The sequence below is a fragment of the Neovison vison genome, chromosome 12 (assembly GCF_020171115.1).
Source record: "Neovison vison isolate M4711 chromosome 12, ASM_NN_V1, whole genome shotgun sequence".
NCBI lineage: Eukaryota > Metazoa > Chordata > Mammalia > Carnivora > Mustelidae > Neogale > Neogale vison.
In genome coordinates, this window is record NC_058102.1 from 53,633,629 (window position 1) to 53,705,717 (window position 72,089).

At 36.4% G+C, this 72,089-nt stretch overlaps 2 protein-coding genes across 2 annotated transcripts; both read right to left on the reverse strand.

Annotated features, from left to right (window-relative positions):
- Positions 1–7,871: 7,871 nt before the first annotated feature.
- On the reverse strand, positions 7,872–28,497 carry LOC122891365 (killer cell lectin-like receptor subfamily B member 1B allele B). Its single transcript, XM_044226969.1, has 6 exons — positions 28,365–28,497; positions 24,298–24,384; positions 22,810–22,908; positions 17,649–17,818; positions 9,893–10,005; positions 7,872–9,310 (listed from the first exon to the last, which is right to left on the reverse strand). Exons 1-6 carry the CDS (start codon positions 28,444–28,446, stop codon positions 9,196–9,198), a joined length of 666 nt encoding a protein of 221 aa, XP_044082904.1. The 5' UTR covers positions 28,447–28,497; the 3' UTR covers positions 7,872–9,195.
- A 28,292-nt stretch (positions 28,498–56,789) lies between these two features.
- CD69 (CD69 molecule) lies at positions 56,790–66,276 on the reverse strand. Its single transcript, XM_044226878.1, has 5 exons — positions 66,035–66,276; positions 61,415–61,537; positions 60,175–60,374; positions 59,722–59,825; positions 56,790–57,900 (listed from the first exon to the last, which is right to left on the reverse strand). Exons 1-5 carry the CDS (start codon positions 66,096–66,098, stop codon positions 57,792–57,794), a joined length of 600 nt encoding a protein of 199 aa, XP_044082813.1. The 5' UTR covers positions 66,099–66,276; the 3' UTR covers positions 56,790–57,791.
- Between the last annotated feature and the right edge of the window lie 5,813 nt (positions 66,277–72,089).

Genomic DNA, 72,089 nt, shown 5'->3' on the forward strand with positions numbered 1-72,089 from the left:
GTCATGAGCTGTTACACAAAAAATAAGGTTTCCCAAAATACAGGAATATATCATCATTGGGTCTATAATCATTTTTAGCAACAACTTCTGTGGGAGCTGAGAGCAAGAATGGAAGATGATAGGGTTCTCAAACCTGAATATATTAGAAACACTTCGAATTTAAAGCACAAAAGCCTGGGTCCCACTTGTGACCCACTCCACTATAATCTTTGAATGGAGGCTCAACCATAGTAAATTCTATGTGCAGGCACTGACATGGGGTATGTGGTGGGGTACATGCTCTTTGGTTTACCACTAAACCAGTCCTCACTTACCCTTCCATACTCACATGACCTCTTGACCTTTGTAGAAGTCTGAGTTGTTAATTCTGTATTATCACATTCTCAACTCATGACTCATCCAGCAATTTGAACTTCTGTGTTCAATAATCAAAACTTACTTCTTTTAGTTTTACTTGTTCTCAGAAAATTGTGCCATTCTCTTTCAAATGAGGGTTATCAAATTAGAAATAATTGATGCATAGTCTAAGAGTGTAAGAGTGACAATACATGAACCTTTTTACTATAATTCTCTTTATAATACAAGCTGCAGAGAAGTATTTTATGTTTGTTTTTTGTTTTTGTGGATGATTGCTAACATGAAACCTGGTTGTATCTTGTTTCCAGAATGTACCTATTACACTGAAATCTCAGGAGAATGCTATCGTATTTTTATGATATTTTTTATTTTATACTTTCCTCCTTCCACGAAATTCTTCCAGAACACCCAAATCTGTACTGTATGATCACTACATCCCACTCCTTTCCATATTATTTTGGAAAACCAGGTTCATTTTATGTTGATGTCAGGAAAGCAAGTCATTGTAAAGATAAATAGTTTTATTCCACTTTACTTTGGAATATTAATGGGCTTTGTGATATGCAGTTCTCGGATGCTAATGCTATAGGATGAGACCTCTGTGGTGTAGCTCATATTCAATCATTCTCTGAATTAGAGGGTGGGTAATATAAAGCTAACGTGCAGATTTGAAAGGAGGGCTTTTCAGACTGAGGACTCTGGTGAGAAGGTAAGTCTACTCTTGACCGAATGGTCCTTTATGAAAGGAGAAGCTATCTCTCTCAGCATTTCCCCCGTGAGAACAGGGACTTTCCAGAGAAACTGGCAGTTTCTGTCTTCCATGCAAGAAGTGAATTAGAAGTTTATGTTCTTTAATGTTTATGTAATTTTTAATACTCAGCTACAGAAATTAGAAATCCATCCTTTAAAAAATCTCATTTTATTTTTTCAGTTTAATATTCAGCTACGGAAATTAGAAATCCATCCTTTAAATAATCCTATTTTTCAGTGTTCCAAGATTCATTGTTTATGCACCACACTCAGTGCTCCATGCAATACGTGCCCTCCATAATACCCACCACCAGGCCCTCCCAGCCTCTCACCCCCTTACTCTCCAAAACCCTCCGTTTGAGAAATTCATCCTTTTAAACATCCCATCCCTTCCTATCATTTCCTCTCGTTTTGAGTCCACTTTCTGGTTTAATAGAAATAAGGACATTTGGTTCAGGGATCCTTAAGTTCTTGCTACTTTACCTTATAGCTTCATGATTAGGTAATTGGATCAGTCTAAAGGCATTATTTTATTTCTTGAATAAAAAGGAACCAGTTATAACCAATATGCCAATATAATTTGTAAATTTGGAGGAAGGTTCTTTATTTTATTAGACATAAGATGGACACAGAGTTGTTTCTCAAGTGTGTGCTATGATCTGAATGTTTGTAGTCCTCAAAATTTGTATGTTGAAATCTTAACACCAAGTGTAATGGTATCAGCCAGTGGGGGCTTTGGGAGTTGATTAGTTCTTGAGGGTAAGGCCCTCATGAATAGAATTAGTGCCTTATAAAAGAGACCCCATACAGCTCCTGGCCCTTTCTACCATGGGAGGCTACAACTGGAGGTCCACAGCCTGGAAAAGGCTCCTCACTCACCAATGCTGGCATCCTGACCCGGACTTCTTCCATCCTCCAGAACTATGAGAAATAAATTTCATTCAGACTGTGATATTTTGTTAACAGCAGTCCTAACTAACTAAGACACTGTGTCCTGAGAATCTTCTGTGTTCCAGAGAGATGTTTCAAGACAACCATGGGCAAAGAATGAGAAGGAGGAGAAGCCACACCTAAGACATCTTGCAATCCATACCCACTTAAATCAAAGCACTTTTGTTTTTTATGTGTTATACCTATTTGTATTCCACGTGGGTTTTTGTCTCTAAACAGGATTTTGTTACTTATAATGTTCGACTATCACTGAATCAGAGGGAAATTCTAGAGGCACTAGAGGTGAAAAAAATGGATCAAGTAAAATTTCAATCGAATTTACTACATTCTTATATCAGGCAGGGTCTAAGCAAGGGATTGGAATCCACAATAAGTTGAACTGGGAAAATTTAATAAAAACATTAATAAAGGATTAAAGTTATAGGTTGTTGGTTAAAAGGAGGTAAAGAAAACTCTAAAGAATACAATATCAGACACAGGAAGCAGTCATCCACTAGTGCTTGGGCTGGGAGAGGAGACAGAAAGAAGAGCCTCTGTCCAATGCCACACTGTGGATTGAAATCCTGACCTCAGCAGAGGGATGCCAGCATGGCTCACCAGATGACTGGAACACTTGGAAAGGTGCCAAGTCATCAGGAATCTGCAAATCTTCTGGGTAAAGTGTCCACAGGAAGGTGCTACCATCAGGAGTTCACTCCAGAGCCACCAGAGCACATGGCGGGGTGCGGGGGTAGTCCACTATCAGGGTTGCCCTGCTGGCACCACTCAATTTTGAAGGCACCTGAAATAGTGTCATCAAAAGTTTCCTAGGGGCAGGTGCTCGTGCAGCTGGCCTTTGGGTACTGAAAAAAACCCAACTGTGTAACAGTCTGGTGAACCAAGTACACTGGAACCAGGAAGAGAAACTCCTTTGTCTTACAGAGTTCTTCCGGTGCCCTCAACTGACAAAACTTAACTCTGTGCCATCTGGCATGGCAGAAAAATTTACAGTCCATCTCCATGACAACAGAGCAGATAGTGAATGATGGGTCTGGGGTGAAGTGGCAATCGATTGCTAGACCAATTATTCATGTGAACTCTTGTGAACTAGGACTCTTCTGATAGAAACTTGAGATAAAACTGAATCCTTTGAGTTCATAAGTTGCCACCTAGATCCCAAAGAAAGGAGAGTTAGAGACTTGACTGGTGTTTCCAAGCCGCTTGAGAATGAAAATTTTTACTTCATTCACTCATTTATTAATTAATTCATTCAAATGACTACTCTGTTCATAGAATTGGGGTTGGTGGTACGGGAGAGGCAGAATATGTAGTTCCTTGAGGGACAGGAAGTGATACAGGTAAAATAAGACTCTTGGTCTTCAGTAGCCTAGTCTCAAATTATTCTGGAAGGTATTTTGGTGTGAATGCAAATCCAGACATCTACTAAGAGAAGAAATATCCTGGAGTTGGCTTGAACACAATAAATAAAACAAAAATAAATTTATTTCTACTAAAATTTATTTTAAAAGCTTTTGAGTTGATTTGTAAAAATACATACACTTAAAGAAATATTCACTCATTATCAGGAATGAAAGAAAGGGGACGAGACTTAATATACTGCCCTAAAACTGGGCAAAATCTATGGTTTTTCAATACTCAATTTAACTCTGAGCTTTCTGATAGCCAGAACTAACTTTGAGATTTCAGGTAGCTAAAAGTGAGAGTGAAGCATGATTATTTATACAGTTCTCACTATTAAAATTATGGAGCATATCAATTCTTTAGGGGTTGTAAAATTAATTTTGTAGTACCTCAAAAGTGTATCTCTTACATGATCTTTTCTGTATTGAGGTATATTAGATCACAGGCAAACTTTTATTTTGTTGACACACTGTTGCCAAAACACAGGTGGTTCCTTTAGGATTAAGAGAATTAATGACTGATGTTAATATTTCTGGGCTAAGACATATGTGTGATGTTCATGATCAAGTTTATATAATGCTGGTCCAAAGGAGACTTCATATCATGGACAACCATGGTATTTGGTTTACGATTATAGGATTTTTGTCACGCAAGAGGTTTAAATAGAAAATACCAATACCAATTTTGAAGGGCCACCCAAGTTCGCCACAGGCCCCACAGCTCTCATCTTCACTCAGCTAACTTTCCCATCTGGCTGATAGATGCAATATAACTGAATGGTTACACATGGACTCTGAGATCAGATTACATGAGATTAAATTTCCACTCTATCACTTACTAGATGTGAGATTTTGTAAAATTTACTCAGATTCTCCAGAAGGATAAATTTTTCCATCTCTAAAATGAGAATCATAACCATGCCTACCTAGCGGTTAAAAAAAAAAAAAAAGATTTGTTTATTTGTTTGAGAGAGAAAGAGTGGGGAGTGGGTAGGGGCAGAGGGAGAGAGAGAGGGAATCTCAAGCAGACTCCGTGCTGAGTATTGAACCCAGTGCGGGGCTCAGTCTCATGACCCTGAGATTATGACCTGAGCTGAAATCGAGAGTTGGATACTTAACTGACTGAGCCACTCATGTGCCTCTACCTAGCATAGCAGCTTTTTGATGAGGTTCAAATATATTTAAAATTCTTAAGTACCTTAGAACTATGTTAAACAAGTAATAGCTACTATTTAAGTGGTGACTTTTTAGTATTCAAGTTGGGGACCCAAGAAAATGAGGTGTTTAAAGCCAACTTGGAAAAAATAAATAAATAAAGCCAACTTGGGATGATTTTGTATGATTACCTTCTATTTGTTCAATTTACATCAGAGATCCTATTCAACTGTTCTAAGCATTCTGATGAAAATTTCTAAATCATACCTCTGTAGTCATTTTTTTTTCATAGAACATCTGATTTTTAGTATTCATATTGATCTTGTAGTGCCCTGAGTTTTGTTTTCTTTTCCCCCCAACTGGTATATTTCAGAGTTACTCTTCAGGTTCTGTTGCCACCATTCTTATCAAACAGTCTGTGTTAGTTTTATGGTTCACTTCTATATTTAGAGTGGGGTGGTATGGTTCTCTGGTTAACGGAAGCAAAAATGAGATGTATTGATACTGATTTATTTACATGTTTCCATGCTTTCTCCCCCTCCCCCGAAATTTAAGGCTAATTTAACTATTTGATTGGATGTACAAGGAATCAGATGCATTGTGGAGATGAACAAAAAGTGATCTAATGATTCCTTATGAATCATAGTTCAGCTTTCAGTTTCTGGGTACAGGTTTTGTTCCCAAGACATGGGTAGACAGCTGCCAGGCTGCAGGAAACTTGAAACTTTCTTTCAGTCTCCTCACACCCTCATTCCCTAGGTACTTCCCCCCGCACGTCCCTCCTCCCTCCTGTTATTCTTGAGAATCACTGGAGACCACAAGGTGTCACTAAGCTCTGCAGACGAGTCCGCTCCTATTTGGATATTCTTGTCTCCCTATCAATTTGTTCCTGCTGTGGTCAGGATTTTCTCTCATTCCCTAAGTTTGTTGTATGGTGTCTACTAATTGCATTTCTTTTCTTTTTTCCTTTCTTATTGGTAAGCTGCAGTAAGTCAGTCAGTTACTGATGTGAACAGTTGCTGTCAGTATCTCAGAAGACCATAGAGAAAAAGGGCAACGTTTTCTGGCTCCATCTGCTGGAGAGAGTCTGTACTGCTTGTTTTTGTTACTAGATAAACTTGTCTGAGATAAGCTAGAAAAGTTCCTAGATACAGCTGGGCATTTTTCAGGAATTTGGCCTAAAGATAAAACTACTGTTAGCAGCATTGTGAGGGACTGAGTAGAGGAAAGTTCTGGATTTTCAGCATTGCAAAATGTCTTTTGTTAAAGTGAGGGCATCAATTGGGAAGGACTGAGATCTTGAAAACAGGAATGGGGACATATGAAAAGATTCTAATCAAGCAAGCTAGGGACATGGAACCCTAAATTCTATTGAGTTTTTTTCTTTTCTTTTCTTTCTTTCTTTCTTTCTTTCTTTCTTTCTTTCTTTCTTTCTTTTTTTTTTCTAATTAATGTAGTCATTCCACCCATCCGAAGAGGTTAACCATGCTTTGCTTGAAGCACCTGTAATGCCCTCCCTTAAATAGATGGATTCTAGGTCAAGTGAACAGAAGTTTAAACTGAATTCTATAAATAAGAGATCATGTCCCTTCAGCCAATTTCCTGACTTCAACCATTGTACAGGCCCAGAATCTCTTTAATTAAAACTGGGAGGCAAGCTTTTGAGAAAGAACTCTATGAAACAAGAAAACAAATTATATAGTTCATTTTCCCCCAAAAGGATCTATGACCATTAACCTGAATGACTATGCATTAAGGAAAGGGAAATAATTAGACTTTTGAGGAGCTGTTGAGCAGTGGCTCTGAATGGACACTAATTTCAGGAGACCCAAACCGTCATTGTATTATACTGATCAGAGTAGGGGCATAAGGAGGTCAAATGATGAATGAAGTTGTGGCTTAGGTCTGCTCATAGGTCGGCCTATTTTCTTCGTCCATCAGAGACTTCTCCCTGGGAAGACGCTTCAGCTAAGCCCATGGATGTTGGTAGCTTCTATCTCCTGAAGACTATAATCCAAGAACTCCTGGATCTCTGTGTGTGTGTGTGTGTGTGTGTGTGTGTGTGTGTGTATACACACATATATATGTGTGTGTGTGTATATATAAATACATATATATGTATGTATGTATATATATATATATATATATACATATATATATATATATACATATATATATGGATTTCCAAACTTGAGCAAAGAAAGAAAATAAGGGATCATTCCCAAAATATCTGAGGCAAGATTAGCAAACGAATTATTCTGGAACGACCAAAGAATCACTTGCTAGACTCCACCCTAGAATCTTGAAAGCGGGAAACACCCCACTCCATGCCCTTTAGTGAAAGAATGTGTACTAGAGTATCTGCAGTGTCAGCAGTAGTATCTGAATTCCAAGACCTTTGTAGACCACTTGCAGCATAAAGTGTTAGGTATTGTTTTTAAAGATTTTATTTGTTTATTTGGAGAGGGCAGGTGCAGAGGGAGAAGCATACTCCTGCTGAAACTGCTCAGTTTCAGCAGGAGTATGCTTCTCCCTCTGCACCTGGAGCCTGATGTGGGGCTCGATCCCAGGACCCCAGGGTCATGAACCGAGCAGAAGCCAGCTTCTTAACAGACTGGGCCACCTAGGCGTCCCAAATGTTAGGTATTTTTGTGTCTATCCCTTGTACAAAGCAAGGTCTTGGTGATTATTGTTCCTTGAAATATTTTGTGTTTTCAAGTAGTTTAGTCTGAAAATCAGGCAAATAAATATTCTTATAGCTTTACAAACACTATTGTGCTCATATAATAAAAACTTTTTTTTTTTTGCTGGAATGTAGTGCCAACATACCATAATACAAAAGTTTTACCCATCATTTTATATAGCTGTCCAACTCAACATACATGAGTTGGTTTGTTGTTGTTATGATATGATGTGCAAGAAAACGTGTAAGTTTGTGATCACCATAAAGAGGGGAACATAAACATCACAAATAAAGTTTGTCTCTGAAGCATTTAACCCTTCACATAAACTTCCTTGGCATTTGTATGATTCTCTTTCAATATCAGTCTCCCATGCAGAATAATTCTTCAGTTTTCCCCTGGCACAGAATGACTTACCAATTGATTCTCCATTGTTGGAGTTTCTGTTTCTTTTCCAGCCTGTGTCCCCAGCCACACATCTGTATTTTACTTCTGCTATCGCTTAGAGAAAACGTAATATACTAATATACTTAATATACTAAATCGTCTTTTGAGGATTTATTTATGTGCTAGACAATTTAAAAGACACTAGAAATACAAAAACAGATACGGAAGCCTTATGTAATTTATAGTCAGGTGAGGGTAGAGGTGGAGAACATTAATCAAATATTCACTCAAAGATTGATATATGTAAGAACAAAAATGTGATAAATATTGGGGAAAGGACTATAATGTTGGGATATTCGACCTTGTTATGGAACTCAAGAAAGGGTTCTTAAAAATTCAGCTTCTACACAAAGGATGTTTGAGAGTTCACCCAATGGAGAAGAGAAAAACGAGAATTCAAGATATAGGGAAAATGTCTGTAATGCAGTTTGGTGAAATTCTGTATGAGTTCTTGAAATTTTGTCTAATGTGACTGTGGTGTTGGGAGTTTGGGTAAGTTTTGTGTAGACAGACACTGACTCAGTAAGCAAGGATGAGACCTACGCGGGATTTATAAGCTGTGTTACAGAGTTTGGTGTTATTTTAAGAAAGATGTTGAAGTGTTTTTCAAAAGAAAGTGTGAATTGTCAGTATATGTATTTTTAAGTATCACCTAGGTTGAATGGCAGAGAGTAACTGAAATGGGTTAGGAGTAGAACAGGAACACCCTGTTATGGCAGTTATTTGATATTTTAATTCTTTGTTATTAAGATTGTGAAAACGGTGAAGAGAAGAGGTCAGATTTGAGAGATATAAGTAAAAAAACAGGTGATAAGACTTGGTTTTGTGAGAAGTGGAGTGGAGAGCAGCCCGGAAGTGTGGGCCAGAGAGAGTGGTAAGGGGACAGCCAGTTTATAGGTTGTGTAATTTCTTATAGGCTGTGCCATTGACTGAGAGGCTAAGGACTGGAGGGTCTTTCCTTTTGTGAGGAAAGTTAATGAATTATTTTTATACATTGGGTTTGAAATGCCTTTGAGATTTTGGATTTGATAGGTTAAATAAGCACTAGGGTCTGGTGATCAGGGAAGGACTGGGCCAGAGATGGAAATTTGAGAGGAATTGCTTTGTACATTTTGGTCACTGAAGTTGGAAGAATGTAAGGATATTGTAGAGGCAAGATGTAGAGAAGACTGAAGTTCCAAAAATACAGGCAAAGAGAGTCATTGGTCATTGATTATGCAGATGAAAAATATATTCATTCTATCTACTCAGTTTCTATGACATTTCATTTCCTCTATTAGCCTTCCTCCATCTCTGAGAAGTAGTACTATACCCACACGAATGAACAAATGTGTGTGTGTGCATGTGCACACAGATAGAGCCCTCTGGACTCTGATATGGCCTGACATCAAACTTCATGTAGTGTCATGTGTCTTTTAGTCAGAGAAACGGAGACTGATTTTCTGCAGTGCAGATTAGAGTTGACAGATCCACTGGTCATTTTGCTCACAGTTTTGGTTGGCAACCCTCCTACGAGACACCTGGGCACATTTCGTGCTCCGGGTTATCCGTTTTTCTTCTACTGAAAACCTATAAAAAAAGAAAATGCTTATCTTTACACCATTATATGTCCAGAGACTCAAGAAGGCTTCAGAAAATGCTTTCTAATTTTTAACATCAAAATATGATCATGAAAACAACGTAAACAATACATAGTATGATGGATAAAGTAATTCTTCCCACCCTCAGTTTTATTTCTCAAGAGAAGTTAATAGCTAACGATGGTTAGTCAGAGATGTGTATGGATGTTGCCAAAAAGGCACCTCTGGTTTACTTATTTGGAAATTATTGAAATGAGCGTAAATTTATATTTTGTAAGCTAAACTTGTGCTCTTATAAGAGATTTTACACTTTTCCATTTACCTCTTGAATAAGGTGATAAAATAAAAAAGCACTATTGGCAAGCCCTATTTCACACCTAAATCTTCTGAGTGGGTCGAGAGAGATTTCTTTTGTTTCTCAACTTTCCAACTAGACCATTTTATACATGTACTTATCAGGTCATGAGTCAGTCAGGAAATTTATACTTGTTTCTAACAACATCAGAGGACTCTTTCTTGTCACACAATATGGGATTCAGACTGCAAGAAAGCTAAAAAACAATAAACTCACAAATGGGTGTCAAAAGGTTTGTTGTCTACCCAGGTCCATGACTGCCTTCCGGGTGGAATAGATAGGCCAATCCAGTAAAACACTGAGGTATTGAGGTACTGCCACAGGAAACTCTAAAGAGAATTGGAAATGTTACATGAAACAACTGACTGATCCTTATAGATACAAAAAACTATATATCTTTAGAGAAGCTCCTATGTGTTTGGCCCTGTGTTAGAAGCAGGAAAGGGACAGGTAAGACATATTTCACATTTTTCTTTCTTTCTTTTTTTTTTTTCAAAAAAGATTTTATTTATTTGAGAGAGAAAATGAGTTGAGGGGAGAGGCAGAAGGAGAGGGAGAAATGAGGCTGGATCTCAGGACCCTGGGATCATGACCTAGCTGAAGTCAGACACTTAACCAACTGAGCCACCCAGGTGCGCCTACTTCACATTTTTCTAACAGATCAGAGCAGAGGGACAAACTACTGCCATGCAATGTGGCAACAATAAGGTGGAATTATGTATGGTTGCAGGAGATACTAAGGCTGTGAAGTCAAACTTCCAAATTCGTGTCCTGCCTCTACTGTTTACTACCATGCGTCTCTACAGTTACTAGGTTTCTTACTTGTTTTCCCCAATCTCTGCAACTCAGATTATTATAGTACCTATCCCAAAGAGTTACCATTGTTTTGCTATTAAATAATATTATGATATACTGCCTAGCACATAATAAATTCTCATTACATAAATGTTAGTGGTTATTGTTAAATACGAGTATGAAATAATATATAGAAGGAGGGGAATATACAGGGAAAATTAAAGAAAGCAAGCAATGTTTGAGCTGGTGTGAGACATACTGTTCATAGTTTCTGAATATCTCTTATTCTTTTTTTTTAAACATTCTTTTTTTTTTTAAGATTTTATTTATTTATTTGACAGAGATCACAAGTAGGCAGAGAGGCAGGCAGAGAGAGAGGAGGAAGCAGGCTCCTCGCTGAGCAGAGAGCCCAATGTGGGGCTCGATCCCAGGACTTTGGGATCGTGACCTGAGCTGAAGGCAGAGGCTTTAATCCACTGAGCCACCCAGGTGCCCCATGAATATCTCTTATTCTATAGGACTATAACCCCTGAACCATATATATGGTCAGATGTAATGAAAGCTATGTTTCTAAGGCTCCCTTTTGGCTAAGTGTGACAATGTGACTGACCTAATTTCTGGCTAGTGAATTAGCCAGATACGGAAATTCTAATCGCACATTTAAAAGCTAGGGCTCTATCCTTCCATTCGTCATTTTCCTCTTTTCTGATGGCTAGCACGTGGATATGGTGTAAATCAACCGGAAATAGGTAGACACAGAGAGCACCCTACTGTTGAGCCCAGAAATCCATAGCTGTACAGACTACAGTGTGGTTGACATGACCTATTGTATATACGAATAGACAGATTTCCCTCCTATTTTAACACTTTGAAATTGAAAACATCAGTCTATAGCTTGTAGTGGTTTAATTGGGAGCTTTGTTTTTGCTTTTTAATTATGCTAATGCTTTTAAGTGTACTAATGTTACCTCTTATAATTAAAAGTGTTTTAGATTCAATAAACAAAGTACACAACTACCTTGTTTAAGCTCCAGTGATTTTGGTTCTCCCCCACCTGCAGCCAAACTCGTATGCCAAATGTCATAGCTGTTTGTAGGAACATCAATAGTCATTGGCATACGAGAGAGAGAATAGTGTTATTCCATTGAATTATCTTTGCACTATGGCCAAAAAATCAGTTGACTAAATTTTGGTAGGCCTGTTTCTAGTGTCTTTATTCAGTTTCCCTGATCTGCATATCTCTCTTCTGCCAATTTTATACTATATTAATTAATTTTGCTTTATAGTAAGACTTGCATTTAGTAATGTACATTTTCCATTCTTCTGCTTGCTTTGGGTCTAGTTTTCTCTTTTTCTAGACTTTTTTTTTTTTAAAGAGAAGTTTAGATGATTAATTCTACATTATCTTCTTCTCAAATGTAAGCACTCAATGCTATACATTTCCTTCTAAGCTCTGCTTAAGCTGAAACCTGTGACTTTTGATGTTAAAATGTTGTTTTCACTCAATTCATCATATAATTCAAAAATTTTCCTCTGATCACTACTTCTTTGACCCATACATTATTTAGAAGTGTGTTGTTTTATTTTCAAATATTTGGGAATTTTCCAAATACTACCCCATTTCTAATTTCCAGTTTAATTTTGTTATGGTTTGACACATGTTTTGTATAATATCTGTATTTGTAATTTTTTAAAGTTTACTGGGTCTCCAAATATGGTCTGTCTTCATGAAAGTTCTAGGTGTATTGAAAAAAAAGTGCAATCTGCTTTTATTAAATATAGTTTTCTATAAGATTAATTAGGTCAAGGATGTTGGCAGGGATGCTGAGAAAGGGAACCCTCCTACGCTGCTGGTGGGAATGCAAGCTGGTGCAGCCACTCTGGAAAACAGCATGGATGTTCCTCAAAAAGTTGAAAATAGAGCTATCTTACAACCCAGCAATTGCACTACTGGGTGTTTACCCTAAAGATACAAACGTAGTTATCCAAAGGGGCACGTGCACCCGAATTATAGGAACAATGTCTACAATAGCCAAACTATGGAAAGAACCTAGAAGTCCATCAACAGATGAATGGACAAAGAAGATGTGGTATATATATATATACAATAGAATACTATGGAGCCTTCAAAAGAAATGAAATCTTGCCATTTGCAACAACATGGATGGAACTAGAGGGTATTATGCTAAGTGAAATAAGTCAATCAGAGAAAGACAATTATCATATGATCTCTCTGACATGAGGAATTTGAGAAGCAGGGCAGGGGGTCATGGAGGGAAGGGAGGGAAAAAATGAAACAAGATGGGACTGGGGAGGGAGATAAACCATAAGAGACTCTTAATCTCAGGAAACAAACAGCATTGCCAGGGGGAGGGGAGTAGGAAGAGGGTGGTTGGGTTATGGACATTGGAGAGGGTAAGTGCTATGGTGAGTGCCATGAAATGTGTAAACCCAGTAATTCACAGACCTGTACTCCTGGGGCAAATAATACATTATATGTTAATAAAAATAATTTTTAAAAAGATTAATTAGGTCGAATTGGTTGAAAGCATTGTTCAGGTTATTTATTTATTTATTTATTTATGAGACTTGTTTTTTCAGTTACTCAAAAAGGAGTGTTGACAACTCCAACTGTAATTGTGAATTTCTCCATTTCCTTTTTTAGTTCTATTGGTGTTAACCTTGCTGCATATATGTATATAATTGACCCCTGCTATGAGATTCAGGGGACAGAGCGGGTTAATATTATGGACTGAATTGTGTCTCTCTAAAATTCCTATGTTGCAGTCTTAACCCCAGTACCTCAAAATATTTATTTATTTATGAGACTTGTTTTTTCAGTTACTCAAAAAGGAGTGTTGACAACTCCAACTGTAATTGTGAATTTCTCCATTTCCTTTTTTAGTTCTATTGGTGTTAACCTTCTGCATATACATATATAATTGACCCCTGCATTATGAATATGACTGCATTTGCAGTCACAGCCTTTAAAGAGGTCATGAAGCTAAAGTAGGGCTATTAGAGGGGTCTTAATTAAGTCTGATTGGTGGCCTTATAAGAAAAATTTGGACACACAGAGAGACACAGATGCACATACACAGAGGAAAGACCATGTGAGGACACAGTAGAAAGGTGGCCAGCTGAAAGCCAAGGAGAGAGTCATCATGAGAAATGAAACCTGCCAATATCTTGATCTTGGACTTGCAACCTTCAGAACCTGGAGAAATTAATCTTTATTGCCTAAGTCATTAAATTTGTGGTATTCTGTTATGGCAGCCCTAGCAAACTCATACAACCCCTTTATCATTGTGCAATAGTTCTCCTTGTTCTTGGGAAGGTCTTGTTTCTTCTTCTTCCTCCTCATCCTCCTCTTCTTCTTCTCCTTCTCCTTCTCCTGCTTCTCCTCCCCCACCTCCTTCCCCCTCCCCCTCCTCCTTCTTCTTTTTATACCTCGTACTTGATTGTTGAAAGCTGTCTAGCATGTGGCGACTGGGTTAAATAGCTTTGTGGATAGAAATGAACACAAAGTTCCTTCTCCTGTGTCTTCAATGTGGGCTTTAAGTTTATCATTACGGGGGTGAGTGTGCGAATTATTGCTATCCTCAATGCGCCACAGGTTTCCAATTCCTGTAATGTCTCGTGTTTCCTGGTTTTTGTTTGTTTGTTTGCCAGAGAAATGTCTGCTTGACCGGAGCATTTCAGTTTCCCTTTGCACCATGCCTCAGAGAAGATCTCTCTGCATGTTCTTCCTCCTCCCCTGCCCCTCTCCCAGTAGTGTTCTTCTTGACTTCCTGTTTGAAATCTGTTAGCATGACAGAGGCAGTGGATGCAGTGGTCTTGCTTGTTCTGATTATGCCTCAGTCTTAGGCAGTCACTCATCCCTGTGTCTTCTCTGTGTGGCTTTCTCTCTTCTGCCACCCCTACCCCCGCCTGTAACTGTGATCCCATCCAGTATTCTCACCCCTCCCCATCCTATTTTGCCTGTGCAGCGGTGTTTCACACCAGTTCCCCAAGGGCACTTGTCCTTCTCACCAACACATACATGCATGAAAGCTGTTGTTCCATAGCGTACATGGCAGACTGGGGACAAGGATCTTGGCGGAATTCCTTGCTACTTCAACATTGCTGTTTTCTTCTCCTCCGGGGCTGGACCGCGAAGGACACATTCTTATGGTTCTTTCTAATCTTGAGAACCAGTGGCATTTACAGAAAAAAATAGCCTTCAAGGGGTTGTAGAATCCCCCAGTTTCTGCCAAGCCCAGGAGCTTCTTTCACATTGTTTTTGCCCAGTTGCACTCAGACTTAACCCATTTTTCAATTACTCTGACAGAACTCCCCTTTCTGATGTCTGCTGTCTGATTTGTGTGTTCCAAGTAAGTGAGCACATGTCTTCTCTCCCACAGACACCTGATTCAGCAGAGGTTTTGGCTCTGCAAACTTAACTTCCCAATGAATTTGAAACAAGCTGGCAATTTAAAGTTAATTGACTTTTCTCATTTAAAAATTGTAGTAGCATTTCAAGATCTTTGCATCCTTCGTGAAAGCTATAAACCTCTTTTCTTTTCCTGTTTTTTTGTTTAACTATCTCTTTTTCTCACTCTCTTCTTCCTCCCGTTTCCCTCCTCTTTCTACTTTTCTTTCTTTTTTCTTTTTTTTTTTTTTTTGCCATATGATGGCACAAGGGAATTCTAGAGGGACTAATAATTCTGTTTCATTTTATTCTTCACTTATTTGAGAGCTGGAAAAGTATTTGCTAGAAAATTATTTTCTGGTTTTTGGAGGAATTATTTTTTTCTTATATATATTTTTTATTTATTTATTTATTCTATTTATTTTTATTTCTTTTCAGTGTAACAGAATTCATTGTTTTTGCACCACACCCAGTGCTCCATGCAATATGTGCTTTATTTAATACCGACCACCTGACTCCCCCAACCTCCCACCCCCTGCCCCTTCAAAACCCTCAGGTTGTTTTTCAGAGTCCATAGTCTCTCATGGTTCACCTCCTCTTCTAGTTTCCCTCAACTCCCTTCTCCTCTCCATCTCCCTATGTCCTCCATGTTATTTGTTATGCTCCACAAATAAGTGAAACCATATGATAATTGACTCTCTCTGCTTGACTTATTTCACTCAGCATAATCTCTTCTAGTCCCGTCCATGTTGCTACAAAAGTTGGGTATTCCTCCTTTCTGATGGAGGCATAATACTCCATAGTGTATATGGACCACATCTTCCTTATCCATTCGTTCGTTGAAGGGCATCTTGATTCTTTCACAGTTTGGCGACCGTGGCCAATGCTGCTATAAACATTGAGGTATAGATGGCCCTTCTTTTCACTACATCTGTATCTTTGGGGTAAATACCCAGGAGTGCAGTTGCAGGGTCATAGGAAAGCTCTATTTTTAATTTCATGAGGAATCTCCACACTGTTATCCAAAGTGGCTGCACCAACTCGCATTCCTACCAACTCTAATATATACTTTAATCTGACTTTCACATGTCTTTTTTGGAAAAGAAATATGTATGCATAAATCCTATGCTGATTCTATTCAGATTCTTTATTTATCCATGAAAGAGAGCAATTATATCTGGCCCATTCATTTGCTTAGGAATAACGTGAGAGAGGTAATCTGAACAGGAAGAATAAAGTTTCTAAACAAACTGAGGGTTGCTGGAGGGGAGCTGGGTGGGAAGATGGGGTAACTGGATGATGGACATTAAGGAGGTCACATGATGTAATGAGCACTGGGTGTTATACACAGCTGGTGAATCACTAAATTCTATCCCTGAAACTAATAATGTACTGTATGTTAACTAAATTGAATTTAAATGAAAAATTTTTTAAAAAGTTGCCTCAGTTTACTGGTCTCCCTAGTCTGGTTAATCAATTGCTAGAAGACATGTCTTTTCTGCATTTCAGCATTCTTCCCTTTGATGGTGAGCAGGAAATAGATGGGTTTCTGAGTGAAATCTTTTGTTGCATAATTTCTCCAGGAAATGATTTATTATTTATCCCTTTCAGAGCATTCTCATGAAATGCTTTCCAATTGATATCTGCTTCCCCTTTTTTGTCTTAAAACTACCTCTTGGAGAAGAAAATGGATCTCTTTTCAGCTCTTAATCTATCCTGAATTTGGCTTATATTTGAATCAATTTGAACTGCATCTTATAGACAGTCTGACAGTTTGAGATTTGGGGTTACTCTAGGTTATAGCGAGACGATAGTTTACTTCTGCTCTTGTTTTTCTTGTGGTGGTGGATTCCTCTCAAACTCAGGAGACTTTTTTTTTCTCTTCAGAAGTTTCAACAGCTGTGCTGTCCACCCCAGATGGCTATGACTCAACCAGGGTAGTACAGCACTGCTGGTCACTGGGTTTTCAGAACCAGAACCTTTGACATAACTTGTTATGCAAATATACTAATCCTCATGCTGATTATCCTTATTTGATGTTTGCTAATTAACATCTACATTGGCCTTATTAATTAAAGGTCCAACATTCATGCAATAAAACTCCCATTTAAATTAAACCAGAGTTAACAAAGTATTCTGCTCAAGGGAGAATGAAATGTTAGTGAGGACTATTCTGTATTTCCTTTCTCTCAGTTATCATCTTAATTTTAGCTGCTATGAAATCTGGCTGCAGCCTTTGGGAACATTGCAATAAACACGAGAGATGAGGTAAGATACTTACTGTCTTATATTTTAAAATGGAATCTAGTTAGCAGTGGGGATCTCTTGTGAAGGAGAACTTAGGTGTACAGTACCAAATGAATTCCTTCAATCCATAGCCCCCCCCCAAAAAAAAGCCTAAAATAATCCTGTAGTTCAATGATTCATTCAAACAGTATTTGCGTAGTTAATAGCAATGAAGTTTAGAATTTAATTCATAGAAATTTTCAAATATGTGGGACGCCTGGGTGACTTAGTAGATTAAGCGTCTGCCTTTGGCTCAGGTCATGATCCCAGGGTCCTGGGATCGAATGCTGCCTCGGGTTCCCTGGTCAGGAGGGAGCCTGCTTCTCCCTCTGTGTGCTCTGCCTGCCACTTCCCCTGCTTGGGCTCTCTCTGACACATAAATAAATAAATAATCTTCAAAAAAATAAATTTGCAAATATGTAGCCCAATGACTGCCTTGAAAATGTGAAAGATGCTATAATCTCTAGTTTGATATCTCACCATATCAATGAAGTCTCGAATCATCAGGAGATGTGAATTTTTCATGGCACAGTCATTTTTGCTTTCATCCCAAGATTTCTTATCTTCAGCAATCCAGTAACATTTCCCTCCATGTAGCTTCCAGGCTTTAGAGGGGCATGATTTGTGAGCAGTGGAGAAATTGAAAGAAACTAGAAGGAACAAAGATAAGTAATTAAAAGAAACTCAGAACCGTATCCCTAATATCATATACTGATGAAGTTAAGTGTCTGCCCTGGGTCAGGTCATGATCCCAGGTCCTGGAGTTTAATCCTGCATCGGGCTCCTTGCTCCTTGCTCAGTGGGAGCCTGAGTGCTTCTCCCTCTGCCCGCTGCTCCCCCTGCTTTTGCTCTCTCTCTCTCTCTGACAAATAAAGAAATAAGATCTTTTAAAAAAAAGTAAGAAAAAAAAAAAAGAAATTGAAGTCTTAGAACCAGAGGAAAGAGAAAATAAAAGGAAAAAAAAGGATAACAGCTAAAATCTCTCCAATGTATTTAAATTTATAAATTTATACTTTCAAGAAACTCTTCAATCCCTAAGCAGGATAAATATGAGAAAAATCATAATGTAAAAATAAAACAAACTGCGTAAAACCAAAGATAGAGGAAAATCTTGAAAGCAGAGAAAAACTGCATGCCATTTACAAAGATACGACTGTTTAAAGGAAAAAAACCCTCATTCTCATCATGTACTGAGGGGGACAGAACATAGTGAAAAAATGTCTTCAAGGTTTTGAAGGGAACTAAGAAACAGACTCTTAACTAGAGAGAGCAAACTGAGGGGAGGTGGATGGGGAATGAGTGACGTAGGAAATGGGGATTAAGGAGGGGCTTGTGCTGTATGGGACTATTGAATCACTATATTGTATACCCAAAACTAATATTACACTGTACATCGACAAGCTGGAATTTAAATAAAAACCTTAAAAAATTGTTTAAGGAAAAAAAAATCAACAAAATATTTCACAGTCAATGAAAATATCTTTCTAAAAACATGGCAAATTTAAGACACTTTCAGATAAAAGAAAACTAAAAGGATCCATTATCAAATAGTCACTACAGTGAATATCAGAGGAAATTCTTCAGACCGATGGGAAATGTTTCTAAGTGGAAACTTTCATATCGGAGCGAGAACAACATCAGAAATGGCAAGCATATAGGTAAAAATAAAAGCGGAAGGTGAGCAATGTATATTCAAAGGATCCTTGCTCTTGCTTTTAATATTAAGTCCACACACTTATCTCAGTTGTACAGTTTTTCTTTAGATTCATATAATACACCAAATCCAAACCTTTCCAGGTAATAATGCCAAATATATGCTGTGATTATAGTTAAAGACAGCAACTATGCAACTGGGACTTTTAAGAACATATTTAATAAGAAACTACTATATTTTCACTTCTATATTTCTGATAGTAGATAATTTGACTAGATAGTATGAAGCAGGGCTTCCCAACCATTTTTTAAAAAAGATTTTATTTATTTGACAGACAGAGATCACAAGTAGGCAGAGAGGCAGGCAGAGAGAGAGGAGGAAGCAGGCTCCCTACTGAGCAGAAAGCCCGATGCAATGTTGGGCAATCTCAGGACCCTGGGATCATGACCTGAGCCCAAAGGCAGAGGCTCTAACCCACTGAGCCACCAAGGTGCCCTCCCAACCATTTTTTGTATCACAGAATATTAAAAACATTTTTTCTAAAGTGCAGCAACCACCTGGATCTTTTTATTTATTTTTTGTTATTTTTTAAGATTTTATTTATTTTAGGCAGAGAGGCAGGCAGAGAGAGAGGGAGGAAGAAGCAGGCTCCCTGCTGAGCAGAGAGCCCAAGCGGGGCTTGATCCTAGCACCCTGGGATCATGACCTAAGCCAAAGGCAGAGGCTTTAACCCACTGAGCCACCCAGGCGCCCCCACCTGGATCTTTTTAGTTCAAGAACCTTAATACATACAAATGTTAGGGCACACCATTGAAAAAATGCTCTTTTGAAGATAACTTTTGCTAGAGATAATTAGATCCTAAAAGAATTAGATTAAAGTGTTGCTTAGCATGTAAAAAGTAAGGGAAATAGCTAAAGGGAGACACTTAGCTAGAGGTGGAATGGGGAAATGTTTGCATAAATGAGTTCATAAGGCAAGGTTCCCCTCGAGGTTGATGACTTTTATATCAGTGCAAGGGTCATATGACCAAATGTTGGGTTCACCAAAAGGTGAGGGAGTGAGTCAGTGTGACTGATTAGTCCAGGGTCTTCAAAAGTGCCTGAAGTCATCCAATCATTATTAGCTCCTTTGTGTCTCCCTGCACATGAAAATGTAAACTTTGCAAGAAAATATCTTTGATTATTTTTTTTAGCAATTCCATCAACTGAAATAAAATTAAGATAAAAATATCCCAAATACTTGAAAAAACACACAACACAGCAGGAAGTACAAATAGCAGATTTTGTCACCAAAGACTTTAGGTGTTTACAAAATCAAATGTATCACAAATAATAATGTTTTAAATTATTTTAAGAAATAAAAGAGTAAGTAAAAAAAAAAAAATGAAAAGATCAGATAACAGGAGACTATCAAAAGCTAACAAGTTTGTTTGAGAAGAAGTCCTTAAGATTGAGAACTGATCATTGGGGGAGATTAGGTGGCTCAGTTGGTTAAGCCTCCAACTCCTGGTTTCAGTTCAGATAGTGATCTCAAGTTCGTGAGATCAGGCCTTGGGTCTGGCCATGGGTCCAGCTTTGGGTGATTCCACTTGATTCTCTCCCTCTGATCCTCTCCCTGCTCACTCTCTCTAAAATAAATAAATAAATAAATAAATACCTTTTTAGTTTTAATTTTTTTTTAAAGATTTTATTTATTTATTTGACACAGAGAGAGAGAGATCACAAGTAGGCAGAGAGGCAGGCAGAGAGAGAGAGGGAAGCAGGCTCTATGCTGAGCAGAGAGCCCAATGCGGGACTTGATCCCAGGACCCTGAGATCATGACCTGAGCCGACGGCAGAGGCTTAACCCACTGAGCCACCCAAGTGCCCCAATATATACCTTTTTTAAAGGTATATTTTTTTTTAAAAAAAAGAGAAAACTCTGATCATTGAAATTAGACTCCATGAATGAGTCTGTTGCTTAGACACAGGAAGAGAGGGCATTCGCAAGCTGCAGGATACACCTGGAAACATTGCCTTCAGCACAAGTCGACAACAATGAAGACAAAAATGGGATGGTAAGTGAAATGGAGGAGCATAATCCTATTGTACTTCTAAATTCTAGATTTAGATTCTAGAAAGAAAATAGAGAGAAGGTTAACAAAGCATTAGGAATGATGGCTGAATACATCAATTGGGTTTTACTTCACATACTTTAAAGTTTTATTGTTTTTCTTTCCAGATGAATTGATCTAAAACTCTAGGAGCGGTGGCTTACACATTAATAATAATAGGATGAGGATTAGAAAACAGGTTTGGGGCGCCTGGGTGACTCAATTGGTTAAGTGTGCATTTGGCTCAGGTCAGGATCCCAGGGTTCTGGGAAGAGTCCTGCATCAAGTTCCTTGCTCAGTGGGGAGCCTGCTTTTCTCTCTACCTGCCGCTCCCCATGCTTGTGCTCTCTCCCTCTGTGACTTAAAATAAAGAATAAAATCTTAAAAAACAAAAGAGAGAAAAGAAAACAGGTTTGACAGAATTTAAAGCTAGAGCTTTATTTAATACACTACTACTGTTTCTGTAGTAGGTAATAGTATATTGCAGTGCTTTTTCTCTGGAGATAGTGTCTCATAAAATTTGCCCTCAGAATCACACAAGTTTAAAAAAGAAATAGAACATACGGTGTATCAGATAGTTTTCAGAATGTGGTCAAGGGGACTTGGAAATATCAAAGTCCAATTTAAAGTTTTAATACATTCCTAGAATTTGTATGTACACTACATTATGGACCGGTAGGTCTTTCTAATAGAATTGTATCTGGATGTTCAAAAGAAGAATGATATATAGTTTTTCAATATGGAGTTAAGAATTAAATTAACAAATGTTTTTAATACCCTCCCCAATGTCCATCGCCCAGCCACCCTATCCCTACACTCCCAACCCCAGCAACTCTCAGTTTGTTTCCTGAGATTCAGAGTGTCTTATGGTTTGTGTCCCTCCCCAGTCCCGTCTTGTTTCACTTTTTCACTCCCTTCTCCCTGCAACCCCCCTGCCCTGCCTCTCAAATTCCTCATATCAGAGAGATCATATGACTGTTGTCTTTCTCTGACTTTAACAAATTTAAAGATGTAATAAAACCACAGGCAAAAAATGCAGAAAGGCTGAATAATTGTTTTCTTGACTTTTAAAAGTGTGTGTATATGTAAGAGCAAAAGAAAGATTAACATAACATTACCATTTACAATAAGTTTGCATGTAATAACATTACCTACTTAAAAAAAAAACTGAATATGTCATAAACTTTAAGAATGAAAATAGGGGTGCCTAGGTGTCTCAGTCGTTAAGTGTCTGCCTTTGGCTCAGGTCATGATCCCAGGGTCCTGGAATGGAGCCCCTCATTGGGCTCCCTGCTCAGCAGGAGCCAGCTTCTCCCTCTCCCACTCCCCCTGCTTGTGTTCCCTCTCTTGCTGTTTCTCTTTCTGTCAAATAAACAAATAAAATCTTTAAAAAAATAAGAATGGGGGCACCTGGGTGGCTCAGTGGGTTAAAGCCTCTGCCTTCGGCTCAGGTCATGGTCCCAGGGTCCTGGGATCGAGTCCCGTGTCAGGCTCTCTGTTCCTCAGAGAGCCTGATTTCTCCTCTCTCTCTGCCTGCCTCTGCCTACTTGTGATCTCTGTCTGTCGAATAAATAAATAAAACCTTTAAAAAAAATAAGAATGAAAATATTTTGACTACATTCTGCACTTGTGTATGTCCCAATTGAAATAAAAATGATAAATGCAATCATTTCCATGAAATACCTTTTCATTAATCTAGAACTCTTTATAAGCTCATTTTTCTCATTTGCCTTGGATCCTTGAACATTTTTGTCATAGACTATAATGGATCCATAAAAAACAATGACCTTAACCATCCCTCTATAGGGTAGAGGAATCTCTCTTCAAATATATTCTGGTAAAACCGATGTTACTGTCCATGTCTCTGGAATTAGACAACATAAAATAATGTTACCTGTTGAGGTGATTGTTTCAGATTTATTTTTACCAGTACAGAATTTCTCTTCTGATTCATTTTCCACTGCATTATGTCTTGCATATTTCAACTGGATAACTGATGAAAGAAGAAACATATTTTCCTAATTAAATACAAAGAATAAAACTATTGGGTTCTAGTGACTCTCTAAAGTTCAATAATGTAGAAATTCTATTGTAAGTTAAATAATTAAAAACTTAAGGAGACAAACAACACTATTTTTTTAAGGCTTGATCTTTTCTTTGCATTCTTATTACTTTTATTAACATATTAATAAAATATGATCTGGGAGAGGAGGGCTAGTCACCTAATTTTTTTCTTGGAGTTTTCATATTTATTTTAATGAACACAAAATCACCAGCTGTGGCCATAAGCCTCATTTGTATAGTTTGGGTTTAGTGAGATATTGTTAAATTATGTCCAGTCTCACCTGATTCAGAGGGAAGATTTTATATGTTTTGGTTTGGTTCATAATTCTGGTTCTTTCAGGATTTTGCATGTAAATGCTGCATAGAGAAGGGTAGGGTGAGCCTAGAGTAGTTTTTCTCCAATGAGGAAGGTATCTTTTTTTTGAGGGCCATTTAACCGAGCTTACTTTTGGTAATTTCTAATTTCATAATATTGTGTATTATGCAATTAAATCTTTAAAATCTATTTTAGTAATGAATCTATTAGTAACAAAAATATTTTATTAAAAAACTGCTATGCTAGTAACAAACAAATCTATTAACATAACAAAAAATATATAGAAGAGATTTTATTTTTTCTTCCCTCTGCACTAATTTTACAGCTGCAATTAGACAATAGTTTATCTTAAACTGGTTAAATAGATTTCTGGGGCTTAAAGTTTGTATGCATTGACCTGTTCTAGGATTTCATCTGAAAGCCTGAATTCTTTGGAATATATATAGTCTGTATATTACCTTTGTTCTATAGATATATGTGAAGAACTTTTCTCCAGACATTTATTCAATAATTAAGATATTTGCTATCTGAATATTGAATTATGCTCTTATGTCCAAAGTACATGAGTACAATTTTTAAATACTCAAGTTAGTTGATTAATTATAGGCAGATTTCTCACTTATTGATACAAGATTGATAGTGGAGTAGCTAATATGAATAAACTTATATAGAAATATACAACATAATTTAATTTCCTTTAATCTGAATGTAGTTTTAGAGAAGCTTGTGTATAACTTACTATCAACCTGCATTGTGCGATTTGATCACAAAATATTAAAATATTCTTGACTTCTCTTTCCTTTATCAGTGAAATGAATCCATAATGACATTGCGTGCGGAAGGTCTATGAAAAAATCTCTAATCTTAATTTTTTCAAGTTTCATATGTTCTGTAAAGCTGTCCTGTATTGTTCAGGAAACACTTGAAAGGCAAACACAATTACAACAGGTCATTAAAGAAAAATGCTTTAGGATAAATGAATAATCTTGATTAATTACTTACTCAAAATGCTCAGCACAATTACTGCTACAAATAGGGTGAGGATCATTGCACATCCAACTTTCAGGAAAATTCCATGATGGTGAGAATCTACAATATTGGATAGATTGGACAGATAGAATTTGATCGTAAGACCAGCCGTTAAATCCTTATATAGTTAGAGGTAAGAGGGACCTGAATAAACTTTCTTGGTTATCAAGCTTCTAAGTTAATTTCCTTTGAAATACATAGACCCAGCTTCTTTTTGCTCATGTGCATACACACAGAGAACATATTTGCCTTTCTGGTTTGTGAAGAGGAGACTTATAAAACTGTGAATGGATATGAGTTTTTCTTTGTGGGTTCATCATACGTGTTTCACAGCATTAATCTTACAGTGATCTGCTCTCTGCAGTCCTATGTTTTTTTTTTTATAGTAAGAAGGTAAGAAGGTCTTTTTAAAAATTTTTTAATTTATTTTTAGCATAACAGTATTCATTATTTTTTTTTACCACACCCAGTGCTCCATGCAATCTGTGCCCTCTATAATACCCACCACCTGGTACCCCAACCTCCCACCCACCCCCCCGCCACTTCAAACCCCTCAGATTGTTTTTCAGAGTCCATAGTCTCTCATGATTCACCTCCCCTGCCAATTTCCCCCAACTCCCTTCTCCTCCCTAACTCCCCATGTTGTCTATACTATTTGTTACTCTCCACAAATAAGTGAAACCATATGATAACTGACTCTCTCCTCTTGACTTATTTCACTCAGCATAATCTCTTCCAGTCCCGTCTATGTTGCTACAAAAGTCCTATGTTTTTATATAAGACTGAGACCCTCCAGATTCTCTTGTAAGTTTGTTGACAACACCCACCTATTTGGATTAATCCATTATTTTCTCTCTTATGTAATATGCCTACTTTACATAATGATACATAACAGTAATTTCATATATTTCACTCATTTTTATTTTAAAATAAAAGTACTTTTAGGGATTACCTTGTCCAATGTCTACATATTTATATGGATATTCAAGTCCACAATTACAGTTATTTGAAAAGAGAGCTGAGGTCAAGCCTCGGCTCTCTTGGCTACCCAAACAGTGGCTAGTTTGCTATCCATACTATCTCATTGTCTTTGGAGTACCGAAAGATAAAAATAAATCAGGAAAAAAGCAAGAATTATTAGCTTTGGCTGATAGTTAAACTAACAATCTCTAATCCAAAATAATTGCAGTATATCAATCCAACTAGATATATGATATATGCAAACATATATACAATACATTGAGAAAGTAATGAAATAACTGATGTTGAAATATAACCAATTATAAAGTCAAGCATCAAGACCAATTAACCTGAATTCTTATCTATTACTACAGAGAGCTTTGCTCTATGTTCAAATGACTACTGTTGTTGAATAAAATATCTTTCATGGAAGCTTATTAATTCTCAGAGCATAAAATATCCATTTGTTTTCATGTACATTTCATGTAAAACAAAGCAAATTGTGCCCATCAAGGCAATTGCAAGAAGAAGGGGATTGTATCCCTACATATGTTTTTAATATAAACAGCTAGGTGTGTGGACCTAAAAACTTACAGAATAAAATTTCAGATTTCATTAGAACACTGACATAAGGGTTATTAGGTCATTCTTTCAGCCCCCAAAGTAAGATTTATGAAAAGCACAAATTTCTCAATGTTCGTCTGGGATATTCCCAGTGGAATCATACTTTCTCCCTAGTAATCTGCTCAATTTTATCATGACAATCTCTTTGTTTTATCTTAAAGAACAAATGAATATGAAGATTAGGAGAATAGGGAAAGGGTCTCAGCACATGTGAGACTCTGAAGTGGTAAGGCATATGTAACTTCAAGGAGGAAAGAGGACAACAGCCAGAGCAAAATAAGTAAAACATAGGGAGTTAGAAGAGGAAAACTAAGACCATGTCATATCATATGTAGGGCTCTGTAGAACATGACAATTCAGTGTATCAAATAATTCTTTCCATTTACAATGATATGACACATGAGAACAGAAGTTTTATTTATCCTACCCTAGGGATATGCAGTGAAGAAGTAATAAAATATTTGGCTTCAGGTCACAAGCACCATTGTGAGTAGGTAACTTCATCTTTATATATTTAGGTGTTCTCTTTTTAATATTAGTAGACTGGACCAGATAGCATTAAAAATGTTATCCCCAAATCTCTAAACCAGGAAGGAAGTAAAGTTCTATCTGTAAACAAAAAGGAAATCAAACCCTGGAATGCAGAATTGAAAATACTAGTTTTGTTCCTTGAACTGCGCTAAAATAACTTCTGGGAAATTGGACTAATAGTATGAGAGTTTTTCTGGGTGGAAGAAGAAGAAGGCAACTCTAGTCCACATTATTTTTAAAATTAAGTTCTATTTTCTCATTGAAAATGAAAGCACCCAGACTAGGGAGAAAAGAAAGCGGATAAGCTTTTATTGGACAAGCTCAGAGAGGTAATGTTTAAAAATAAGGAATAATATGTTTTCACAATCAGAGAAAACCACACCTCAGATTTATTTGGTAACAGCAAATTAAAAAATATAAAAGAAGAAATACATTATTTGGAAATATAGTAAAGCAAAACATTATATTCATTACACAGTACAAATGCAATGAGACTTAAATTATGTAAACATTTTATATAAAATTTATAATATAACAAATTCTTACCCTAGAGAAAAGAACAGAAATGCAACACAAAAGTTTCCTTAATACTTTAGAGGACGAAAAAACACACTGAATATGAAAATCTACCACCTTTTGCAGTGGCTTGTGTTTAAGGTACAATGTTATCCTTAGTTATGTGTCTTTCTCTTCGTATTCCACAAATATTCTATTACTCAGAGTTTCATTAATTCTAAACTTCATGAAATAAAATACCAGCATTTCATGTGCTCTTAGTTTAGTTCAACATTGTTATCCTAACATTATGCAAGTTTCAAAAAAGATAATTATCAATGTGAATTATAGCCAAGTACTTTTTTCCTCTGTTTAAGAGAATTTATATTATAGTCAAAGGACAGATTTAATCAGAGGTACATGAAACTGTAAAGAAAGGGGGTCATAAATATAGAAGTCACTGTATAAATGTTCACTGTAAGAAATAAAAAGAATAGAAAGGCTATGAAAATCAAAAGCAAAGTTCAACTCATCCCCCTACTCACCCTCCTTTTGGGAACCCTCAGTTTGTTCTATGTGGTTAAGAATCTGTCTTTTGGGGGCACCTGGGTGGCTCAGGGGGTTAAAACCTCTGCCTTCAGCTCAGGTCATGATTCCAGAGTCCTGGGATCAAGCCCCACATCAGGCTCTTTCCTCAGTGGGGAGCCTGCTTCCTCCTCTCTCTCTGCCTGCCTCTCTGCCTCCCTGTGATCTCTGTCTGTCAAATCAATAAATAAAATCTTAAAAAAAAAAAAATCTGTTTTTTGTTTTTTCTCTCTGTTTTTTTCTTCCTATATTCATTTGTTTTGTCTTTTAAATTCCATATATGTGTGAAATCATATGGTATTTGTCTTTCTCTGAATGACTTATTTCATTTAGCCTAATACTCTCTAGCTGCATCCACAGTGTTATATGTAAATGATGAATCACTAAATTCTACACCTGAAACTAATATTACACTGTAGGTTAACTAACTGGAATTAAAAAAAAAAAACTTGAAAAAGAAAAGAAAAAAATAAAACTATAATTAATTTTGTCTGATTAAAAACATTCACTCATTCTTTTTTATTTTTATTTTTATTATTTTATTTTATTTATTTTAGTTTTCTTACACTTATTTTATTTTGTTTTTAAAAATTATTAACATATAATGTATTATTTGCCCCTGTGGTACATGTCTGTGAATCATCAGGCTTACACATTTTACAGCACTCACCATAGCACATACCCTCCCCAATGTCCATCACCCAGTCACTCTTATTCTTGCATTCAATCAACTTTTCTTGGAATCCAGCCTGCTAACTATTTAAGACATATACAAATGCAGGATAGAAGTAAAGGAGATTAAAGGTAAAATATTAATTTTAAAAGGACCCCTAAAGCCAACTTACCAGATTTCTGAAGTGACGATGAATTTTCTAAAGAAAAAGTCCTATCAATTTTAATATCAGCATAGACTGTATCTCCAGCCATTGCACATTTAAAAAGAGAGAGAAGACCAAAAATGACATTCTACTGAAGGGAGTCTCATAGTTCTGCAAATAAACTTCCGGTAAGTCAAATAAATCGAGATGGACAATTTTCTTCTGCTCTCTCAAATTTGGTGGATTTCCTTTATGAATATAGGACAAAAACAATGTGCTCAGTCTTACCAATCAAGGAATAGATTCTTGAACACTTCATGATATGGAAGAAAACTACTATTCTTATAGCAGTTTTCTTGCTCTACAGTTAGTTTTCTAAGTTTGGAATAATTATAACTTTAGAATAATTCTAATACCACAGAAGATATCATATCCCTTTTTACCCTTCTATAAACCACTTCCTGTTTTAGTTCAGACATATATTCTCTGGCAGAAGCTCTGATCTTTCAACATTTTCTCCAACGTGGAATAGCAATTTGGAAGGAGGATAAAGAAAAAGAGATTTTATTATGGAGATAATAGAAATAATTGATAGACTTCTTATCTTGAAATACATTGCATTTACCTAGCTAATACTTTTTTTCTTAACACCTAAATAAAAACTCCCTTAAACCTCTTATTCTCTCATGTGCTTTATGATATTAGCATCAAACTGAGTTAAAGCATGGATTCTGCAGAGAATTTCCAAACTGGAAAATTATGTTTAAGAGGCAGAAATAAACTCTCGGTCAAAATAACTCAAGGTCGTGTCATTAAAAAAAGTAAATCTTATGTTTAAAAAATGTTCATAGAATTTTCCTTTTGAGCACAATATAGAAAACATAGATTTTAATCTCCTGGTTCTTCTAAACCTCCATTAAAATTATATTAAAGGAATAAAAATTTAAAAGCCTCAAACAATAATGAAAGTGAGTTCTGGCAGCTAAGGAAAAAAAAAATCAGCCAATTTCTGAAAGATAGAGATATAATCATGGATGAAACAAAGCAGAAGGAAGTGAAGTCTAGAATAAGCAGAGGGAAATACCTGAGAAGGGACCAGAAGGGACCTTTGCAGAAGGGACCTGCAAAACCCTCATAAGACTCAGATCTCAGAAATATCAGATATGAAAAATGACAGGAGGTATTATTATAACCAGTAGATTAATTGGAATTCTGTGCATGAAAGAGCTGATTCCCTCAACACTCACCCAAATACATTGCGTAGGATTATTTAACCCACAAGGCTTCTGACATGGAGTGATCTATGGGAGGACCTCTGCCTCTCAAGATGGCTGAGACACTCTCTCTTTCCTGGGTTGTCTAACACTTTATAGGTTGGTCTGTAATTTTTACATGAAAAACTGACTTTGAGAGGTTATATGCAAATAGTTGCATGAACAGTACATTTTCAGAGTGAGGATTTGAACTCCTATTAAACAGTCCAAAGCCCACACTGTGATGTGATAATGCTTTCTAGATTTTAAGAGTGAGAATCACATGTTATTATTCTTGTTGTTATATTCATCACTCAATCTATGCCTGAAACACAACAGATACTTAATAATTGTATGTTGGGTTACCAAAACAGTTAATGTTATGTTGAATTTTATTACTGTACTCTAAACATTTTTCCAGAATGAGAGCAATGATTTTTGACTATTTTTTAGTCAAATATGACTAAAAATATATGAAAAATTTTTAGTCAAATATGAAAAATACTATTGAGAGTTTAATCATATAAAATTAAAAAAAATACTAGCATGTAGAGAATCTACTATAAGTTAGGTAATAAATCCTTGGGATATCCACATTTAATATTAATAATATCTGTCTCCTCTCTATGTCCAAAGTAAGTAACCAAGGAATTAGTTATGAAGTAATATCTAACTTTGTTGCGATTTAACTTTGATGAGTGTCATGATTCTTGTAGGTAGGGCTCCTTCAGCCGGAAGGACATATATATAGACAGTCAACATGTGGGTTAGTTAAATAGTGGGATATTAAAAATAGTGGTGGCTTGCAATGTGTGTGATTACATAATAGAAATAAAATATGTCCAGAAACAAGGTAGAACTGTTCAGCTAAGTACCCTAGATTCATCTAATATTCATCAGATGTATATGACAGCTTAAAATGATATTCTCAAATTTGGTGACAACTTTCCCAGTCTATAACTTTTTATATATTGAGTTCAATTTTAAATATTGAGTTCAGTTAAGCATTAGTGATTAAAATATGTGGTGTTGGGGTGCCTGGGTGGATCTGCCTTCAGCTCAGGTCATGATCCTAGGATCGTGGGATCGAGCCTGCATTGGACTCTCTGCTCAGCGGGGAGCCTGCTTCCTCCTCTCTCTCTTTCTGCCTGCCTCTCTGCCTACTTGTGATCTCTCTCTGTCAAATAAATAAATAAAATCTTTAAAATATGTGATGTTATCAATATTGATGGATACCAGATCTAACTAATTAAATAGTATACATTTGAAATGTGTCTTATCCCTAATTTTCATCATTTTATTAATCGTGATTCTATGCATGGATTCCAAGTGGAATCCTCAATCTTGGCATATTTTCTGGAGTAAAAGTTCTAAATTCCAACTGCCTTCCAATACCTCAGACTCAAAATAATCAAAAGTAATCTCCAACTTCTCCTCTCCTTCACTGTGTCACCCCTTTCTTTTGGTTGCCTCATTTCCTTTGCAGAAACTCAGGCTTAATATCCCTCCTTTGTATACCTCCTGTCATATTCCAAAATGTATGTGTGGGTGAGTGATGGACAGTAGCATATAATAATTTATTCATTTGAGATGGAGTCCTTTTCAGTTTAGAGGAACATTTTATTGACAACAGGCTCAGAGAAAGATAATGCCATGTGGGTGAGGAAGGAAAATAACAGAGAATGATTAAAGGCTTACCAATCACATAAGTAAACTCTTTCTGTAATGGTAAGCATGTGAAGTAGAAAAATGTACTTCTTTGTATGCTTTTGGAGGGAAAAAAAGTTTTATTTTGCAGATTGGCTAGACCTTGGGTAGTGGGAAAGAATTATTAGTCCTGTGATATATTTGTATCCATTTGTGTGTGTGTGTGTGCACGCACTTCCATGTGTATGTATGTATGTGCATAGAGATTTTTAAGGTTAATGATATATGATATATCGATCTATCTATCCAGACATAAACACTTTATAAAGTGTGTGAAATTTTTTTAAGTTTAAAAATTTTTTTTCATTTGAAAGAGAGAGACAGATAGCACAAGTAGGGGTAGGGGCAGGGGGAGAGGGAGAAGCAGACTCCTCACTGAGCCAGGAGCCTGACATGGAGCTCCATCTCAGGACCCTGGGATCATGACCTGGGCCAAAGGCAGATGCTTAACCATCTGAGCCACCCAGGTACCCCAGCTGTAAGAAATATTTAATTTTATATGGAATGATATTGTTTGCCCTTTTTCGGTAATGTATAGCTCTCTTAATTATCTAATTATTCTGGGCTAGTTGTTTTTAGCCTTGACTGGACATTGAAATCTTTTGGAGACCATTAGAAAAAGGATGTGGGGAAACAGGAACACTTTTGCGCTGTTGGTGGGAATATAAATTTGTGCAAAACAGCACGGAGGTTCCTTAAGGAATTAAAAATGAAAATGCCCTATGATTCAGTAATTTGGTATTTACAAAAAGAAAACAAAAACAGTAATCTGAAAAGATATATGCACCCCTATGCTTATTGAAGCATTATTTACATATTATTTACATATTGCAGCATTATTTACATTTATATGGAAGCAGCCTGTGTCCATCGATAGATGAACGGATAAAGAAGATATGCCATTTGGGACGCCTGGGTGGCTCAGTTGGTTAAGCAGCTGCCTTTGGCTCAGGTCATGATCTCAGCGTCCTGGGATCGAGTCCCACATCGGGCTCCTTGCTTGGCGGGGAGCCTGCTTCTCCCTCTGCCTCTGCCTGCCTCTCTGTCTGCCTGTGCTCGCTCTCTCTCCCTCTCTCTCTGACAAATAAATAAATAAAATCTTTAAAAAAAAAAAAAAAGAAGATATGCCATTTGCAGCAACACGGATAGACTTAACAGGCATTACACTAAGTGAAATAAGTAAGAAAAAGGAGTAAAATAAGTAAAAAAAAAAAAGAAATAAGTAAAATAAAAAATAAGTAAAAAAAATAAAAAACAAGTAAAAAAATAAGAAAAATAAGTAAAAAAAGGAAAGACAAGTAGCATGCGATTTCCACTTATATGTGGAATCTAAAGAACAAAACAGAAAGATGAAAACCAGAAACATACCTGTAAGTACAGAGAACAAGCTTATGCTGCCAGAGGGAAAGGGGTTGTGGGATGGGCAAAATGGGTGAAAGGGAGTGAAAGATACCAGCTTCCGGTTATGGAATGAGTCAGTCCCAGGGATGAAAGGCACATTATAGGGAATGTAGTTATTGTAATAGTGTTGTATGGTGACAGATGGTGGCTACACTGGGGGTGATCACAGCATAATGCTTAGACTTGTCAAATTACTCTTGTACACCCGAAATGTAACAGTGTGTGTTAATTATGCTCCAATAAAAGATAAACTGAAATAAAAATAAGTGTAAAGATAAATAACGATAAATAAAGTTATTGCCAAAAAAAAAAAATCCTTCAATCAATCCCACTCCTATCAGTAAAGTGAGAAATAAAAGACAAGAAAGAAAAAAGAATAAATATGTCATAGGGATGTAACTCCTAGAGTGGTGATTACAGTCATAATACTGTATGGCATATTTAAAAGTGGCTAAACCCACTGAGCCAGCTAAGATAGTTAATCTGAAAAGTTTTCCTCACAAGAAAAATAATTTCTGGTACTATGTATGGTAATAATGTTAACTAGACTTATTGTGATGACGGTTTTCCAAGATATATACAAATACCGAGGAATGCCTGGGTGGCTCAGTTCGTTAAGCCGCTGCCTTCGGCTCAGGTCATGATCCCGGGATCCTTGGATTGAGTCCCACATTGGGCTCCTTGTGCGTCAGGGAGCCTGCTTCTCTCGCTGCCTCTGCCTGCCACTCTGCCTGCTTGTGTGTACTCCTTCTTTCTCTGACAAATAAATAAATAAAATCTTAAAAAAACAAAAAACAAATACTGAATCATTCTGTTGCGCACCTGAAACTACTATGTCAATTACATGTTATTTTAAGAGGAAAAAAAAATATGATGTGTGAACTTTATGTGAGGAATTTCAATTTCATTTGGGTTATGTCCTGAACATTAGAATTTTAAAAATTTCCTTTATATATGATTCCATATGTAGTCAAGATTGAAAATGGTCAAACTCTCACTTGTGAGTTTGGAGTGAGGTACAGATTTTGCAAAAAAAGGAAGAAAAAGTCAGACATCTGTGAAAGAAGCAGAAATAGCAGCACCACTGACAAAGAAGTGACCAGGTTCCTATACACCAAAGCACCCATGAAAACAAGGTTATTAACTTTCCCAAACTGGCGAAATGCCTTAGTATTAGATGCCAAATCCAAGGAGAACATGTGACTCTCCTAAGTTAGCTTTGATTTCTTTTTCAGAACAGAGCCCATGACTCAGGGTGAACTAAATGAAATGCATCTGTGGATTGCTTTTGATCCATGTGCCTACCCCAGTTGTCTTTATTCCCTATAGAATGAGTCTTGGAAATGCTTCCTACAGAAATAAAACTAAGGGAGTGTGCGTGGATATATAACCCCTTGCCTTCTAGCAGAGGCAAAGTAGGAAGTGTTGGAGGATCTGCAGTGCTTTAATGGATTTGAGAGGCATGATGTTGCCTGTTCCTGCTCCTAGGTTTGCATATTCTAAACTTAGCAGAAGTGCAGGATAGTCAGCGTTCTGTTATTCCATCCACGACCAATTTTTCATCTGTTGTAGCAAAGCATCTTTTTTGGAGCTATCTGATGACCTGCTTACTTGCATAGAGACTTAAGGACCAGAAAAGATCCAGATGTTTTAACTGTTGCTTGTATCTGGAGGACTTCACTATGACCCCCAAATAAGGAGGGCTAAAACCCAGTTTTACTTAGCTTTGGTTTTCAACATAAGAAATTCCCAGAAATCAAATAAAACTGTAGATTTCTGAAGTTTTAAGTGATTTTTCCATAAAAACTGGGAGCCAGTGAACAAAGAGTCTATGGCTCCTTAATGATCAAAATATTCTCTAGTCCAGAACCAGCAACATCAAGAAGTATGGCTCCTAATTCCAGGTAGGAAATACAATGATTTAGAACAATGGACAAGGAAATTCCTCCCAGGGGGAGGTTACTGGGGGCAACCAGTTGGAATGTTTTTATGGAACACTTTTATATTGATACAATTTTTATAATGTGCCTATCTGGACATTTCATACGTGGTCTTTTGTTTCTGGTTGTTTCACTGAATGTTCTCAAAGTTCATTGAGGTTGTCAATGTATCAGTACCTCATTTTCTTTTATGGCAGAATACTATTCCACTGTGTGAGGATATCACATTTGTGGATACATTCATCAGTTAATGGACATTTGGGCTGTTTCCACTTTATGGATTTTATTAATAATGCTGCAACAAACATTCATGCAGAAGTTTTGGTGTGAACGTGTGTTCAGTTCTTCTAGGTCTATACCTCAAAGTGGAATTGTTAGGTCATTTGGTAACTATTTTTAAAGTTTTGAGAAATTGTTAAACTGTCTACTACAGAAGGCTCTACCATTTTACATTCTCATCAACAATGTACGAGTATTCAATTTCCTCCATATTCTTAGGGACATTTGTTACTTTTCACCTTTTTGATCATAGCTATTCTACTGGTATAACTTACATTTCTTTTATCAAATTTATTCTTAAGTATTTTATTCTTTTTGGTGCTATTATAAATGAAAACCGTTAAAATTTTATTTCGGGATTATTCATTGTTAGGGTATAGATATACAATCAAATTTTGTATATTGATTTTGTGTCCTGTAATCTTGACAAATTTGGGTTTTTTTTTAAAGCTCTAATTGTTGTTTTAGTGGATTCCTTAGGATTTTCTATATACAAGATCGTGTCAACTAGAAATAGAGATTTTTTTCTGCTTCCTTTCCTACTTGGGTGTAGTTTATTCTTCCTTCCTTCCTTCCTTCCTTCCTTCCTTCCTTCCTTCCTTCCTTCCTTCCTCTTTTCCTCTTCCTCTTCCTCTCTCTTTTATTTCCCCAGCAAGAATCCTCAGTACAACAAACCAAGTCCATCATTCTTATCATTATCAACTGGTTGAATTATTAAAGACTTGCATCCCACATCGGACAAGGAGTCATTATTATTTACAATATAGAGACTTAGTCTATTGACTGGAAACCAGTAAAGTTTGTTTCAAAACAGCTCTTTTAGATATGAATTTTTAACAAGGTCATCCTATTTATTTTCTCTCAATGCTAGAAGTGCTCAAATTACAATTCAAATGTACATCAACGGCCCACAAGTTATACACAAACTGACTTGGATACATATACATAGTTTTGAGATCCTAGAGATGAAGATAAATACAGTAATTGCATCAAACTATTTCTCTTAGTGGAAGGGCTATATGCTTTATAATGTGTACATTTCCATTTGTGGTTGTGGCATTTCTTTTTATAGCATAAAATACTATTCCTTTGTAAAGAGGGATGACATTTTGTTTATACCTTCATCTGTTGATGGACACTTGGGTTGTTAAGTTTTTGAAAGGAAGGATTTTTATGGTTAGTGCAAAAAGAAGGCTGCTCACATGGCCTAAATATTTGAGTGTGATTATAAGAGTTACTGCAAAAATTTTGTATGCTAGTTGCATCATTTGTCATTTCAGGATATATTTTTATTTACATAGTTACTTGTTATTGTTCACATTTCCTGTTTCTTGACATGATAGGTAAAATCTGATTAGATATGGGAAAATGTGATTTCATGGTTATGGTCATCTGGTTTTCTGGGTTTTGTTTAAAGAATGTTAGGTTTCTTGGGACACCTGGGTGGCTGGGTTGTGTGCCTGACTCTTGGTTTTGGCTCAGGTCCTGATCTCATGGGTGGTGAGATGGAGTCCTAGGATGGGCTCCACACGAAACGAAGAGCCTACTTGAAGATTTTCTCTCTCCCTCTGCCCTTCCCCCACTTGCATGCACATATTCACTCACTCTCTCTCTCTCTAAAATAAATCTTAAAAAGAAAAAGAACCTTATGTTTCTTGTCTTCATTGAGAATGTCAGAGAGTTAAGCCACCTGCAGGTCAAGTTAACATTGTGAAACTTGTGCCTTCACTGCAGGGATAGTCTACTCCTACTGCTAAGGTCGGATAACTTCTGTAGCAATGGTAAATACTAATGACTCTCCATTTTGGCTAGTAAGAGCTTGAATGTCTCCCCACCCTGTTTGGGCTCTGAGAATTGGTCTGCAGGTAACTACTTTGTTGATATTTACCCAGCTTTGTGCATTTTTATTCTACATATAAGCATTGGAGAATTCAGCAGAATCAAAGGAGCTTCTTTTTTGAAATTCTGCCCACAACTTCCAGCTGCCCCAAACTCCTAAAATTTTTCTTTGTCTCCTCAATTTCAGTGAGGCTGCTATCTTCCTTTGGATGCTTTTTCTGTTCCTGTATTATGGAAAATTATTCCAGTAAAATCTGGGGTCACCTTAGTGTCCACCTTACTTGTTTCCCTTTTCTGAAGGGTCAAAGTTCTGAGCTGTCTGTTTCTGAAAAATAAAAAAAATGAAAAAAATGAAAAAAATGATTCTGAAATCATTTTTTGATATATGTGTTGGATTTTCTAGTTGATTATTATAGGAAGTTAAGAATTTTTTTTTAAAGATTTTAATTGTTTATTTGACAGAGAGAGAGTGATGACAAGTAAGTAGGCAGAGAGGTGGGCAGGGAGAGGCGAGGTGGGGGATAAGCAGACTCCCTGCTGAGCAGAGAGCTCAATGTGAGGCTTGATCCCAGGACCCTGAGATCGTGACCTGAGCCGAAGGCAGAGACTTAACCCACTGAACCACCCAGGTGCCCCAAGAATGATCGTTGTTAATCCATCATGACTAGTAGTGTTGTATATTTACATATTTTCATTCATATTATATTTTATAATCAAATATTTTTAAAAGGTGAATATTATATTGCTAATTGTTTTGGTTTTATTTTTTCTATATTATTTGGTTTTGTCTTTCTATCATAACCCTTATAAGATACTGAATTTGAAATTCACAACACCTGGTCTTGAATTCTGACTTCAAAGTGTTGGACCTAGACAACTTTGGGCAAATTTATCTATTTAATGGAAATGTTCCAATTTACAACAGATATACAGTAATATTAAACCACTATTGTAACACATGGGACAGTGTAACCTTTAATAAACTATAAAAATATTATTGTTTATCTCTTGTTTACCACTGTGAGGAAGGAAAAATTTTACTCTACCCTTTAAGCATCTTCCAGCTAGACTAAGAATTAAATTGACTTGAGACAGTTTAACAAGAGAATAAAACCCCGAAGTTTAATTACGTACACTCGGAAGCCCAATAATGAAATTGAGACCCAAAGAAATGACCAAAGCAGGAAGTTTTGATACATCTTAGAAAAAAAGACAATAAGTTTGTGAAGAATTAACAGGACAAAGAGTGTTATGTTTGGGAGCTTCAATTAATAAGGAATTCTAAACAGAATTTTGGCTAAGGTAGCAAATTAATAAAAAGAAACAAGGTTTGTTTATATAACTTTCCTGGCTCAAAATCGCCTAGCTGGTGATAAGGATGCCTCTTGACTTCCTGGTCCAGGGAGGATAAATTTCACATGAAAAATTTATTTCCATTTGCAGAGAGGCAAAAGAGGGTCAGCGTGTCCTTCTTGCATTGGCTATTTCTTAAATAGCTTTAATTCAAAGTAATCAATATGCCTTTGGGGCAAATTCTGGAGCTGCCTGTGTGAATCCTTACAACTGACTTTCTGTGACATTTACTCAAGTAGTTTTTTAAAGCCCTTTCTCAAGCCCCAAGACTTTATTTCATTTTGCCTGTTCCGTTAATCTGGTGTTTTCAAAGAGGCATTTTTGTGTTTAGAAAAAAGACAGTATAGTAATGTTTAAGGAAGAATAGTTATTTAATTAAAAATTGTACACATTCTTAAGAATTTGTAAAGTTCATATCTTCTGCCCATTTTTTATATGATTATCTGTTTTGTGTATGTTGAGTTTGAGAAGTTCTTTATAGATCCTGGATATCAACCTTTTGTCTGTACTGTCATTTGCAAATATCTTCTCCCATTCCGTGGGTTGCCTCTTTGTTTTGTTGACTGTTTCCTTTGCTGTGCAGAAGCTTTTGATTTTGATGAAGTCCCAAAAGTTCATTTTCGCTTTTGTTTCCTTTGCCTTTGGAGACATATCTTGAAAGAAGTTGCTGTGGCTGATATCGAAGAGGTTACTGCCTATATTCTCCTCTAGGATTCTGATGGATTCCTGTCTCACGTTGAGGTCTTTTATCCATTTTGAGTGTACGGTGTAAGAGAATGGTCGAATTTCATTCTTCTACATATAGCTGTCCAGTTTTCTCAGTACCATTTATTGAAGAGACTGTCCTTTTTCCACTGTATATTTTTTCCTGTTTTGTCAAAGATTATTTGACCATAGAGTGGAGGGTCCATATCTGGGCTCTCTACTCTGTTCCACTGGTCTATGTGTCTGTTTTTATGCCAGTACCATGCTGTCTTGGTGATCACAGCTTTGTGGTAAAGCTTGAAATCATGTAACGTGATGCTCCCAGTTTTATTTTTGTTTTTCAACATTTTCTTAGCGATTCGGGGTCTCTTCTGATTCCATACAATTTTTTGAATTATTTGCTCCAGCTCTTTGAAAAGTATCAGTGGAATTTTGATCGGAATGGCATTAAAAGTATAGATTGCTCTAGGCAGTATAGACATTTTAACAATGTTTATTCTTCCGATCCAAGAGCATGGAATGGTCTTCCATCTTTTTGTGTCTTCTTCAGTTTCTTTCATGAGTGTTCTGTAGTTCCTCGAGTACAGATCCTTTACCTCTTTGGTTAGTTTTATTCCCAGGCATGTTATGGTTCTTGGTGCTATAGTAAATGGAATCGATTCTCTAATTTCCCTTTCTGTATTTTCATTGTTAGCGTATAAGAAAGCCACTGATTTCTGTATATTGACTTTGTATCCTGCCACATGGCTGAATTGTTGTATGAGTTCTAGTAGTTTGGGGGTGGAGTCTTTTGGGTTTTCCATATAAAGAATCATGTCATCTGCGAAGAGAGAGAGTTTGACTTCTTCATTGCCAATTTGGATACCTTTTATTTCTCTTTGCTGTCTGATTGCTGTTGCTAGGACTTCTAATAATATGTTGGCAGCACTTCTCCAGTGAAGACATACAAATGGCTATCAGACACATGAAAAAATGTTCATCATCACTAGCCATCAGGGAGATTCAAATTAAAACCACATTGAGATACCACCTTACACCAGTTAGAATGGCCAAAATTAGCAAGACAGGAAACAACATGTGTTGGAGGGGATGTGGAGAAAGGGGAACCCTCTTACACTGTTGGTGGGAATGCAAGTTGGTGCAGCCACTTTGGATAACAGTGTGGAGATTCCTTATGAAATTAAAAATAGAGTTTCCCTATGACCCTGCAATTGCACTCCTGGGTATTTACCTCAAAGATACAGATGTCGTGAAAAGAAGGGCCATCTGTACCCCAATGTTTATAGCAACATTGGCCACGGTCGCCAAACTGTGGAAAGAACAAAGATGCCCTTCAACGGGCGAATGGATAAAGAAGATGTGGTCCATATACACTATGGAGTATTATGCCTCCATCAGAAAGGATGAATCCCAACTTTTGTAGCAACATGGATGGGACTGGAAGAGATTATGCTGAGTGAAATAAGTCAAGCAGAGAGAGTCAATTATCATATGGTTTCACTTATTTGTGGAGCATAACAAATGGATTGGAGGACAAGGGGAGATGGAGAGGAGACTGGAGTTGAGGGAAATTGGAAGGGGAGGAGAACCATTAGAGACTATGGACTCTGAAAAACAATCTGAGGGTTTTGAAGGGGCGGGGGGTGGGAGGTTGGGGAAACCAGGTGGTGGGTATTAGAGAAGGCACGGATTGCATAGAGCACTGGGTGTGGTGCAAAAATAATGAATACTGTTACGCTGAAAATAAATTAAAAAAAAATACATACTGTCCTCCCAAGGGGGGAAAAAAAAATTTGTAAAGTTTCCTTTCTCCATCAGTATCAATAAAGTACAAGGCAGAAAAATAAGATACAACATCCCAATAAAAGATTAAAGGTCTACAGTGTTACGGTGTAAAAGACAAAGAACAGAAAAATAATGTGTTAAGTAATTAACCACATTTGGGGGAAGTCTGCGAAAAGAGAAGTTGTGAGATCAGGAGTGTGCGTGACAAAAAGAGGAAATATGTTCTGAAATAAATAGTAAAAATTTAGCTTAAGAGGAATCATAGAATCATTAATTTCAGTTGCAGATAAAGAAATTAGGTTTAATCAAAGGTGAAAGGTCCAATATTCTCTAACTAGTCAGTGATGTCAAAAGTAACTCAAAGACATCTACATCTCAGCACAGAAATTTGTTCACATACAGTTAAGAGATTTTTGTCCAGTATGAGATACATATGAAAGAGAAAAAGAGAAAGAGATTAGAGTTTTCAGTAATTTGTCTGAAGTAGATTTTTATTATACTTGTTAACTAGAAGTATAGTTTGGATGTAAAGTTAAGTAATTGTGTTTTCTCTGAATTTTAGTGGCATTTTCTGTAAGACTACATATTGTTATTGAAAAATACATTATCATTCCAATTTCTGATTCTGTGTCTGTGGCCTAACTTTTCTACTTGGAAACTTTAAGAATCGTCAATTTCTCCCTGGAATTCTGAAATTCTGAACTTTTAAAAACAACAATAAGAAAAAGAACTCATGGATACAGAGGACAGATTGGTGGTTGCCCAAAGTGGGGCTTCATGTTGGAAATAACAGGTGAAGGTGATCAAAAGGTACACACTTTCAGTTATAAAATAAATAAGTTCCAACAATGTAATTTACAGCATAGAGACTATAGTTAATAATCCTGTTGTATATTTGAAAGTTGCTAATAGAAGATCTTAAAAATTCTTATTACAAGAAGAAAGGTAACTATATGTGCTAAAGAATGTCAACTAGATATTATGATGCTTTCACAATATATACATATATAAAATCATTATGTTGTAAACCTGAAACTAATATATATTATGTGCCAATTACACTTTAATTGAAAAACAGAAAAAACAAATTCTCTCATTTTTGGCCTGGGTGACATAAGCCACTCTCTTAAGATCCTGAAGCTAATTAAAATATAGTCAGAGTCTCTGATCTCATTAATTATAATTCCAATTAATATCTCTCTTTTTAATAAAATGCTTCCTCCTTTAGTGTTTACTAAAGACTCCCAACCTGAATTCAGATTTCTTTTTGGTTTAGTCATGCCAGCCAGTAAACTTCCAATTTTTTAGAGATGTCAACTTGCAGTTTTGTTGTTGAAGGTGGAAAGGATCACAAGAGATTAAAATGTTCCTTGTTATGTATTTTCAACTAATACTCTAGTTTTTCCCCTTATTTTCCCTCTATTGTATTAGTTTTCTATTTCTGGCCAACAAATCACCATACATTTAGTAGTTTAAAATAATTTTACTGACAAACCATAAGTGACTCTTAATCTCACAAAACAAACTGAGGGTTGCTGGGGGGAGGGGGGTTGGGAGAAGGGGGCTGGGGTTATGGACATTGGGGAGGGTATGTGCTATGGTGAGTGCTGTGAAGTGTGTAAACCTGGCAGTTCACAGACTTGTACCCCTGGGGATAAAAATATATTATATGTTTATAAAAAAATAAATAAAAATAAAAAAACAAAAATAAAATAAAATAATTTTACTTATTATCTCACTTTATGTGTGCTAGGATTCTAGACACGACATGTACATATATAATATGTATAATTACATATATATATATAAATTCCATTACATTTTAGAAACAACATAGACATGTTACTCTTTTTATATACATATATATTTTATATATTATATTACATATATGTTTTTATACATATTATGTAATTTTAAAAATAGATATTACATGTATATTATAATATATTATACATTATACTATATTATTATACATTGTATGTATTTTATATTATAAATCTAAATACATTATATGTATTTAGATTTATATTATACATATATGCATCATATATATTATATATGTATTATATATTTATATGTATATGCATTATATGTATATACTATTACACATTATATGTATTTTTATATGTATGTGTTATATGTATTATGTATATAATATATATAAAAAGAGTACTGGATTTTTTTGTTGTTGAACGAAGATTACTTAAAAATTCAGTAAGGGACTTTCAGATGCCCTTGTAATATTAAATAGCTGTATTTGTTTCTGCTTTCTTCAAGAACTCCATTAAAACAACATTCATTGAAAAATAAATTTAATGGAATAAAAAGGATTAGGAGGAAATGAACACAAAAGATAAATGTTCACACATTTTAGAATAATATATCAAATGACTTAAGCCACAGAACTCTTGATGCTAAGGAATTAGAGAAGGCATGCATTTCTAAGCTGGATGTGGTGGAAAAACTGTATGACCGCTCCCCAATCCCTCTGTTCTGATCCTCCTTCCCTTGTATGATCCCCTCTCCTTAAGTGTGGGTGGAACCCAGGACTTGCTTTGAACCCACAAAATGCAGGAAATATAATACATTATCTCCAGTGTTATTATTGTTGTCTCTGAAAGCAAAACAGTTGTCACTGACATTTTGGACAAACACCTACAGGAAAAAGATTAGAGAAAGATTAGATGGTTTTTTACAAAGTCTAATTTGAAGTCAGCTAGTTAAGCTTTAGTAGTAAGTGGGGGCAAGCTGGTAGAAGAGAAGACGTTTTGCCAGTAGGGGGCTCTCTGTGATTAACTTCAACAGCAATGAAACTTGCTTCTTAATTTGAAACATTCTTTATTATTTTTTTCCAATTTATTTATTTTCAGAAAAACAGTATTCATTATTTTTTCACCACACCCAGTGTTCCATGCAAGCTGTGCCCTCTTTAGTACCCACCACCTGGTACCCCAACCTCCCACCCCCCCGCCACTTCAAACCCCTCAGATTGTTTTTCAGAGTCCATAGTCTCTCATGGTTCATCTCCCCTTCCAATTTACCCAAAAGCACATACCCTCCCCAATGTCGATAACACTACCCCCCTTCTCCCAAACCCCCTCCCCCCAGCAACCCACAGTTTGTTTCATGAGATTAAGAGTCACTTAGGGTTTGTCTCCCTCCCTATCCCATCTTGTTTCATGGATTCTTCACCTACCCACTTAAGCCCCCATGTTGCATCACCACTTCCTCATATCAGGGAGATCATATGATATTTGTCTTTCTCCGCTTGACTTATTTCGCTAAGCATGATACGCTCTAGTTCCATCCATGTTGTCGCAAATGGCAAGATTTCGTTTCTTTTGATGGCTGCATAGTATTCCATTGTGTATATATACCACATCTTCTTGATCCATTCATCTGTTGATGGACATCTAGGTTCTTTCCATAGTTTGGCTATTGTGGACATTGCTGCTATAAACATTCGGGTGCACGTGCCCCTTTGGATCACTACGTTTGTATCTTTAGGGTAAATTCCCAGTAGTGCAATTGCTGGGTCATAGGGCAGTTCTATTTTCAACATTTTGAGGAATCTCCATGCTGTTTTCCAGAGTGGTTGCACCAAAAACATTCTTTATTTTTTATATACCAAAATAAGTCGTTTTTTCCCAAAGGTCAGATTGCCTCCATCTAAAATTTTAAGGCCTGGGGCAAAGAACTTACTTTCTTTGTAACTTGGTTTCCTTATATATAAAGTAAGATATTAGTAACACCTAAGTCATAGAACTGTTGTGAGGAATCAGTGAATTATCTGTAACGTGTTTAGTCTCTGACATATGGAAGCAGTATGTAGTGTTGGTTATAATTATTGCTATATTTTATTATCCTTTTCAATAGTCATATCATCCATCATTCAATATAAACTTGTTACTTTTTTTTTTTTTTGGTGCTTTGAATAAAAGAGGGAGCAAATGTCCTTGCATTTAGCAAAACACATCGATTAAAAGCTGTACCATGTGGAAGCAGGTATAAATCAGCAACATGTGATTAATGGAGCACAGGTTTTTAAGCACTACCTGAGCCTGTGCATTACCAGAAGAGGAGATTTCTTAAAGGTAGGATGAAGACTTCAAGAACTTTTTTTTTTTTTTGACTATTCAAAGGAACATGGAAAAATCACTTACTAGGTAATACCAATCCTCTCTCCACCAAGGACAACCTGTAAAGCTAGCAAAATATTTGAAATATATTAAAGACATTGGGGAGGGACACCTGGATGGCTGAGTTGGTTAGACGTCCAACACTTCATTTTGGCTCAGGTCATGAAGTTGGGGTCATGAGATTAAACCCCACAATAGGTTCCACACTCAAGTTGGGGTTCAATCTCTCCCTTTACCCCTCCCCCCACTCACATGCTCTCTCTCTCTCAAAATATAATAAATAAGTAAATAAATAAATAAAGACACTGGTGAGATAACAAATTAGTGAATAAAGCAATGCAAGTCCAAAAGAAAGCTGAAACCTGGAAAGAAGAGTTACCTTTCCTATAAAAGTTTCTCAAAGTCAGAAGGAGAAACAGGACCAGAGCAAGGCTTTTGGCGATCTAAGAGCTAAGGTGGTTCCAGTCCTCAAGCAGAGATAGAGAGACGAAAAATCAATATATCTGGTTGATTCACCAAAAAGCTACACCTCAGGGCAAGATTTTCCAACCTTGACACTATGGATATTTTGAGTCACATGTTTGTTTTTGGAGTTGTCCTGTGTGCCCTGGATAGTTTAAAATAATCTCTTACTTCTACCATCTAGAAGCCAATATCAAGCCTTTCCCAATGTTGGCTGCTCACCATCTTCGACAATCAAAAATATCTGTAAACAGGGGCGCCTGGGTGGCTCAGTGGGTTAAGCCGCTGCCTTCGGCTCAGGTCATGATCTCAGAGTCCTTGGATCGAGTCCCGCATCGGGCTCTCTGCTCAGCAGGGAGCCTGCTTCCTCCTCTCTCTCTCTGCCTGCCTCTCTGCCTACTTGTGATCTCTCTCTGTCAAATAAATAAATAAAATCTTAAAAAAAAAAAAATCTGTAAACACTGCTAAATATCCTTTGAGGGGCAAAATCATCCCAGGTTGAGAAACACTGCCCATGGAGTAAGGCTGATGAAGAGCGGACCAGTCTTTGAAGGAGATGGAGCTCAACTTCGAAACTTTCCATCGATAAAATTGAAGGGGAATGATCCCAGATTGCTAGTGTTGAGGAAGGAGAAATTTGCTTCTTCCCTCTCTCCCAGGGTTATTTTCACTATATAGGAATTAAATTGTTGTGAGACAGATTAATAGGGGGAAAAAGGGACAAAGTTTTATGACATGTACATGGAAACCCAATAATGAAATTGAGCCCAAAAGAAACGACCAAGGCAGGCAGTTTTGATACATTTTAGACAAAGAGACAATAAATTTGTGAGGAATTGACAGGATTAAAAAAAAAAAAAAAAAAACTAACACCAGGTTTTTTTGAGAACTGTAATTAGCAAGGAATTCTAAGCAGAATTTGGGCTGAGGTAGTCAAAAAAGTAATGAATTTGGGCTGAGGTAGTAAAAAAGTAATCAAGTTTTTTCTACAGCTTTCTCAACTTCAAAGACCCTGTTTCTGATGATAAGGATGTCTTTTTACTTTCTGTGATGGGGAGGACATTTTTCACAGGGAGATTTTTTTCCTGCTTTCAGGGAGACATAGGAGGGTGTGTCTTTGTATTTTTTTTTCCCCAAATAGCTGTAATTCAAAATAATTAATATCCTATTGTAGTGTATTTGGGGATGGCTTGCCTGGCCCCCTTCAGTTCCTGGCTCTGAAACTTCCCTGGAAACGTCAACATTAAAAGCTGAGCTGGTGACCATGGAGAGAGAAAGTGAATTAGTAAATGCTTGGTAAGAGATTGGCAAAGAGTAAAAAGATGATAGATTAGAATGAGGATGAATAAACAGAAAAGAACAAATCAGAGCACATTTCCCACATCCCATTAAGCCAGTGGACTATAATGTCTGTTCTTCTTTCACCTGATGAAAAATATTAATTCTTTCTTTTAACAGATGTGAGTTAGATCTCCGTTGTTCCGTTTGGTTTACACAGAAGTGACATTTTTCACTGAGGATTGCCCTGTTCCTTCTTTGCTGAGTAGTCAGTGTATTTAGAGCATAAGGACATTGATGTACCATAGAGGCTAAGCTGTGAATTTCTGAAGTTTTTGTTTTTGGTTTCTTTGTTTTGTTTTGATACAAAAAGGTGGTTTTATTAAAAGTTTACTTTGTGGTTTGAACTCCTGTTCCATTACCATGGAGTGATGTAGGATTGCTTTTCTAATTCATAATCTCCCAAACTTGACTAATGAGACCCTTACTGCGGAATAGAATTTGGAGTTGTGCTATACTAGGGAATTTTTCTATGATTTCTTGATGGACATGTTCACGTGGCACGAGTTTATAATTTGGCTGGCATTTAGGGTGGAGTGCTAAGTGACAAAAAGTCGCCAGGTATCCAAAATCACATTGTCCTGACCGTGTAAGAGGGAAGCCCATTTATATTTTGTTGCCACATAAAATAGAAAGACCAGTGTCGTTTAGAGGCAAGATTAAGTTGGAAACCTGAAATATTCAAAAGTCTGGATTATTTCATGAGCTCAACCACTGATAATGTTAACATCCATATGCCTCCATTTTTCGTGTGGATCTGTCAGTCTGTGAGAGCAGAACAGGTTGAAAAATAAATGGTAGAATATGACTGTAGCTTGGTTCTGGCAGCTAGTATGCTTAGGGGTTTTTTGGTTTTGGTTTTTTAGATTTTATTTATTTATTTGACAGAGAGAGAGAGAGAGAGAGAGAGAGAGAGAAAGAAGAGAACAAGCAGATGGAAGGGCAGGCAGAGGGAGAGAGAGACGCTGACTCCCCACTGAGCAGAGAGCCTGACTCAGAGCTCCATCCCAGAATTCTGGGATCATGACTGGAGCCGAAGGCAGGCATTTATCTGATTGAGCCACCCAGGTGCCCCATAGAGCTTAGTTTTGTCACCCAGCCAAGGAAGTCTAGATTTTGGTCCACTCACATATAGCTTGTGGTATGAGGTGATCTAAGATGCTGGGCAGCTCACATTGTACCTGCCTGATCTGTAAAACATTTGGCGATTTGGCACACCTCTATGGTAGAATTGTTTTTGATTTCCTTGTCACACCTGAGAATGCCATTTTCAACATCAGACTTCAGAGTTTGCTTGCAATACAGTCTTGCTATAACTCTCAGGAGAAGTCTAGTGGCATGTCTGAGTCCATTGCAAAGGGAAATTTTTTTTCAGTTCGTGTTTTTAGGATAGTGGTGGGATCAGAGTGACAGAGGGATGTTCTTGTGGTTGTGGATACCATACTTTTTGTCCCTCTATCATCTGTGCTCAGCCAAATGCCTGTCTTACAAAGGGGTAACTTCTATTCAGCTTCCAGAGATTCACCTGTGTCTGCTATTTCTTAAAGAGGCATATTTTGGGGCGACAAAAACTGCTCGCCTTCACCTACCACAGATACCATTTATAAGAGCATTACTCATGTAATATACATAAGAATAAATTTAAAGAGATATACAAGATTTCTATGCCCAAATCTGCAAAATACAAAAAGAAACTAAAGAGAGAAACTAAGGAAGACTAAAATAAAAAGAGAATTATGTGATAGGCAGGGATTGAAAGATTAATAAAGGTATCAATTTTTGCCAACTTGGTTTATCAACTCATTCAATCAGCTCCGCAGGTTTCTTGTGAAAATAGTGAAGATAAGTTTAAAATTTATTTGGAAAAATAACATGTCAGGAATAATCAAGATCTCATAAAGAAAAATAAAGTAGGGAAAAGTTGCTCTATTAACTATCAAGGCTCTTATAAAGTGACAGTGGCTGAGGCAATATAGTTTGTCAGAATAATAGATAAATATATCCATGAAGGAGAATGACAGCCTAAGCCTGAATACTTGACTTACGATCACAGTGGCTCTGTAGAGCAGTAGAGAAAGGATAACTCACCAAATGGTGCTGTTGCAACTAGTTACTCATTTGAGAAAAAGTAAAAATTGACCCATACCTTATACCTCACACACAAAAGACTAATTCCAAGTGGATTATACATGCAAATACGAATAAATCATAAAACAATAAGGCTTCTGGAAGATAACAGAAAACACACAGTTGCAGTGTAGGAAAATGTCTCTTTGGAAAGCTAAAAGTACAAAAATAAGGAAAAATGCATAGGCTATATTATCTTGAAATTAGAGACTCCTATTTATCAAAAGAAACCATAATAGAATGACCAGGAAAGCCGCAGAGAGGAAGATATTGTAACACACATAATTGACAAAAGCATCTATCTATCTATCTATCTATCTATCTATCTATCTATCTATCATCTATCTGAAAAGCTATGAACCAATAATAAAAATACTGGGGCACCTGAGTGGTTTAAACCCTCTGCCTCTGGCTCAGGTCATAATCCCAGGGTCCTGGGATCAAGCCCTGCATTGGGTTCTCTGCTCAGCAGGGAGCCTGCTTCCCTTCCTCTCTCCCTGCCTGCCTCTCTGCCTACTTGTGATCTCTTCTGCCAGATGAATAAATAAAATCTTAAAATAATAATAATAATAATAATAAAAATACTGGAAGAAAAATATTCAAGAGACTTGAAAGGGCACCACACAAAATATAATAGTCAAAAGGATCGTAAACCTATGAAAAGGTGCTCCACTTCAGTAATAATAAAGGAAATGCAAATTGTTTAAAATACAATTAGATACCTCTATGTATGTACTAAAATAACTAAAAATTAAAAGATCGAGCTGTCACATTTTGGCAAGGTGTAGGGGGCTACAGAAATGATATATGGTTAATGGAAATGTAAATTGATAAAACTACTTTGAAAATTTAAGATTATATCTAGGATGCTGCAGGTATATGGCCAATAGAAATTAAAACACACACATATATATATATCTAAAGGAAAGGTACTGGAATACCAATCACAGCATTGTTTAAAAACAGTAATGAAGGGATTCAGAGAGAATATCAATCATAATTCTAAAATGTGTCACTTTAGCAAATGGATTATTTTTTTAAAAAAGATTTTATTTATTTGAAAGACAGAGGTCACAAGTAGGCAGAGAAGGAGGCAGAAAGGGGTGGGGAACAGGCTCCCTGCTGAGAAGAGAGCCCAATGTGGGACTTGATCCCAGGACCCTGGAATCATGACCTGAGCCGAAGGCAGAGGCATTAACCCACTGAGCCACCCAGGCACCCGCAAATAGACTATTTTGAATTGAAGGCAATCGAGACTCAGCCGACTCCAGAATACTTTTACCACTCCCTTAAACTACCTAAAAAATATTTAGCTAGGCAGCCTGGCTCAGAAAGAAAGCCATCACTAAGAGATAACTTTTTTACCTGAATGACTTATCTGTATGGCAGGCCAAATATCTAATTACCAAATATCTGCTCTTCTCATTGTCTTGTGATTACTCTCCATCCCTTTGAAGCCCTAGGCTCTATCCTATTTTCTGGCTCAAGATGACATGTAAATCTTGATGACCTGGCTTGTCCTTGGGCCTTATACTTTCATGGGGCACCTATACATTTGTGATTACATTTCTTTCTCTCCTGTTACTCTGTCTTACGTTAATTTGATTAATAGACCAGCCTTAGAAGGGTAGAAGGAAATTTTTTTTTCGTCAATAATAGAAAACAACCCAAATATCTATCACTATTCCCTATTCATGCAAGAAGTAATAAAAAGTAATAGTAATGAAAAGTAATTAACTACATCTACACTTACCAGCAAGCGTGAAACTCATGCACACGATGTTGACTATGAGTTTTAGCTCCAGATATGTTGAAGGAAACTGGACACAGAAGAACACTTACCACATAATCCCATTTATAGAAGTCTTAAAAACAAGCCTTAGACATCAGTCTTAGAAATTATGAAAACAGATATCTCTCTATATCTGGGGGAGAGGAAAGGGATAGAGATTAAGAGAGGAGAAAAGGGTGATTTTTTTGGTGCTAGAATGTTCTGTTTTTTGATTTGGGTAGAGGTTTCACAGATGTTTGTTTTGCAAAAATCATTAAACCTACATTTATGTCCTGTGCAGTTTTCAGTATGCTGGCTGCAAGTTATTAAATATATTTAATTAATTTTAAGTAATACAGTCTTGTGTTCATTGCAAAGCTGTTAAACACATATAACATATAAAATAGAATATATTATGTAATATATAAAATAGATAATGTATTAATTCTCATTATATCAATATATTCTGTATTAATCATTAATATTATATTAATAATTAATTATTATATATCAAGAAAAATGTGACCTTCAGGTTTCAAAAAGTAGAAATTTTGAAGTATGTTTTGGTAGTATAGGCTTTAGCATAAACAAAGTGTTTTCGCATATTGCACATGTTACCTAATACCTGTCTAAACATTTTTACATGTATTATTTTAATTAGATTTATTATTTACCATAAAAGATATTTAGAAACATGGTTGAGTGAAGTCTTACCAGGGGTTAAGTTCTCCTTTTCTAGGTTGCAGATATTTCCTTTCATAACTAGAAAAAAAATTAAAATGTATTGTTGAGAGAATGAATACCACGACTGCTTTCATTCATGAATTGGAGAAGGAGGCATTACTGAAACCATGCATCATTACCACACACAGAAAAGAACCAAGATGTCTTTTCCATGTCTTTTCACAGTGAGCTACTTAAAACAAAAACAAAAACAAAAACAAAAAAAGTGCATTCTTCTTTGGAGAAATGTCTATTCAAGTCTTTTGTCCATTTTAAAATCACATTGTTACTATTATTTTTTTGCCATGGAATTTTAAGAATTTCTTATATAATTTTAAAATTAACACTTTATCCAGATATATGGTTTGCAAATATTCTCTCTTGTTCAGTAGGTTACCTTTTTATTCTTCCATTTCCTCTGCTACATAAGGGCTTTTAGTTGATACAATCCTACTTTTCTATTTTTGTTTTTGCTGCCTGTTCTTTTTGTGTCATTCAAGAAATCATTGTGGAGGTACCTGGGTGACTCATTATCCAAGCATCTGACTCTTGATTTCAGCTCAGGTTATGATCTCAGGGTTGTGGGATTAAGCCCTGGGCTCCAGGCTCAGTGAAGTGCCTGCTTAAAATTCTCTTTCTCTCTCAAATAAAATAAAATCATTAAAAAAAAAGAAATTATTGTGGAAAGCAACATCAAGATTTTTCCCCATGTTTTTCTTTCTTGGATTTTTATAGTTTCAGATCTTACTTTCAAGGGATGCCTAGGGGCTCAGTTGTTTAAAGCCTCTGCCTTCAGCTTAGGTCATGATCTCAGGGTCCTGGGATCAAGCCCCGCATTGGGCTCTCTGCTCATAGGAGCCTGCTTCCCCCTCTCTCTCTCCTGCCTCTCTGCCCACTTCTGGTCTCTATCTGTCAAATAAATAAATAAAATCTTTAAAAAAGAAATCTTACTTTCAAGTCTTTAATCTATTTTGAGCTAATATTTATGTATGGTGGAAGAGAAGGATCCGATTTCATTCTTTTGGATGTGAATATTCAGTTTTTCCAACACCATTTATTCAAGAGACTATTCTTTCTCTGCTGTGTATTTTTATACCCTTGTCAAAGACCAACTGTCTGTGTATGCATTTTTTTTTTTTTTTCTGGGCTTTCTTTTTCGTTCCACTGGTCCACATGTCAATTTTCATGCCAGTACCAAACTGTTTGGTTACTTAGGCTTTCTAATATATTTTGAAATCAGGAAGTGTGAAACCTCTAGTTTCGTTCTTATTCAAGGTTACTTTGTCTATTTGGGGTCTTTTGTGGTTCTATATGAATTTTGGGACTTTTTTTCTTCTATTTCTATACAAAATGCCTTTAGGATTTTGATAGGAATTGCACTCTATTTGTAGATTGCTTTGGGTAGTATAGACCTTTTAACAATATTAATTCTTACAATCCATGAACACAAAATATATTTGTATGTGCTCTAATTTATTCCATAAGTGTTTGTAAGTTCTCAATGTACAAGTTATTCACTTTTATGGTTATATTTATTTCTAAGTTTTTAAAAATTATTTTTGAGGCTATTGTAAATGGGATTGTTTTCTTAATTTTCTTTTGTTTCTTGTTGGTGTGTAGAAACACAAGTGATATATGTATGTTGATTTTGTATCCTACAACTTTACTGAATCCATTAAGAGGTTAGATTTCATGTTGTAATCTTGCAACACAAACAAACAAACAAATCCCAAAAGAACACAAGCAAACTTTTGGAGATGATGAATATGTTTATCATCTGGATTGTGGCAATGGGAGCATGAGTGTGCCCAAACTCACCAACTTGTATACATTAATTATGGGCAGGTGTTTTTGTATACTATTTGTACCTGAAATCAATCTGGAAAACAAAACAAACAGAGACATAAAGATACATGCTAGGTATTATTATTTGCAGTGTAGGTCATTTCCTTGGTTCGTACTGTGGGGCAGAAACCAGATCCAGTGTCTTTCCAACAAAACATGTAAACCTTATTATACTACCCACGACTTTAAACTGTGTTTAAACTATATTTAAAAAGAAAAACAAAACTATTTTTTTTTCGGGTTAAATACATCTCGTGGATCAAGAAACAAAAGAAAACAAAACTGCAGTGATTTTGTTCAGTCACTAGATGGCACTGCTGCTTGTGGCTGCCCATAGCATTGAGGGAACTCTAGTTCTTTTAGGGTACAGGAGATTTTTGAAACAAACTCATTTTGGTTTTTTTCTTTATTGAAATATGGTGTCAAATATATTATTCATTTTAGGTGTACAACATAGTGTTTGAACAACTCAGTATTTTGCGTGGTGCTCACCACAAATGTAGCTACCTGTGGCTACCATCTGTCACCGCATAGCATTAGCACATTATTGATTATATTCCCTGTGCTGTGCGTTTCCTCCCTCTGACTTATCCATTTCAGAGATGGAAGCCTGTAACTCCCACTCCCCTTCACCCATTTGCCCATCCCACCGCCCCCTCCTCTCTTCAACCATTAGTTTGTTCTCTTATTTCTGGGTCTGCTTCAAAGCAACTGATTTTTAATATTTGTAATTGGTCACTAGAAAACAGAGTTGTATTTTAAATAATAAAACAATTCTTTAATGATATTATATTTGGGTTTATTTTAAATATAATTTTTTATAGAGTATCTTGAAACTATAAAGGAACATAAAGAAGAAAAGAAATGTTATCTTTACTCTTATTACTCTGGGAAAACCATTGTTGTGCCCAAGTTTTCGCCAAGGAACCAAGCACCGAGGCAATCACATGAGGGTTTATTTGACAAGCTTTAGCTTGGGCCCAAGTATACCCGACATAGCAGAGTAGGGACTTGGACCCCGAGCCAGATTATAGTCAGAGTTTTTAAAGGCAGAGTAAGGGTGGACTCGGGGGTGGGTGAGGACAAAGGGGGTGTTCAGAAGGGCTATCAGGGTAAAGAAGACTGTCAGGATATTGAAGGCCTGGTTACTATCAAGCCAAGGCCATTTTTCCCTTTAATGAGGCACTAGCATGAAGACAATTGGGAGTTTCCTGGTGGAATGTCACCTTCTTGCTATCAAATGTCCTTGTTAATGAGATTTGGGTTTAGAAGAAATTTAACTTTATTTAGGGCTTGAGGAACTGAGTTATTTGCCTCTGGAAATTGTGCTATTGTTGGATAGCTTCTTTGTTTGTAGATCTCTAGGACATTTGTAAACCTAGGGAGACTCCTGTTTTGCAGGATTGTGATCTCTGCAAGTTAACTATTTGTTTTCCTTTTAGGGCAGTTAGAGGTGGCTGAGGAATGTCACACATACTGCCAAGGGGAGGGGAGCAGGTGGAGAGGGGGTGCAAGGTGCCAGCTTTTGCTTTGCCAAGATGGCTGTACTTATGTCAGGGCTAGACTCGAGGTGGGTACAGCCCTGTTTTCCTTGGCCTCCACACCATTGTGTTTACCTTCATAGTTTTCTTTTTAAGCATATAGAAACACAAAGCATATCTATTTTTTTTTTGTATTTCTATTTAATATTTAACAGGATAGAATCTTGATGGCTATATTATTTTACCTGGTTTAACAATAATAGTGTGTATGTTCCCCTATATACCTAAACATTCTTTTTACTGTTATCTTTCATTGTTGTCAAATTATTTCATCATGTAGTAGAATCATACTTATTTAACCAAATCTTTAATTTTGATTTCCAATTTATCACTAGTATAAATAGCTCTTTGATAAACATTTTTGTGGTTATGTCTTGAACATCAGAGATTATTCCTTTAGTGTCCTTCTTCCTCCCTCCCCCCCCAAAATTATCACATCAAAAGAAATATGGAATCTTTTTAGGGCTTTTGATAAGTATTTTAAAACTGTATTCTAAAGGTCAAACTATACCAATTTATGTGATCATCTGCAATCTTTCTGGTCATATATTTTCTCACATTTTCTCTAGAACTTTATTAGCATTTTAATCTCAGTTATGATAGATTTTCATGTGTTAGAATCTAGTCAAAATTATGAAAATTGAAAACAATCTTAGAAAGATAATTTCTACAATAGTGTTATAAAAATTTTGAGTCATTTCAATACTGGCTCAAGGACCTAACACATCAATGGCATTTGATCATTTGAAAAATGCTTTTAACTTTATTGAATCCCTATATTTATGTGAAATAAGCAGGAGTTATTACCCTTTTTAGAGGAGGGAATTACAATTATGTTGCAAAAGCCAAATAAAACACAGACAACTGCTACTTACCTTCAGTACATATTTTTTTTTTTTTTTTTTTTTTTTTACCTTCAGTACATATTAACATAATTATCTGGGGTGAATATAGTCTATAAATTCGACATTTTGAAAATTAGCTAAAAGCTTGCACACAGGAGCAAATCAAGTATATATCTGTAATATACTTCCACAGTCCCCTACACTTTCCCTACTATACACTTCATCATTACCCTAATGTAATTGTTTACTTTACTGTTTGTTTTACAAATAGCTCCTTCAAAAAGAAAGACAGCCTATGCAGAAGTATACATGTTATGTAGAAATGCTGCTTTATGCCAATACTGCAAACTTAATGACATAATGTGTCCATTTATAAAAATCATCACTAAAAGTTAATACATTACTTTGAGCCAGGTACTATTCTAAGCTCATTTTCATGTATTAGTTAATTTAATTTCTACCCAATTTGGGGGCAATTTCTCGCTAATGCTAACTAAAACAGCTGGGCAACTAGCTAGTGGCAAAGATGAAACAGACAGTATTTCTCTTGTGCTCTGCTTTTAGTGACCCTTTACATTTACACATTTCATAACACATAAATTAAGAGACATTGTTTTCTCATGTGACTCAGGAGCATATTGTTGTTACTAATGATATTAGAGATGGAGGCCATTTGTTTCATTTTACACTTGTGGAAACTGAAGCACATGGAGATGAAGTAACCTCTATATTTTGTATCACTAAACAATGTCTGGAATCCCCATTTTTTTTTTCAGTATGCTATAATAAGGACAACAGTTTAGAGATCTCACAATAGCATTCAGAGAAGCTTTCAGAGAAGAATACTGTGAAATACATTCACAGAACATTTTTGAAAGTAACAGAATTTTTCCTTACTGAAGTATCTCATAGAAATTAACACAAAGCCTTGTATGTCCTTCATGGATTACTTTGGGTCAATTACTAAATTATGTCTGGGGCTTCAAAATTGAATAAGATGCTTTCAGACCATCAGTTACGCGGACCAGTTAAACTTTTATTGGAGAGAAGGTGAGCTTTATAAACAGGTCCTCCCAAGATGACTCTAGGGGTCTCCTAATTTCCTATGCCCCTTTAGTATGAGGGTGATGAATAATAACAGAAAGGAAGAAAATAATAGAGTTTGAAAAAAAAAACCTTAAGTGACATGTATTCTTCCCAAGTCAATTAGAATGTTCACTGACCATCAGCTATACAGAAAATAAATATAGTTTTTTTGGAAATTCATATGAAAACAGTTCAAAAAGTATAAATTTATAAAGCTAAGGATTTACTATAGATAAGTTTAAAAAATTATAGTATTTTGTTTTCTTTTTTTTAGTATGATATATAATTTTTAGTGTATTCCAAGAAATGAACATTTCTTAGAAACCAATTGGCAATTCTACTTTTATTTTAACATACATATAATCAGCTTATAATGGCACTGAATACAAAAGACAAACAAAGAAACACTATTGCACTCAGAAAATACTTCATAAGAAGCATTGCACATGGTAGAATTGACTAGGAAAGGTACACATTTATAGTCAGTTAAGACTATTATTATTATTCCAAGTTTGAATAATATGGAAGTTTTTCTGACAGGAATTTGCCACATCACATATTGCACATTTTCCAATACTTTCATCCATTTCACAAATACTCCTCAAATTTGTTTTTGTCTGTATCTCTGTAAAATGCTACATGTAAGATTCTTAAGACAGAGAATTATGTATCATTGAAAAAGATGAGTTACACAGAAATAAAAACAACAATATAAATACATGATCACCCCACACTTTTGGTGGGAAAATGATTCTGTAACCTGGCAAACTTCTCTAAAAAGAGAGAAATATCACAAAGCTTAGTTTCGTAAGCATTTGTCCACTTACACATGTTCTCTGATTTTTTAAAAAAAATGCATTTAGACTAAATGTCCGTGTGACCAGTTAAAATGTCTTATGTTTACATTCGGTTTTTAACACCACCATTTTCAAATAGTGCAAATACACGAAGCACACTCAGTTTTGGTAGTCATCTAACAATAAATAATAACTCTAAGCCTAGTTATTTTATTATTTCTAAATTCTAAAAAATATAAAGTGCATCCATAAGGTTTAAAGTTGTTCTTCTCATTTTTGGATGTAACGATCAGTCAACCTGTGACTTTTTCAGCTCATGGCAGAAGTGTTCCACACTGCAGGTATTCCTGGAATTTCCCTTTCTTTTTTCCATAGTCTTGTTTGGAAGAAGGTTTCCAAAATAAGAAAGTTTTTTCCCCAAGTCTTTGTGGAAAATTTCTGACTGTGGAGCAGCATTGATCAACACAAATTTTCTCAAGTTTGTGTTATAATAGTCTAAAGGCAAATAGGTTTCCTTGTTATTTAGCGGCTTTGCTGCATATCGAGTGTAAATTCTTTCCACAGGCTGTGCTGCTGACCCCCATACTATTCAGATATGCACAGTTCTCAGATCCTGTGAGGTTGAACCTGTCAAACGATAAAGAAACTTAGAATTATTTTCAGTTCATCATTTTCATTGAGTTACATGAGAATGAACTTTGCGAGGGTAACCTCTGATTTCTTTTTTGCTTGATAGGAGTTCATGAAGCAAGTCAGGTGATCAAGTGACCATAAACTAATCTATAGAGACACTAAACAAAAATTGAGTGAAAGGGTCTGGGGGAGGAAGATAAAAAACTAAGAGCAAAGACTTCCAGTTATCTGGGCGGCATACCACCAGAGGACTGACTCTTGGCTATTTCTCAGCTAAATTCCTGGAGAAACAGTTCCAAGAAAGTTTACACATTAATCTGTTAGGCATATAATATTAGAGGGTGGAAAGCCCCTGAAGCCAATCTGTGTATAAAGAACCATAGGACAGATATTAAGAATGCCTTTTCTAGAAATTTGAATTTATTTTCCATATCAGGAATCATCATGCAACTATTTAGAAGGCAAGAAATTTATTCAGTTCTGGGTTTTCAGATGGCAAACGTTAACACTGACTATACAAAATGTTCTTCAAACTTCAAAATATATATCAGTTACAGGTAATAAAATTAAAGTCAACATCTTCTGTTCTGGGGCTGGTTTTCTGTCAGGTTCATAAAAGCTTCTAATTTGCTATTAGAAATATTGTGCTTTATTCCTCTGGGGATGACAACTGGGAAAGAGTAAAAGGGAATTATTTTTTAAAAAGTCAGCTGATCAGGAAAAAATGTATATGAGATTGTCAGTGTTCTGTGTTTCTTTTTATCTTTGTAATTATTTATGGACTATGTTGAGCCTATTATTCACACTAAAATTTACTCAGACAAAGTTACTAGAAGCATTTGTTGTATGACTTCTAAGTAGATAAAAAGAAAAAAATAGCAATATTAAAACCATTCTTTAAAGAATTCAGAGGGGTATAAGCACATAAATCAGACTGATAATGCTCTGCTCGTAAGGACACAACTGTCATATCCAACAATGCTTTGAAAGAAAAATGGCTTCCCTGAGCTGCCACTCTGAGGAAGATAAAGAGACGTCTTGATCCTATGCTGTTGGTGGGAATGCAAGCTGGTGCAGCCACTCTGGAAAACAACATGGAGGTTCCTCAAAAAGTTGAGAATAGAGCTACCCTATGATCCAGCAATTACACTACTGGGTATTTACCCTAAAGATACAAATGTAGTGATCCGAAGGGGCCCATGCACCCAAATGTTTATAACAACAATGTCCACAATAGCCAAACTATGGAAAGAACCTAGCTGTCCATCAACAGATGAATGGATAAAGCCAAACTATGGAAAGAACCTAGCTGTCCATCAACAGATGAATGGATAAAGAAGATGTGGTGTGTGTGTGTGTGTGTGTGTGTGTGTGTGTCTACAATGGAATACTATACAGCCCTCAAAAGAAATGACATCTTGCCATTTGCAATGACGTGGATGGAACTAGAGGGTATTATGCTGATCGAAATGGGTCAATCAGAGAAAGACAATTGTCATATGATCTCCCTGATATGAGGAATTTGAGAGGCAAACTGGAAAGTTTGGGGGGTAGGGAAGGGAAAAATGAAACAAGGTGGGATCAGAAGGGAGACAAACCATAAGAGACTCTTAATCTCACAAAAGAAACTGAGGGCTGCTGTTGGGTGGTGGGTAGGGAGAAGGTGGTGGGGTTATGGACATTAGGGAGGGTATGTGCTATGGTGAGTGCTGTGAAGTGTGTAAGTTTGACAATTCACAGACCTGTACCCGTGGAGCAAATAATATATTATATGTTAATAATAAAAAATTTAAAAAAAGACATCTTGAAACTCACCAGTTGTTGAATTCTTTGCCATCTGACCATTTCCATGTTTGATTATCTTCAGTTTTCAGCCCAATCCAGTGATTAGTTAGACCCACATATCGTTTTAAAAAGCTCTTGAAGAAAGCATAAAGGAGGTGTGTATTAAATAACCCCTCTGAGTAAGTATATAATTCATCCTATTTTTGAGAAGCTTCAATTCAAGGCATAATAGCAAAGCTGATCACTTATTAGCTCTAGTTAGGACAAGCTCATTTAGATTTTTGGTCTTTGACATTAAGTAACCAAAGCAAATTTACAAGATTAAATGGAATCCTGATTCCGACCTCAGACTGATCATATGGCTTTCTGTGACTAAATTTTCCTACAAGGGCATTAGGTACAATGGAAACAGAAAGAAATCACAGATTATCTCTCTTAAAAAATAGCAGTAGTTTATGAAATTGTCTTTGAATATTATCTTACCATGTCCTTTTCAGAATCAATGAATGCAAGAGTCGCATCCTGTTCATAGCAAAAGTTTTGGGCCAGCGTCCAGCCCCTCTTTTCAGTGGAAATAAAGTAGCATTTCCTCTGGTATCCAATCCAACCATCCGAGCATGAAGAAACGTGGCTCTTTGATGGAAATAGGGACATATCTTGGCCTGGACAATTGTATTGGCCCACTGTGAACAGGAAAGTGGTTTGTTTTAGTAACAAAAGAAAGTAAATACTCACAGTATGCAAAATCAGTTCAGGGGGTGCTGTGCAGTGCTAGGTGACAATGTTTAGGGTGAGAGACAAGGAGTGAATTCTGAGAAAAGCAAGAAGGCAGTTTCTCACCTTGTCTAATCTGTTCTGCCTCATCGTTATTGTCAGGGTATAAGAAGTAAGAGAGTATCTTTTGGGTCATAATCTCAGAAAGGGGTAGGAAAATAGAAAAATCTTGCAAGTAGTCTTTGGACTGGAAAGGGGAAAGGACATTATAAATTACAATGAAGTCAATATAACACTCTTTTGGGAGATGAAGGACAGAATGATTTGCAGGGAACTAATTCAGAATACAGAAAGATCTCTGGCTCAGGATGTTTCAAAAAGTTGTAAAATTTCCTGTTTGTAAAGACACAAACGTATCTTGGTGTTGCTTTATGTTTTGAATACCATATCACAGTTGACTCTTCGGGAGATTCTAGATATATTTTAAATTATCTATAACCACCGTTATGTGGTCTTGGAAATGAAAGACAAAAGACTGATCAATCCTTGATTAGTTTGTGGATTAGATATTTTTTTTTCCTATCAACAATGAATGTGATGCCCACATTTTTTTTTGCCTAACTAAATGTCTATTTATTTAGGATCTAAATCAGTCCCTTTATTTCAGATCTTAAAATATGTTCAAATGTAATTTTGCCCCACAATAATTTATAAAGCATAGACACTTTTAATACTTATAAAGAAGTTCTCAAAAACTCAGAAAGCACTGCACTGATCATCTAAGGAATATGGAATTATATTTAGTATTCTTGAAGAAATCAGCCAAATATGATTGAGGTGATTCTAAATTAATCAGAATTTCTGATTAATCAGAAATTAATCAGAATTTCTGATTAATCAGAAATTAATCAGAATTTCTGATTAATTAGAACAAGTAATCCCTGTTGATTTCAGCTGGACATGAATGCTAACAGCAGAGACTCAATGAATTCATGAAGTACAGACCCACCTGATATAGCGACGAGAGCTATGATTAAAACAGTGATGAAGACCACATTCATGACAGCACATGGGATAGGAACTTGAAGGCACCCTTCACGCTGTGTTGCAAAATGAGGCCTGGATGCATTACCTGAAGAGAGAAAGTTGATGATGAATTCAGGCATCATTTACATTTCAATGTCTCCTTATCTTCTTATATGAAATTTATAAGTTAATTTCTCCCAAATTTTGAGTGAGCTGGGAGAGTGAAACAAATCAGGGATGATAATGAGATCATAAAATATCTTCCCAATCTGTGCACTTAGTAGCTCCAAAAATTCTAAATATATTATGATTTTATTGTTTGAACTCGCAAAAACATTTATTAAGTATATGATTATCCTAGAAGACATATAAAATGGACATCCTAAGCATAGTACTTTAACCTCTGTGTAGTTATTGTTTACCAGAGATGACATAAATACAATAGATGTGGATAATGAATAAAAAATACTGAATCGATATATAAATAGCTAGAACAAGCATGACTGAAGATTTAAAAAATAAAAAGATTGATAGTAATTTTTGGTGTGATTGGTACAGATGTGAAGCAATTGAAATTTTCATATATTACTCATGGGAGAGCAAAATGGAAAAATAACTTGGGAACTTTTTTATACAATAAATATACACCTACCCTATGATCCAGCAATTTGACTTGTACAAAACAAGAATGTTCATAGCAGCTTTACTCTTAAGAGCCAAATAATCCACATATTCATCAACAAGAATAAAGATAAATTATGGTATATCTGAATACTATTTAGCAATTTAAAAAACTGATAAATGCAACAAAATGCATAAATACCAGAAAATGTTGACTAAAGAAAATGCAGCTACAATCATATACTATATATTTCCATTGATATGATTTTCAAGAATTGCTGAACTATAAGTGAAATAAGTCAGACTGAGAAAGACAAATATGGGGTGCCTGCGTGGCTCAGTGGGTTATGCCTCTGCCTTCAGCTCAGGTCATGATCTCAGGGTCCTAGGATGGAGCCCTGCATTGGGCTCTCTGCTCAGCAGGGAGCCTGCTTCCCTCTCTCTCTCTCTGCCTGCCTCTCTGTCTATGTGTGATCTCTCTCTCTCTCTCTCTCTCTGTCAAATAAATAAATCGAATCTTAAAAAAATAAGAAGTCTTTTTTTCCATATGATTTCAGTCATGTGTGGAATTTAAAAACAAAACAAATGAAGGAACAAACAAAAAGCAGAATCAGACCTATAAATATGGAGAACAAAATGATGGTTGTCAGAGGGAAGGAGGATGAAGTTATGGGTAAAATGGATGAAGAGGGAATAGGAGATACAGGCTTCCAGTTATGGAATGAGTAAGTCTGAGTAAATTGTGGGATGAGAGGCACTGCATAGGGATTATGGTCAATGATATTGTAGGAGCACTGTATTGACAGATGGTAGTTACACTCGTGGCGAGTGTGCATAACATAAAGGGATGTAGCGGTACTGTGTTGTACACCTGAAAATAATGTAACGATATGTGTAAACGATGCTTTAAAAAAATAGTTGAACTAAACTATAGTGATATAAATCAGAAAAGTGATTGCTTTTATGTGTGTAGGAAATGTAATTTGTCCAGAAAGAAACACAGAAAATTTCAGGGGTGCCTGGGTGGCTCAGTCATTCGAGCATCTGCTTTTGGCTCAGTCATGATCCCAGGGTCCTGGGATCAAGTCCCCCATCAGGCTCCTTGCTCAGTGGGGAGCCTGCTTCTCCCTCTCCCTCTGCCTATGCTACTCCCCTTGCTTATGCTCTCTCACTCTGCCTGTCAAAAAAATAAATTCTTTAAAAAAAAAATTTCAGTGTTGGTTGGAATTGTTATAATTCATTAAACTGCATATTTAAGATTTGTGCCTCCATTGTACATAAATTATACCTCAATTAAAAATATGTGAATAAGGAGTCAGATATTTGAATTTTCCAAGAGAAGTCAAAATAATAGAAGAAACATAACAACATTAAACCACAAATGGTATGTGGAAGTTAATTATTTAATTTACCTTCCATATAATGCTGGAATAGAGTAAAAAAATTGATTTCGCCAATAAGAAATATTTTTGTGGAATATGAATTTCATGCGAATGATGATTCTTAGTTTAAAGAAAACTAGAAGAATATCTGTTTCAGAATATAAATAAATAATTGAGGAAGAAGTGGAGTGGATTCTGTGTCCAGAGTCTGAGTTTGATTTTTGTGAGGATGAGCTCTCAGGATTTTTAAAATTTGGCCTCACGAGAAATCCATATTTCCCTATTAGGTTCTCAAAACCTGAAATGTAAAATGGCCACTTGCATGATATTAGAGTTTACCATACAAAATAGCTTCAAATGCAAACAGACCCCATTTTTCAATGTGTATGACCTTCATAATTAAAAGGATGTTAGCAGAGAACATATCTTGAAATTTTTGTATTTCTTTGCCTTAAACATTTCTCTGAAGTCAAACTGAGCAAAGAGATGTGCTTTCTTTCATTGTTTATTGGTTGCCAACTCAGTTTTTGCTGCTGGGGATTGTTTTTCCCAGTGTAGGTCTGCATTCAGATTTTGCAAGAGAAGCCTTTACCAAGCCCCTATCTACTTCTATTTCTCACAGCTTCTCAAAGCAAATCTTCCTTTTTTCCACTAGTCCATCACCGGAAGCAGCCCTTGGTAGGTAGGGTAACAAGTTCAGAGCTGTCTGTCTAGTTTCACTTCTCCCCATGTGAGAGTCAATCATACCACTTAGACTCAATGAAGCAACAGTACTGGTTCCTTAGTGCCCACGAGCCCATCTGGATAGCTCATGGACTCAGAGCCTAGCCCAGTCTATTGGCTTATCCAGTGGGTAAGCTGTGGACATGATTCTCAGACTGTACATTTGTTTTCCATTCGTGAGGGCTATTGTTACTCACAGTTTGACTTATCACCTAGGTGACAAAACACTGCCCCAACAGCAAACTTCCGCTCTGATTATGGTCCTTGTTCACTAATGAAGAAACTGAAAATAAATCCACAGTTGTATATTGAGACATCCAGAAGTGATGCTCAAGGATTGTTCATACTAATAAAGCAGCCACAAGAGCAGCATAAACTAAACATTCAATAGGAAATTGGATGAACTCAGAAAAAGCTGAGGATCCCTGAATTAGGTCCTTTTGACTATGCTCTCTATTGAGTAGTTTTATTATTATATTATTATTATATTATATCATATTACATAATAGATACTATGTTTTATTATATATATTACATTATTGTAGTATATATTATTATATACATTTCTCCTTTTCAACAGCTCAACTGGGCCATGAAAGTATGGTTACCTAGCCACCAAAAATCGCTGTCGTTTATAGTTGTTATCTACAGTTGAATCTGTGTTCTTAGGTAAAAGATGGGTTTATCAGAAGTGACTGATGTCTTTTAAAAAGTAAATCAGTCTAAGAGATACACTCACAAAATAATCCCTTCCTCCAGATTGTTCAGCTCTGCTGTTCGTAACATACCCCTTTATTTCTGGATAACTTTGCTTATAAGTAAACTGTCCCTGCCACATGCTAGTGTTTTGGAGCATCTTACTGATTAGAGAGGAAGAGATAGAAACAGAAGAAGTCAAGAAAAGATCACAGAAACATATTATAGGAGAAGCAATGAGAGAATTCTAGTAATAAGAAGTAGAACAGATCTGTGGACAGAATAGATGAACAGAAAAGAGGAAGAGGCAAATAGCTAAGGTGATCCTATTTTGATATATTTTGATGAAAAACAAAAGAAAGGAAGAACCATGTATGATTCACGTAGAATTTGAAGCCCGAGATTGAAAGGGGGAAACAGAATGATGCAATGAAGAGTTCTGAAGAGTTCCATGAAGAGTACAGAAAACAGAAGTTTGTATTTTCAAGAATTTTTCATAACATTCTCCTAAGAAATTACCTCCGGACATGGTTAATGTTCAGATATGTTTATAGCTATTCTTTCAAAGATTGGAAACCCTCGTTCCCAGCAACTGGAGGGTGCTGTCATGGGAACCCAAGCTGAAGCAAACAGAAAGCATACAAGAATGCAAGGTGAAGACAATGAATGTAATTGGTTATGGGGAAAACCATTGCTCTAAAGAGGGGCAATGCTTCCCAAAGCATGTACAGATGGATACAGAAAAATGGTGGTAAACACACGCGGTGGGCCAGTGCAGGGAGTTTTCTAATTGAATCTGAAGAATTGATGTGATGTAACTGAAACAAAAACAGATTTCTAACGATCTTCAGAAATCCACCTTTGTAGTTTCCCTCAAATCTCAGGTATCCTGTCTTCTCATGGATATAAAAATATTTACTTTTTCTCATTTTCTCCTTTACCTGGATCAAAGTAAATCATAATCAAATGTTTCTAAAGACAAATGCTCATTAAAAAAAATACTGCTAATATAAGAGGACAGAGGGATAGATGATAGATGACCGACAGTTAGATGATAGATTGATGTGTGTATGTGTGAGAGAGAGAGTGAGAGAGAGAGAGAAAGAGAGAAAGAGAGATGACAGGTAGATGTGTGTGAGAGAAAGACAGACTGACCAATGTATAACAAAGGTCTGACTTACTTTGCTGTCCACCCTCTGGATGCAAGGAGCTGTTCTCTGTTATGGAACAATCTTCAGAATTCATCTTTGTTCTAGTCACGATTCCTTGATGAATCCCAGGCCAAGCCAGTCTAGAGCGAAAGTCTTTGCTGAAGCTCTAGTTGAGTCTCTTGAGTCTATGACCTATGTCAGCCTTTATATTCCGTTGTATTGTCTCCACCCTCTTCCTCCTGCCTCCTAACCACTCAACTACATCAGTTCTCTTTAATTTATGCTCCAGCGGCCCAGACAATTTACAACGTGTTATTGTGGTGAGCTGCGGGTTTTCCCTGTTGTCTGCAATGTGCTTTCTCACAACTGTAGGTGTAGCATGAAGAGACTAGCGGGGTTTTCCCAGGATCTGAGACATCCTTCTTTAAATTTGTGAAGAACACTAAATAACTTAGGAGACGACATATTAAGTAAAGAATGAAAAGTTAAGGATTCCTAACTTTGAGGTGGAAATAATTTGGAGAGTAATTATTTCCCTTGGAAACTCATTCATTTATTTAATTAATGACTAGCATTTATTGAGCATGCAGTATAAACCTGACACTGATTGGGGTGAGAGAATTTACTGTTCAATGAGAATTTTAAGATCTCTGTCCTCCTGAATCTCTCTCCACTCTGGAAGAATTTTACTTTGGAAACTATCATTTGGCTGTCAGAAGGGTTATCGTTCACTTCTTCCCTAAGGACTAGTTCTTTTAAGGTATCATTTAGTACATACTTGCTTTAAGGAAATAGAAACCTTGTGGTCTGGAACTTCCTTTCTATGTTCTAAAACTGTTTATCTTAAATTATCTGTTTCATTTATCTCCTGTTAGCTTTTTGGTCATGTTTGACTTTCATTTAGATTACCCTAATTTGTCCTAATATCTTATTCTTCTCTGAATTTTCCCCATTTTAGATTATTTTCCTTTATCTCTGAGGTGCCAGACATTTGGAGTGTGATTATTATAAAAAATGTATTGCCATGGTATCAATATCATCCCAATGAGATATGAAGGCAGAATGTGTGGTGATTTAAGGAGGGGATCAAAATGTCACTCTGGTTACTGATATTGCTGCCAGAATTTTCATCATTAATAGCACCTCTTTAAAGACTACGTGTTTTCAGATTAAAGCCTTTGTGGAAGTATTGTACCTAAGTGGGTTGGGAATTATCATCGACCACAGCTTAGTTTGGCCATAGTATTTATTTGTTAACCTAAGACATGTAGAGATACATGTTGGTCTTAAGGGCGCTTTTTGCTTCCACTCAACTTTTTCAGTCAATTTCCTACACATAAGAGCAAGAAGGGTTGTTTTACAATTAAGTCGTATCACTTCGGTGAGATGTTCATCTCTTCTCCCCCAACCCCGTCCCCACCAAAGGCTTCTTATCAAAATTACCATAAGATCCCAAGGCCTTCTTACAGTTGAGAAGGTCCATGATCTAGCTACCTCTCCTGCCATTTTCTTTAATAGTCATTGTCTTCTTCAGCTGTAACCTCTGCTATACCACAAAAATGTCAAGCACACCCTCACTACAGTCTTTGTATCTTCTCTAAAATGTTCTTCTTCCATCTCCTGGCAGGTCTTCCTCTCCCTTCAACTCATTTGATTCACTATTCAACTGTGATCTTCCCAGAAAGGTCTTTACTTACCTTCTCTATATAAAGTAGAACTTCATGCTCTATGCCACTGTATACCTTTACCTTTCTTTATATGACTTGGTGATATCTGATATTATAGCATTGTTTATTGTCTACTTTCCCTACTAGACTGTAAGCTGCTTGGGGACAAGAACTTCTGACTTGTCCCTTCTGTGTCTCTAACACCTGACATAGTAACTGGAACCTGGTACGTACTCAGTATGTACAGTACATACAGTACAACAATGCATTGTTGAATGCGTTGAGTAAATAAATATGAACTAATGATTCATATTATATGTATAAAAACAAAATTTCTAAGCTGTAGTGTGCTACTTGGGGACGTATGTAGGATTATAGATGGCCACTAGATAGCAAGTGCACACTTGAATATTGTGATGAGTGATGGAAGGGTCAAGTTGGGTACTTATGGGAAACAGCTGACACTTTTACTAATTTCTTTGGGTGAAAGCAACTTAGATCAGATCTGTATTTTCTTCTAATTTGGGACATCCGGATTAATGTCCACATTCTGATACTAATCCCACACCCTATATTGTGAATAATGCATGGGAATGAGACAGTATAGGAAGATCAAAGGGGACTTAATTCCTATAAGGCCACAGGCCTGAGGCAAATGTCTGAGGTTAAAAGTTTCCATATTCTTAGAGACAAATACCTCCTTCTGGGAACGCAAACAAATTAGAAATAACAGCTTTTAGGGATTAATGGTGGTCTGGGCAAAATTAGAAGTCACAATTTAGTCTGTTTGCACAGGTATTTCTACTTTCCTGGTGCCCTAGGAGAATGTTGACTGTGGAGAAAGGTATCCTGTGATTGTCTCATGTCCATTGAAAAGTAAAGACGACAGATAATGACCATGGGACTGAAGGATGCTTCCCCACTCTTAGCCCCTCCTCTGGAAGAGCGCCTTTATAAGCCTTGCACTCTACCCCTTTGGGGAGCGACATTCCTCCTTCTTGTTGATTCCCTTGTATACAAGCCATTTCTCATAAACTCTGCTTGGCTATCTTTGTCTGGTGTTCAGTGTTCATTTTTATGACATTGAGGCTCAAGAATGGTTCTGGGGGTCCGGTGACAGGATAATAGAGCAGTTAGAAATCTGCAACAGTATTTGAACTCTCTCAAGTCTCTCTATAAAGAGATAGAAAGAAAGTATCTTTACACACACTGGTAATCCTTGCCTTGCATGTTCTCCACATGCAGAGCAGTTTTCAACAGCTCCTTGGACTATCCTAGGCATCGTGGTCCAATTTAACCACCTACTAATGTGGCTTTTCCCCTCTGATGACTCCCATATTTGTGTGAAAAACATAACTTTCTTAGTCAGACACTAATTATTTTTGCTATGAATATTCAAGAACAATTAGGATGATTAGCATTATTAAAAAAGTGTAGATTTTACAGACAAATAATCATTTTCCATGATTTTCCCTCTTACTCCCTATAAGTCACTATGCTGACTTTTTTCTGTTTCTTGAAAAAGTTGAATTTATCTTAATTTTATGAAGTGTGTTCTTGCTCTTGTTCTCTCCACTTTCAGATTTTCCATGGCTGACACTTTCTTCTGATTTATGTTACCTCACATGTCACCTTCTCAGTAAGAACTTCTCCAACCGGGGCACCTGGGTGGCTCAGTGGTTTAAGGCCTCTGCCTTTGGCTCAGGTCATGATCCCAGGGTCCTGGGGTCGAGCCCCGCATCGGGCTCTCTGCTTGGCAGGGAGCCTGCTTCCCTTCCTCTCTCTCTGCCCGCCTCTCTGCCGACTTGTGATCTGTCTGTCAAATAGATAAATAAATAATCTTTTTTTAAAATTTTTAAAAATTTTTTATTTTTTTATTTTTTATTTTTTTTTATTTTTAAATTTTTTTCCAATTTATTTATTTTCAGAAAAACAGTATTCATTATTTTTTCACCACACCCAGTGCTCCATGCAAGCCGTGCCCTCTATAATACCCACCACCTGGTACCCCAACCTCCCACCCCCCCACCACTTCAAACCCCTCAGACTGTTTTTCAGAGTCCATAGTCTCTCATGGTTCACCTCCCCTTCCAATTCACCCAAATTCCCTACTCCTCTCTAACGCCCCTTGTCCTCCATAATCTTTAAAAAAAATCTTTCAAATTAGTCCTTAAAAAAAAGAAAAAAAAAAGAACTTCTCCAACCCCCTGTATAAATTACCTCCCATCGGCCACAGCTTATTACCTCACTCTCTTGTTGAATATATTCTTGTCTGAAATTTTGTAGCTCATTAGATATATGTGTATGTTTAGCTCTATATTTTTAAAAATAATCATTATTGGGGCACCTGGCTGTATAAGTTGGTTAAGGTTAAGTATCACCTGGTTAAGATAAAGTATCAGTTGGTTAAGGTTAAGCATCTGACTCTTGATTTCAGCTCAGGTCATGGTTTCAGGGTCATGAGATCAAGTCCCACATCTGGCTCTGTACTCAGTGGGGAGCCTGTTTAAGATTCTCTCCTTGTCCCTCTGTCCCTCCCTGCTCACACACTTTTTCTCTCAAAAAATAATTATCATGATTATTATTATTTCCCTTACTAGAAAGCAACATCTTTAAGAGCAGGGGCATGGCCAACTTACTCAGCAATGAATCTCTAGGATAAAATAGTACCAAGAACACAGAAGGAGTTCAATAAATATTCATTGGGTAGATACATGACAGAATGTATGTGAATATCAGCTCAAACATTCTTTAACTCTGCAGCTCCATTGAGCTTTGGCTTTGTTATCTGTAAATTAAATTAATAGCATCCAACTTATAAAGTTTTGTGAAGAAAAAATAATAAACTAGAAAATTAGTGTTCTAGTATGGTGTTTGGTATATATTAGGCATTTAATGATGTACAAAGGAATCGGTTTGACATAAGTCATAAAAGGGAAATTTTTGCATTTAATGTAGAAGATAAAATTAAGAAGTCACAGCATTCTTGCTGCAATGATGCAATGTGGCCTGTGTCTGTCTAGGACACAGGCAGAGGAAGTTGCTGTCTCCTAGGTCCACCTCTGACAGTGATCATGAAACTAAGACACTTGTCTGTGTGCTCAAGTCTTCTTGTTTCTTCAACCATAATCAACTGAATGGATATTAAGTGTATATATTTTTATATGCTAATATTTATAAACACATGTACATATATATGTGACATCTATTATATACTGCATACGTGTAATATGTACTATATATATAGACCATTGGGCACAGAAAAATGATAATGAGATCTTATTTTAAGAAAATAAATATCTGGGGGAACCTGGGTGGTAAGTCAGTTAAGGGTCCAACTCCTGGTTTTGGCTCAGGGCATGATCCCAAGGTCATGAAATCGAGCCCAGTGTGGGCTCTGTGCTCAGCCCAGAGTCTGCTTGAGATTCTCTCTCTCCCTCTGCCCTCCCACATAAGTTCTCTCTCTCTCTCTCTCTCACTTTCTCTCTCTCTCAAATAGATAAATCTTAAAAAAAGAAAATAAATACCTGTAAACATTATAACATTGATCAAAATCTGTTACCTTTTTCTGAAGTAATTTTTCTGTTTTTATGGGAGCAGCCAAAGTATTCTATTGAAATCACACTTGTATTGGTGGAAGTAGGCAGCCTCTACAAGCATAAAAATGAGTCAAATTACCGAGAACATATGCCATCTATGGGCCTTCTAGGTATCCACCAGATCTCCTGCTATTCAAGTCCTTGACAATAACCTGAACTTCACTGCAAAATTAATATTTTTCCATGGACACTAATCTGCTTCCCCAGTCATTTTTTTTTTAAGTGTAAGAAACCTCCCATAGATTTGAGAAAGCAATCAACTGAGATTCACATAAAACAGTGGAAGAACAATGAATAAGGTTTGCCCAGCCCAGTTCTGGTTGACACTTGTCCTGATGTCATTATGAAAAAGGGTGCCACTTCACTCACCAGAGTGTCTTACTATATACAATAAATTGTATGTTCATATTACTAATCAGTATTTGTTAAATCAAAGAAAGATGTCTCTACATGTGGAATTATAGTAAATATGACAAAGCCAAGTGTAGAGAGTCAGGATGCAATGCAGGAAAGATTTTGGGGTCAGGTTTTTCAGTTGCCCCTTATTCATCTAAATATGGAAGCAAGCTTCCTGTGTGGTTAGCCCAGATGCATTCAATTCTCCAAAGCAAAGAAACACATGAAGAAAACTAAAGAAACAAAACTAGTGCAACTAAACTTTTTTCAATCTCCTATATACATAACAACGTATGTGTATACTTTCAGAGATGTATGTCTTATTTCATGCATAACATATCAAAAAGTTGAGGGATATCCACAGGCAGAGATTATCATTAACATTTCATAGTTCATTTGAGAAAAGTGAGGCTTAGAGAAATT

Coding starts and splice junctions, on each gene's coding strand:
- LOC122891365 (XM_044226969.1), bottom strand. CDS start 28,446: ATGGCTGGAGATACAGTCTATGCTGATATTAAAATTGATAGGACTTTT. Junction 17,819..22,809: donor TGAAACAATCACCTCAACAG/GTAACATTATTT, acceptor TGTTCCTTCTAG/TTTCTTTCAATTTCTCCACT. Junction 10,006..17,648: donor TTCGAGACTTCATTGATATG/GTGAGATATCAA, acceptor AATTCTCTTTAG/AGTTTCCTGTGGCAGTACCT.
- CD69 (XM_044226878.1), bottom strand. CDS start 66,098: ATGAATTCTGAAGATTGTTCCATAACAGAGAACAGCTCCTTGCATCCA. Junction 61,538..66,034: donor TCCAGAGGGTGGACAGCAAA/GTAAGTCAGACC, acceptor TTCTCTCTTCAG/GTAATGCATCCAGGCCTCAT. Junction 59,826..60,174: donor TTGATTCTGAAAAGGACATG/GTAAGATAATAT, acceptor GCTTTCTTCAAG/AGCTTTTTAAAACGATATGT.